General features: G+C 35.7%; 2 protein-coding genes, 1 long non-coding RNA gene and 1 pseudogene across 5 annotated transcripts; 3 read left to right on the top strand and 1 right to left on the bottom strand.

Moving 5' to 3' along the window:
- The first annotated feature begins 3702 nt into the window (after window positions 1-3702).
- LOC146906064 (receptor-like protein EIX2) lies at window positions 3703-7208 on the top strand. Its single transcript, XM_085726843.1, has one exon. The coding sequence runs from the start codon at window positions 4032-4034 to the stop codon at window positions 6813-6815; it is 2784 nt and encodes a 927-aa protein (XP_085582969.1). The 5' UTR covers window positions 3703-4031; the 3' UTR covers window positions 6816-7208.
- Window positions 7209-13780: 6572 nt separating this feature from the next.
- Window positions 13781-17407, bottom strand: LOC146906065 (uncharacterized). Of its 2 annotated transcripts, none has more exons than XR_015018278.1 (4): window positions 16900-17407; window positions 16529-16628; window positions 14748-14832; window positions 13781-14363 (listed from the first exon to the last, which is right to left on the bottom strand). It is a non-coding gene; the product is annotated as an uncharacterized LOC146906065 (long non-coding RNA). The 2 variants fall into 2 exon arrangements; XR_015018277.1 differs by having other exon boundaries at window positions 13781-14662.
- Window positions 17408-21150: 3743 nt separating this feature from the next.
- On the top strand, window positions 21151-28316 carry LOC146906066 (phenolic glucoside malonyltransferase 1-like). Its single transcript, XM_085727111.1, has 2 exons — window positions 21151-21227; window positions 26867-28316. Exons 1-2 carry the CDS (start codon window positions 21151-21153, stop codon window positions 28164-28166), a joined length of 1377 nt encoding a protein of 458 aa, XP_085583237.1. The 3' UTR covers window positions 28167-28316.
- A 30400-nt stretch (window positions 28317-58716) lies between these two features.
- Window positions 58717-60429, top strand: LOC146906067 (phenolic glucoside malonyltransferase 1 pseudogene; annotated as a pseudogene). The gene has a single exon (XR_015019031.1). The product of XR_015019031.1 is annotated as a phenolic glucoside malonyltransferase 1 pseudogene (transcript).
- Window positions 60430-72089: the final 11660 nt, after the last annotated feature.

The following is a 72089-nucleotide window of genomic DNA, read 5'->3' on the forward strand; positions in this document are numbered from 1 at the left end:
TCTGATATGGTGTTTCCACCATACTAATGTTAGCATGTATTTTTAAGTATGCATTTCGAGAGGCAAAATGGTTATCAAAACCACAAAATTCTCTGAGTACAAGTTGAAGCACAAATATTTCGACAGATTTATGGAAGGGTTTCGACAAGTGTTTGTTCACTTTGGCTGGGAAGATTTGAATTCTCACTGAAGAATCAAAATTGAAGGTGTTAGCCTATATTTTGAATGTGCATTTCGACAAGCAAAATGGTGGCCAAAACTACAAGATTCTCGAAGTCCAGGATCAAAGCATGAAGCTTTCGACATGCATGTTTTCGACAGTCTCTCCGATTTCAACCAACTTTAAATCCTCCCTGAAGAGGCAAGGTTGAAAGTTCAGACACATGGGGTGTTAGCATGTATTTTTGAGTATGTGTTTCGACAAGGAAGGAGGAAGCCAAGACTACATAATTCTCTAACTCCAAGACAAAAGATAAAGATTTCGACAAAGCTGGTTTCAATAAGGTTTTGAGGGTTCGACCAGAAGAGTTCAAATTCTTTGAAGAGGCAAGATTGAAGGTCCAGACACATGGAAAATAAGTCAAAGTTGTCGAAAGGATATAGTTTCTGACCGCTGGTCTGTGCAATTATTTTTCTTTTGTTTATGTATTTGTTTTTCATAGGAAAAACATGTCACAAATCATTTAGGAAAAGTTCTATACACTCAAAGTACCAACCCATAGAGAAATGAGTCAGAATGTATATATTGATGATCTTGTGAACCATTTTTCATTTTATGCTATGCAATTTACTTTTCTTTAATTCTTTTTGCCTTTAAAACTTTAAGTCTTTACTTATTTTAATTTGTTTATTTCTGTGGAAAGACAGTTATCTTCATCCCAAAACAGTGTTATTCATCTTGTTCATAAACAAATTCATGAATATAATGAATGTTCATACATTTTCTGGAAAATCATTGCACAACATGTCCTAGAATTTATAGTTTGATCCTACAAGTAATAATTTAAAACTAGTCTTATTGTTTACCAAAAACACCTGTAAACAATTAACCTCTAATTTCTTCAAGGGCATAAAACATTAAAATGAACTATATTCTTAAGAACACTATTATTTTTCAAAGTGACAATTTATATCGAAAGAGACTATGATCTTAAGAATACTTTTATTTCTGAAGGGACAAAATTTACTGAATGGACTATGCTATTAAAACCACTCTTAATTCTAAAGGGACATTATAACTTGAACGAAATATGGTCTTAAGAACACTCTTTAAATCCAACGGGCGTAAAGTTTGTTGACAACTCATGCTGAAGGAGGGAGAAGAGAGAAAAGTTATTGACAACTCAACTCTAGATAACTTTTGGTGTGAGTAGAAGTGAAGGAGATGTGCTCTATTTAGAGGTGATAAGCCGTAGATGAGTAGCAAATCAAATGGCTAGGATCGTTTAACTGTTACAAAATTAATGGTTTACTCTCGTCTCATAAATGAGTAATTGTTGGAAAAGTTGGCTTAAGAATTTTATTAATTCACACATTAACACTCCTTGTGTTCCAACAGTTTAAAAAAACAAAATTACATAGCTTATTCTTCCCTATTTACTACACCAACCTTAAAGCCAAAAGTCTAAAACTACTTATTTTCTTCTTTGCATAATAGATACTTCAAGACTCATTTTTTTTCCACTTTATTGATTTCACCATGTCCCATGCAATTCGGATTATAGAATCCCAACGGCAAAAACATCCGATAAAAATCTCAAAAAGAAGTTAAAATATTTCAAATTTTAGAATCCGAATAAGGTGCACGAGAAAACTATAGGACGAAAAAAATAATAGCCATATTTCAAATGTCTAAGAAAAATGGTGTGGAAAGACCATAACAGTCGTCTACAACGTAAGCTTTGCGGTGTCATGACTTTTATCACTTGTTATGTGAGTGGAATACATAGTTCTTATGCTATCATCCACAAGAATTTTCCACACCCTGCCGAAGACCACATAAAGTTCTTATGCAAATTTTAGAGTTGCATGAGATTTACGCGGTGTCATGACTTTTATCACTTGTTATGTGAGTGGAATACATAGTTCTTATGCTATCATCCACGAGAATTTTCCACATCCTGCCGAAGACCACATAAAGTTCTTATGCAAATTTTGGAGTTGCATGAGATTTATGCGGTGTCATGACTTTTATCACTTGTTATGTGAGTGGAATACATAGTTCTTATGCTATCATCCACAAGAATTTTCCACACCCTGCCGAAGACCACATAAAGTTCTTATGCAAATTTTGGAGTTGCATGAGATTTACGCGGTGTCATGACTTTTATCACTTGTTATGTGAGTGGAATACATAGTTCTTATGCTATCATCCACAAGAATTTTCCACACCCTGCCGAAGACCACATAAAGTTCTTACGCAAATTTTGGAGTTGCATGAGATTTACGCAGTGTCATGACTTTTATCACTTGTTATGTGAGTGGAATACATAGTTCTTATGCTATCATCCCCACATAAAGTTGTTATGCAAATTTTGGAGTTGCATGAGATTTACGCGGTGTCATGACTTTTATCACTTGTTATGTGAGTGGAATACATAGTTTTTATGCTATCATCCACAAGAATTTTCCACACCCTGCCGAAGACCACATAAAGTTCTTATGCAAATTTTGGAGTTGCATGAGATTTACGCGGTGCCATGACTTTTATCACTTGTTATGTGAGTGGAATACATAGTTCTTATGCTATCATCCACAAGAATTTTCCACACCCTGCCGAAGACCACATAAAGTTCTTATGCAAATTTTGGAGTTGCATGAGATTTACGCGGTGTCATGACTTTTATCGCTTGTTATGTGAGTGGAATGCATAGTTCTTATGCTATCATCCGCAAGAATTTTCCACCCCCTGCCAAAGACCACATAAAGTTCTTATGCAAATTTTGGAGTTGCATGAGATTTACGCGGTGTCATGACTTTTATCACTTGTTATGTGAGTGGAATACATAGTTCTTATGCTATCATCCACAAGAATTTTCCACCCCCTGCCGAAGACCACATAAAGTTCTTATGCAAATTTTGGAGTTGCATGAGATTTACGCGGTGTCATGACTTTTATCACTTGTTATGTGAGTGGAATACATAGTTCTTATGCTATCATCCACAAGAATTTTCCACACCCTGCCGAAGACCACATAAAGTTCTTATGCAAATTTTGGAGTTGCATGAGATTTACAAAAACAAATTGGCTTCTACCACAAAATACAGTGACAAAAAGAAAGACTGGCATAGCTTAAAATTCAAAGTAGTAAGAATGGGCCATCCTATTATTTAAGAACTTATGAATAATTTATTTTTGTAAAATTAATTTATATATTTTTTTTAAGAAAATAGAAATTATTTTGTAGTTGTTTACCATTATACAAATCATTTGTAGAAGATGGTATTTAAGAATAACTACTCTACAAAAGAATAACTACTCTACAAACTTTTCGTATTTTAAGCATTTGAAACTAACGGTACTTAATAAACACGTTTTTTTTTTAAGAAGTTAAATTAGCATGCCGAAATTACACAGGGGATAATTGAATATGAGACTTTGGAAAAGAACACACTTCATAGACCCGAACCAACTAACTCGACTTTAAAAGCCTATTTAGTATTATACATAGGAATGGACAAAAAAACCAAAATGTTGAACTGAACTGCTGAACCGATATATTGAAACCAACCAGATTTCAGTATCAGTTATTAACCGAACGGTTTAATAAAAAGAAAAACAGAACTGAACTTGAACCATTACGAACCATTATTTAAGGCTTCTGAACCATCACGAACCAAATTTTTTACATAAATATAGATCACTTCGAAAGAAATTATATTGTTAGACACAACTATACATATGTTTGCCTTGTAACCAAAAATAAAAACAATATATATGTTTGCATATGCAACCATCATTATTTTTGTTTGTAAAAGTTTCACATTCAACTGTGTAACTGAATCTTATTCTCTGGTCTTAATTGTTCCTCATGGCAGTCCAATATGCAACTCAAGCTCTTGTATTGATTTTTTCCATTATAACAACTCTCAACTTCATTGTATGCATGGAGGTGACTTGCAATGATAAAGAGAGGAATGCACTCCTCAGCTTCAAGCATGGATTGTCTGACCCTTCAAAAAGGCTGTCATCATGGTCTGATGCAGACGATTGCTGTCGATGGATGGGAGTTCGATGCAACAACATGACAGGCCGAGTCATGGAACTCGATCTTAGCACACCTCTTGACTCTGCATACATGGAATTGAGTGGTGAGATTAGTCCTTCCTTGTTAGAACTAAAATATTTGATTCGTTTGGACTTGAGCTTAAATTACTTTGTCCATACTAAAATACCAAGTTTTTTTGGCTCTATGGAGAGGTTAACTTACCTTGACCTTAGTTATAGTGGTTTCATGGGACTAATCCCTCATCAGATAGGAAATCTCTCAAACCTAAAGTACCTTAATCTTGGATACAATTATGCTCTTCAAATAGATAATCTTGATTGGATAACAAAACTTCCTTCTTTAGAACATCTTGATTTAAGTGGTGTAGACCTTTATAATGAAACAAATTGGTTTGAACTATTGAGTAATTCACTTCCTTCTCTTTTAGAATTACATTTGGAAAATTGCCAAATTGATAACATAGAAGCAGCAAGGAAAACAAATTTCTCAAATCTCCAAGTCCTTGATCTTTCAAATAACAATCTCAATCATGAAATTCTTTCATGGTTCTCCAATCTAAGTACAACTCTTGTCCAACTTGATTTGAGTAGTAACATTCTACAAGGAGAAATTCCTCAAATTATCTCAAATCTTCAAAACTTGAAATCATTAGAACTTCAAGGAAACCAACTCAGTGGTGCACTTCCTGATTCATTAGGCCGACTTAAGCATCTTGAAGTTCTAGATCTTAGTAAGAATACCATTGTTCATTCAATTCCCACGTCATTTTCAAATTTATCATCATTGAGGACATTAAATCTTGGTCACAATCAACTGAATGGTACAATTCCTAAGAGTTTAGGGTTCCTTAGAAACTTGCAGGTATTAAACCTTGGAGCTAATTCCTTAACTGGTGGAATTCCTGCAACCCTTGGAATTCTATCAAACTTAGTGACATTAGACCTTTCATTTAATCTTTTGGAAGGACCAGTCCAAGGAAAAAGTCTCGAAAAACTTTCCGAATTAAAGGAACTACGTTTGTCTTCGACGAATGTGTTCCTCAGTGTCGACTCGAGTTGGACTCCTCTTTTTCAACTTGAATATGTTTTACTGAGTTCCTGTGGAATAGGTCCCAAGTTTCCGTCTTGGTTGAAAATGCAAAGTTCCGTCAAAGTGCTTACAATGTCGAATTCTGGTATTTCGGATTTGGCGCCAAGTTGGTTTTGGAATTGGATTTTGCAAATTGAATTTCTTGATATTTCTAACAATTTCATAAGTGGAGATATATCTAACATCTACCTAAATTCAAGCATCATAAACTTGAGTTCGAATCACTTCAAGGGTAGATTACCAAGTGTGTCTGGAAATGTTGAAGTGTTAAATATTGCCAATAACTCAATTTCAGGTCCAATTTCTTCTCCTTTTCTATGTGAAAGAATGAATTTTGAGAACAAGTTAACTGTGCTTGATGTTTCAAATAACTTGTTATCTGGTGATCTTGGCCACTGTTGGATTCATTGGCAAAATTTAATGCACTTGAATTTAGGAAGAAACAATTTGTCTGGTGAAATTCCAAACTCCATTGGTTTTTTATCTGAACTTGAATCTTTGCTACTAGATGACAATGATTTTTATGGATCCATTCCTTCAACTCTGCAAAATTGTTCTATGTTGAAGTTCATTGACCTGGGAAATAACAAACTTTCTGACACATTACCATCTTGGATTTGGGAAATGCAATATCTAATGGTTCTTCGTCTGCGATCTAACGAATTCAAAGGTAGCATTACTCAAATGATGTGTCAACTTTCGTCCCTTATTGTGCTAGATATTGCCAACAATAGCCTATCAGGAACAATCCCCAATTGTTTGAATGAAATGAAAACAATGGCTGGTGAAGATGATTTCTTTGCCAACCCTTTAAAATATAACTATGGTTTTGGCTTTAACTATAACAATTACAAAGAAAGTCTAGTCCTGGTTCCAAAAGGAGATGAGTTGGAGTATAGAGACAACTTGATACTTGTGAGAATGATTGATCTTTCAAGTAATAATCTTTTTGGAACTATTCCTCCTCAAATTGCGAAGCTATCCGCGCTTCGGTTTTTGAACTTGTCTCAAAACAGTCTTTATGGAGAGATACCAAATGACATGGGGAAAATGAAATTGTTAGAATCACTTGATCTTTCATTGAACAAAATTTCAGGTCAAATACCTCAAAGCATGTCTGATTTGTCATTTTTAAGTTTCCTGAATCTATCAAACAACAACTTATCAGGAAGAATTCCAACTAGCACTCAACTTCAGAGCTTTGAAGCACTTAGCTATGCAGGTAATCCTCAGCTTTGTGGTCCTCCTGTGATGAATAATTGTACAAAAACGAAACAAGTTTTGGAGCGTGGAAATTCTGATGCTGGTTTCGTTGACACATCAGATTTCTACGTAGGAATGGGAGTTGGATTTGCAGCAGGGTTTTGGGGGGTTTGCATTGCTATTTTCTTTAACAGAACTTGCAGGCATGCTTATTTTCATTTTCTTGACCGCTTGAAAGATCTTGTTTATGTAACCTTTGTCTTAAAGGTAAGAAGGACAATTGCAGTATTTTGACTTTGCCTGTCAAGAGGGATGAAAATGTGGAAATTGGACCATACCGCACGCCACTAGGAGTCTGGTCGATATTGAAGTTGCATTGAAGTCTCGTATTGTTAATACAACCAGGATGTTGGAAGTATATGATATCCATCCCCGTTAAAGACAGGCACGGTCCGTGCCTGTATAGGCACGACCGTGCCAAGTCCCAGACTGCTATGTTTTGTTATTTTTCAGACCCAAAAGCCCATGGGTTGCTTGCTATGTAATGTTTATACCTTTTTTAGGGCTTAAGTTAGCTTTTAGGCTATAAAAAGAGCAGCCACCAGACTTATTATTCATCTTTTATTCTTGGGAATTTTCCGCGACAATTATTTCTTTGAATAAAAGTTCTTATTTTCTTGTTATTTATTTTTATGTCTTTTTTTGAACCAATAATCCTGAGGCGCTTATTATTATTAATTTTATCAATCAAAAATCCAAACTTTTTAACCTTTAAACTTTCACCTAATCACCTTTAAAAAGAGAATCACAATTACAACAACTCCTTGTTGGAACGATACTTTTTTATTACTTCGATAAAACTGTGCACTTGCGGAAAATACACATCAAGTTTTTGGCACCGTTGCCGGGGAGTTAGACAATATTGATTACCTTTTTAGTACCGGTTAGACTGAAATTTTTTCCTTTTCTTTTTCTTTATTTTTCTACCTTCAAAACCACTATCAATGGACTTCTGCCCTTGATCACTTGAATGCTAAGGTGGACGCACTTTTTCAAAAATTTGATAAGTTAACTGTTAATGTTGTCACACATGCCCCTGTTTTGCCACCTTGTGAAGTTTATGGAATATTTGGTCATACTGGCGTTGAATGCCAACTAGGTAGTGTTGTTGGAAGTCCTGAGCAAGTAAACTATGCTCAATATAATCAAGGGTTTAGGAACAATCAAAAATTTTATAATAAAACCCCTCAAAATCTTTTTGGACAACAAACAGCACCACTCTGTTATGCAAACAACCAAAGAGTCCCTCAAAACTTCAGCTTGGAACTTTTGCTAGAAAATTATGTAATGGGTTAATCCAAGCAGTTCCAAGAACTTAAAACCCAAACTGGATTTTTGAATGACTCTCTCGCTAAGCTTTCATCAAAAGTGGATTCTATTTGTACTCACAAGAAAATGTTAGAGACTCAAATCTATCAAGTAGCCCAACAAATAGCCTCTTCCTCACAAACCTCCGAAATCTTTCTGGGCCAATTGGAAGACAACCCCAAAGGCCATATAAATGCTATTACACTTAGGGATGATAAGCAATTAGAGGACCCCGGTTTTGAAAACTAAGACAATTGAGAGTGAGACAGAGAGCGAAAAACCGCAAAGTGAGAAAGCCATAGGAGAGAATGATAAGCCAATTGTTTCACCACCTCATAAGCCCAAAATTCATTTTCCATAAAGGCTTGCTAAGCCTAACCTGGAGGCACAGTTTAAAAAGTTTATTGACATGCTGAAAAAAAATATACATTAATATCCCTTTTACCGAAGCTTTGTCTCAAATGCCTCTCTATGCAAAAAATTTGAAAGATATTTTATCAAATAAAAGAAAGATAGAGGATAATGAGACAATAGCTTTGACAAGGGAATTTAGTGTTGTCATAAAGAAATTGCCTCCAAAGCTCAGAGATCCCAGTAGTTTTTCCATCCCCTGTGTGATTGGGAATGAAACCATTGAGAAAGTCATGCGTGACTTAGGAGCGAGTGTTTTTTTGATGTCATTGTTCCTTTGTGAAAGGTTTGGTAAGGGTAGAGAAACCTTTTGATCGTCAAGCTAATGACGTTAAAAGAGCGCTGCGTGGGAGGCAACCCACGGGTTAATGTTATTTTTTTTCTTTGTTTATGTTTTGCAAATTAATAGAAGAAAAGCCACATAAAAGATCCTCCATCAAGTCCACAATAAATCGTGAGCTTTCCTTTTTCCTTTCTCTTTTATTTTTGCAATTTTCTCTTTTCGTTTCATTGAGGACAATGTTTAACCCAAATATGGGGGCGTCAATAAAGTGTCTAGTCTAGTAAGTGTCATAGTGTTTCGAACTCCCTTGAAATTTGATTTTTTGTTTTGTTTTGTTGCGAAAAGCATGTAAGCAGCTTGTTTTTATTGTGTAAAATGACTTAATTTTTTTTTTTAAGTTTCTTCCAAAATGGCTGTTTTTGTACATGAAAATGATTTCTTGTGTTTTGAGTGTTCTTGCTATACCCACATCAGGATTATTGTGAAAATTCTCCTTGAGAAAAGCACAAAGTGTGTAGGTAGGTATTTTAAGGAGCACGTTCTAACTTTAGTGGTAAATTGACCCTTAAAAGTTTTCAGAATAAAAGTAGTATAAGTTAGTATGGGAATAAAATGATCAAGGTGACTAAGTGCCCAAAACTGGTTGGTCACCAAGACACTAATCAAATGATCAAGTGCCTAAAACTGGTTGATTATTAAGAGGGTCAGAAGCTAAATAGGGGACACCATTGACTTGGGGGGTAAGAGCTGCCCTCACTGGCTTCCCGGGGAAGATTTGGTTAACCTAAAAACTCTTAAGAAGACATCATTGACCTTGGGGGTTAGGAGCTGCCCTCACTGGCTTACCTTGGAAGGTGTTGTCATCTTGAAAACCAAAAGTAGCTTCTGTAATCCCTTCTTGCTTGAAATTGTCAAAAGATCATAAATGACTCCCACCTCTCTTATATGAAATGAAGAAAGAACTTTTCTCGGTTGGTTTAGTGTTAGGGATAGAACATGTTTCCTCATAATATCTCTTACACATGAGCAAGATAAAGCTGGACTACACACACACACTCACTAGAAACTTGATGTTGGGTTGAATAGGTTCATGAGAAATACTTAAAGTTGTGATTAGTGTACGCTGAAAACAAAGTATTGGAGGAGACAAAAGTTTTTAATTATGTTGTCATATTGTTAAATTTGTTAAATGTTGCTAATGTTTATACCTTTTGCTTGAGGACAAGCAAAGATTCAAGTATGAGGGAGTTTGATAAGTCAATAATTTAGTGTTTTTAAGTGTTTATTTTATTAAGATTTTATTGTTTTTAATTACTTTTTAGAACTTTAGTACTTCATCAAATCTTGTGTTATTCAATTTCAGGAACAATTATGGTGAAATATTGAGCCTTGGAGCAAAAGAAAGGGTTTCGGAGCATAATTAAGGAAAGGAAGGATCAAGAACATGATTTGGGGCTGATTGAGACCAAAAATATGAAGATTCTATGCAAAAATATCAGGCACCGACGTGCTTGACAAAGCCCAAACCGTGCACCCATTGTTGTTCAAACGTGCAAGTTCCAGGAAGCTTGGCACAATTCGTGCCTGTACAGGCATGACCGTGTGCGACCTCCATCACCTTTTTGCTGTTTTGCGTTAAAGACAGGCACGGTCCGTGCCTACACAGGCACGACCGTGCCATGTCCCAGGCTGGTATGTTTTGTTATTTTTTAGACCAAAAAGCCCATGGGTTGCTTGCTATGTAATGTTTATGCCTTTTCTTAGGGCTTAAGTTAGCTTTTAGGTTGTAAATAGAGCAGCCATCAGACTTATTATTCATCTTTTGTTCTTGGGAATTTTCTGTGACAATTATTTCTTTGAATAAAAGTTTTTATTTTCTTGTTATTTATTTTTATGTCTTTCTTCTCCTTCTCTTTAATCTCCATGTTTACGATGAACATGAGTGAGTAGACTTCTTTGTATTGGGATTGTTGGATGAGTCTAATGACCTAATCCTATCAAACCAAGCCTAGAACCCTAATTTTATGTGAATCTGTTTTTCTAATCTAATCTCACCATTCTTAATTCTTATTTCAAATATTAACCGAAGTATCGAAAGAAGAAGGTTAGTATTGGATATGTTAGATTAGACAAGGATTACGAAACATGAGAATAGTCTAGTAAACCTTGAGACCATAAAGTTTCGCTCTTAATGAGTTTCAATAACGATCAACCATGAGAATAGGCGTGGTTGTTATTGGGAGACACTTATTGATTTCGAGAGAAACCTTGATATGCTTTAGAGAAACCGGTCTTTAGAATTAGATTTAACATAATATTTAGGTATTAGGGTTGGATTGTGAAAGATTTGTCATTATGACGAACCAATAATCCCGATGTGTTTTTTATTATTAATTTTATCAATCAAAAATCCAAACTTTATAACCTTTAAACTTTCAGCTAATCACCTTTAAAAAGAGAATCACAATTACAACAACTCTCTGTTGAAACGATACTTTTTTATTACTTCGACAAAACCGTGCACTTGCAGAAAATACACACCAGTATACATGTCCTTTGAGGACACTTATTGTATGTACTGGCTTTATGTTATTGGTATCTTTAAATAATATAAACTTATAATTACAATTTTAGTCATTTCATAATTTTATGAGCTATCTCCCGGATGTAAGAAATGAATAACATGTTTCTTAACATATGCATTGATATGTAGCATGAAAACCAAAAACCGGATATGGGTTGGAAGCGCATTGGTATGTAGTATGAAAACTGGATGGGTTGGAAGCGAGAGAGAGTTTCTCCAGCCATTATATATATAAATAATATAAATAAATAAAATTAAAAATCACATTTATTATAATTAACATAATATAAAACTAAATAATAAAATCATATTCTATATTGAGTTAGGATTAAATTTTATAAGTATTTAATAAAATGAATAAATATAGGTTGACAATAACTCAGTCGATTAGGGTTCGAACCAAGAATTTCACACTTGTTTTTCCACCTTTTGCAGGAAAATTTGAGTACTCTTTGTCATTAGATGACCCAAACAGTTGAGAATAAAATCAAATGAAGAACTATGTGTAACTTTTTTGAAAACCCTCCCAATGCAACAAAATGAATTAAGTGATCTAAGATAAGAGACGGGTTGTCGTGATGAAACCTAGCCAGTTGTAAACAATGTCCAAGTTTGTCATGAAGAAAACGATGATATGCTCCCTCTGAGTTACCACACCCTCCTACTCAGAGATGATTAATAGCAGTGAACACACCTCTCGCTGAATTAAGTTGTCATTTATTGGAATACAACCAAGTAAACTCCACACACAGAGACAAACTTTAAAGGGGCCTCTTTATGCCAAATGAGATGAGAAATGATGTCTATGATGTGTTGATCCACTGAAATTAAAATGTTGTGAGTACTACTGACATTATACTTTTTTGAAGCATGCAACTGTCATTCGAAACCTCGTGCAAAACAATATAATTCAACAAGGAACAATACTCTCCTAATTGGTTCTCCTCCGCCATCTCCAAACATCACCACCCTCACCCAAACCTAACTGATTCATTTCAGCCACCGTTACCATATTATTATCAGAAGGTTAAAAAAGACGACTGAATCTATCCTTTAAAACAACTCTCTCTAACCAAGAATCCCACCAAAATAAAGTTTAAGCTGTTGAAACAAAAATCTTTTTGACGAATGTTTTAATGATAACAAACCATATGGAATAAACACTAAGTTTTATGAATGGTGATCTACTGATGTTTGCACTTAAGTCTTTTCACAGAAGTTGACAAGAAAGAAGTCTCTTACAAGTGCATATATATACTCATTAGTAGAATACCAAAACAGTAGTATCACAAGCTCAAAGAAGATATAAAAAGAATATTGTTTAAATCAAAAGAGTGTTGATTGAAGAATCAACAAGAATATGAATTATATGATTAATTGATTTATCCTCGTCACCACATGTTTTTCAACAAAGCCTTAAAGATTCTAGGAAGAAAAGGTTAGTAGTTAAAAGGTACACAAAATCACTCTTAAAGTCATGTGACATAACACATATTGAGTTTTGTTACATACCTTGGGTATCTACAAGATATGAAGATTCATGAATGATCTTCAAATAGTTTATAAAAGAGTTTAAGGAAAAGGCACGAAAGTTTCATTCAAGAGAATGATTGATTGTGCCTTCATGATTACATGCATGCCTAAACTAAAACATCTCAAAGATACTCAACGGACAAGAAAAATTGTGTGCAATCCCCAAGAGGAATTATGTGATAAATTGCAACATCAACAAAACAATTCAAGGTTAGTTAACCGAGAATGTATTATCATCTCATATAGAAGAAGACATTATCAACTCCGATAAAAGAATGTTCTCATGATGAGGATGCATATTACACTCGAAATTATTATCATCATTCTATCAAAATGATTAGAATCAACTTTGAAGAGAAACCAATTCATGAATGAATTATTTATCAAGTCATTCTTTAATGATATTGATTGGAGAATTATCAAAGAAGAAAATTGATGATCATATGCTTGGAGATTATATCATAAAAGACTTATGATGGTCCAAGAATCTTATATCACTATTCATGATATGATTTGGAGAATAGAAATCAATCAAAAGAATTTTTACTTTGAGAAAGGTTTCTCATATTCCTACAAATATCACTCTGGTCATTCAAAGTGAAGAAAACATCCTTATTTGATGTTTTAAAAGATAACAAAAATATCATAATTATTATTTTGTTATTCAATAATGTGTTTTGTGAGAATGTTTCAGTGAGAATGTTCTGGAGAACGTTCTGGTCACTGTTCACAAAGCAAATAAATAATCAATATACCCAATATTGAGTAAAATTTTGGAGAACTGTTCACAATGGCTACAATTGTTTAGAGTTGCTTGCATTAAATGTCGATCTAACAGTTTCTACACGCAGGAACTGTTCATTGTTAAAAATTACTTTTTTTATCCTAGTGCATTAATTGGATGAATATCTGTTTAAATTTAATGGTTTATATCCTATCTTATTTCATGCAAATGTCATCACTTTGTACTGCCCTTTTAAACTTTCGAGGCACTTTAAGACTTTGGGCAGATCAATATAAAGCATTGATTGTTGCATTCGTTTTTTTTAATCAATTGTAATTATTATAGTGCAACAAATGTCCAAAAAGACCATCCAAAACAATAAAAATTGAGTATTATAGTATCCTCAAAATTTTTATAGGGGATGTCCCACATCAGAAAACCTATATGAGCCTATGAACATTGCAACTTAACGTCACAAAGCTTACACTCAAGTTCCTAACACCTTTAATCACATCTAGACCGTCATCACATCTATATATTTTTTTAAAACTTCTTTCTATTTCATTGCACATGACATTTGTTCATTGTCTATAAATACCCACCATTTTACACACCAAAATATGCAAATAGATAGTAAAGATAAGATAACCCATCTTCTTCCTAGGCCTTACTCTTCATTCCTTCACCTTCAATTTCTGCTGATTTCAAAAAATTCTTCAGAACACAAGTTGAAACCAGACATAAACTGTGGCAATTAGTTAGAATAAACTGAAACAAAAAAACAATTTTCAACGCATTCAGATCCAATTCAGAAGAAAAAACATTTAACGCATTCAGATCCAGTTCAGAAGAAAAAAAAACTTTGATGATCTGCACAATAAGAAGAACGTGATGATGACCTCACATTAGTATTGCACTATCCTTCTTCCTTCTTGCTCACTTTCATTTGTAGGTTCAACATGTCATTAAAATGATATTAGTGAACAAAGGATGAAGGAAACCATAGTAGACAATGGTTGATGATGGTTGGTGAATGAACAGAAATCATGGTTTGTTCACTTACTCTGCAAGTTCAATCATGGTTGGTGAACATAACTTGATAGAGTGGTACAAAAATGCATGTACAATACATAATTAGCTTTGTGACAAATTATGATTGACCAATCTTAATCAATGGTAATTTCCAAAATAAGTAAATTTAGGAGGTGATTTTTCCTTCTTTCACTGTATTATTTGTCCTGAAAAGTAAAACCAATTGAATTGGGGAAAAAGCAAGACAAAATCAAACCAAACAATTTTTATCTATATGGCAATATTTTTTACCAAGGTTTGTTATCTGATTCCAGCTGCATAGTGGAAGATGCTAATTAGCTACCAAGGTTTTTCATATTACACCCTTTTGAGATTCCTGCACACAATAATTAAGTTTATTAACAGTGAATTTAAGTTATAGGTTGACGTTGACCATGTACAGTCAAATTTGTACTATAAATAATAGGTAGCCTTTGATTTTATAATCCAATATCAATAACTTTCTTTTGCATAAATATTTCATCTTTCTTGAGTTTATTTTAAAGGCCATTGAAAAATGGACAATGTTTTTGGGAAACACAACGAAAAAACAGACGAAGAAATGGAGTAAGGAGGCAAATCTGATGCAAATGTTGCACAGCACAAAAAACCTACACAAACATATTGGATGCTGCAAATGTAAGTCATACATCTCAAAGTTGTTATAAATTTATAAATTCCATGTAAAGATGTATTATTTTTTTCACTGAATCATACAAGTTAAAATTCCCAAGATATTATGCAAAGTTGTTTTTTTTTTCTTCAAATAATCACTAAATCACCAAATCATAATTAAGTAATCCATATTCAAGAAGTTCATAAATTACCATTCAATTCAGTTAGAAATAGAGCATGTAATTGTTTAGAATTCGACAAACATTAGTGTAGAGTTTAGTTCATTTGTGACCTAAAAATAGTGAGTGGAACAAACATTAGTGTATAGAAGAAAAAGCCTTAAAATTTGGGAAGAAAATCAAAATTCTCAGTTTCGACAAAGGCTTGCACCATTTTAAAGCTACTATGAAATAGACGAAAATACGAATAAAACCAATACAGAAAACCAAAATGCATGTGGATTAACGTATAACAAAGTTGTAAAAATCAAACAAATTCAATTGATGAAATGAGAAGGATATTGAAGAGTCTTAATTGCCCTTGGATTTAGCCGCCACAAAAAGATCTGTGCAGCAGTTTTGAAAAAGGAATACCGGAAAAATATTCATCGTTATCAAAATAACCTCATCATTATCAAAGGCATTTAATACTTTTTACACTAATCAATTTGCTCTCTATTTTCTTTAAGTGCTTGGGTACCAATTATAAATAATACTTTTTCAGCCTCTAAATTTAGCATTCAAAAATAACAAAAAATAAATACAAAGCTGATTTCTCATAAGCTTGTGACATTATTTTCAAAATAAACACTTATATGATAAGCACTTTAGTTTATTTGGATGCAACTTAGTTATAATACAAAGCTACAAACACCAAAAGCACAAGCCAAGCAAAAAAGATCCGTACAAAAATAAGAACAAAATGGGATACAAGTCTTCCCATTAAAAAAAAAAAAGTGTTCGGAAACTGAATTGGAGAGTAGAAAATAATAAGTGTCGGCTACATTTTTGTTCAAATTCGTAAAAATATTCTGATCCTTGCATTCAACTTAGTTTAAGAAAACAATAGAGTTCTAAATTATTAGATATAAGCCATTAATGAAAACTATGTATTGTGTGTTTTTTCAATTCCAAAAAGAAACTAAAACTGAAAAACATGTTTTAGTTCTCAGTTTTTTAATTTTAAAAACAATAAAATTGAAAACAATTTTCAAAAACAATATGCTCAAACAATTTTTATATATAACAGTTTATGAAAACTCATTCAAAGAGCCCTAAATCAAACATGTTTTACTCTTATGTAATTTTAAAACCAAAAAACTATTGATTCAGAAAACAAAGATGACCAATATAAAAATGCAACAAATGAAGAATATCAAACAATATCCAAATATTTCAAAGAGGCCCTAGATTTCTTACTAAATACTTCATTGCTGCGTTCCTCTCTCTTCAAATCCAATCCGATCCAACAACAGTATCCAAATATTTCTTAACATATTATTAAGCTTATTCACTGCTCCTGCAAAATCAAGAAGAAAAAGGATCCTAAGAGGAGATAAAGTAGCCAAAAAAAAAAAGACATGCAGAACCAACAATAAGTAAAAGAAAATTTAAAGAAATTAGGAATTTGTGTCTATTTCAAAATCAGCTCAGTCAACAAACAAACCAGCTCAGATGTGCAATACAAGTTAATTTCAAATTTGAAAAGGAAGGAGATTATAGTCTCAAAGAAAAATTTGACCTCCAGGTGTTATATGCAATTTTTCTATAGAGAGAAGAGCACTACTTACACATAGCAAAAAAATGACATTACTGGTGGCGAAAAGTGAGATTTAGGAGATTACTGAAGATGACCGGAAAAATAGCAACGATAGAGCTACGATGGTCTTTCGGAGAAGGTACTCGGATCATGGAATAATTGTAGGGGTTTTGTAGAGGAGATGATGAGTAGTATAGATATGCTCTTATTTACAAGATACGACGTCATAGTTGCCGGAGATGGCCGCTGAAGGTGGCGTTGCTCAGACGAAAGTGGTGGCAGTTTGGAAATCTACTGGATTGTGGAGGTAGATCTCAACTAAAGGAGAAGAATGGTGGTGGTTGTATGGCCATTGGTGGCCGGCCTGCATCTGCATGTGTGGCGGTGGTGATGTGGCCAAAGAGGAACAACAAGAGAGTCGTTCTTGCTGAATAAATGAAGGAAGTAAAAGAAAAATGTAAAAATGGAATAGGTAACGAGAGAAGAGAGAGAACAAATAAAGGTAAATAATATTCCTTCAAAAAAAAAACAATTCTTTCAATATACAATTTAAACTTTTGATTAAAAAAATATGCAAGATGTCAATTCCCAATTTCTACTACACTTTTCAATTGAGTAAATAACCTTAAAAAACCTGACCAAAAAAAAAAAAAACCTTAAAAAAACCTATAATTTTGTATATAAAAAAGGATAAATTAATATTTCAAAATATCACAAATTTCAAGAAGAAAAAATAGTACTTCTCTTATGCTTATTACAAGAATCAATTCATTTTTTAATTTATTAAATAACTATGCATCTAATCTATAATAAATTTAGGGTCTACAAACTTTCTATTATAATGGTTAAGCTGAAATAAAGTCTAAAACGTATCCCTTCCACAATTAAAATCAAGTAGTATAATATTCTCTTAAATAATTTTCATAGGGATGTCCCACCATATAAAACCTATACATGCCTATGAGATTATTCAAGCTTCAAATCAAATCTACAATCTACAACACAGCTACATATCTCCCTCACACAATCTTCTTATTAAAACAATTTAGGGTCCTGCTAACCGGTGCCCCCGGGGCACTGGTTAAGCATACCATAAAAGGGAATTATTACCATAAAAGGAAATTGTTTTTGACTTTATTATAAATTAATTACACAATTTCAATGCATTAACTACTATATAATTTCCTTTTTTATATCCTTAACCAGTGCCCCGAGGGCACCCGTTAGCATTTCCCAACAATTTATTTGCTTAAATTTATTTATAAATACCATCTGACTGCCCAATGCTTTAATATACATTCCACACTGGTATGTGTGATAGGGTCAACTGTGTCACTTAATATGGGACGGAGGGAGTAATATATGTAATTTATTTTTAAACGTCTCGGTGAGTTGTCCACGTGTCTAAAATTGTAAGGTTAGACGTTGTTATTGAGGTTAGAACTCCAATCGTTCCATTTGTGTGTGTGAGTTTCTAAGATTATTTTTCTTTTCATCTATCTATATTAATTGAAATTCGAACCTCTGACACCTTACTTATTCGTTTAATAAGTGAAATTCTTTTTTTTTTTTTAGCAAATAATAAGTGAAATTCTAGCCCTAAGCTACTTGACAAAAATCAAAATAATATTATATTTTTAAGGTCTCTGGTTCGATTCTCCTCAGTGTCAATTTAGGTGAGCTAATTTAACTTCTTCAAAAAAAAATTAAATAAGAATAGTGTAATTTATTTTCAACAAAATTAGAGCGCCAAATAATTTTTCTAAAAAAATAATTAAATAATTTTCCACAATAAACTAATCAAAGAGATGATATTTACACCCCACCGATTGTTATTTATTTCCATAAGAATCAGGAATAGAAATTATTAGAGAAGTTTATAACTTTCATATATTTAAGAGAATGTAATTGTTATTCCAAAAGAATTACTCCGGAAATTTAATGAAGAAAATAATAACTTTTATAGCTTTGGTTTTTGTTCCTGTGTTGTGGTGGTGTTGTGTCGTCTGTAATTCCACTCGTGCGTCGTCGTGTAGTCAATAACCGATTGTAACTCCACTCATCTGTCTGTGGCCGATTGTAATTCTACATGTTCGTCATCGTGTAATTTGTGACCGATTGTAATTCCACCCGCCCGGCTGTAACCAACGTTAATTCTACCCGTGCATCGCACGGGCAACACACTAGTTTACATCAAAAGACAAGTCATCAAAATGCAAAACATGACATAAATTCAATACAAGAAGTTATCTTGGGCCTTAATGATTTTTGATCCATTTGAAGCAAAGCCCATTAAGGAATATGTCTCCAAAGTTACTATCTTATGACATCATGCATTGACATCAAGATTGCATCATCATAAGTGGCCTCCAAGCTTCTATAAACAAAAGAACAGTTGGTTGCACTTCTACAGCACATTACAGCTAAGCAAAAGCGTGTGAAGTTTCTGCCAAGACCAACTGAACTTAGAGAACGTTCTCCTGAACGTTCTGCAAGAACAGAAATTCATACTTTCTCTCCAAGCTTCATTTCGGAGCGCAAATCACATTTGAATTAAAACATAACAGTTGTTTTATGAAGTGGGGATCAAATCTCTCATTCCCTATAAATACATGAAGGTTGTGAAGGAGAAATGTAAGAGTTTGAAATACACAAAGCTTCTATATCTCTCTCTCTAGAAGCTAAAGAAATCATTCTCTCAATCAATATCTTCAACAAACATAAACAAACTCCATAATCTCTCACTATATTTTTTCTCATTATCTCTTGAGTTTGTGTTTGTAAAATCTCTTTTGTTTGAGATATCATTTTCTAACCAAAACCAATAACCATACAAAGTGTAAACTAGGTTTCAAGTCTATTGGGCTTAATAGTTTGATATAGAGTTGTTCCAACCTTTCTTGTGTGATCAGGAATTGTAGAAGCCTGCTGAGGTTGATAATACAGAGTGTAATCGGACTAATTTGGTGTGATCAACAACATAGTGCTATTCATAAGTTTCTGATAGTTGGATACTATAGTAGAAAATCTCACACGAAGTGTGGGGACTGGAAGTAGCTGGCTTTGGTGAACCATGATAAATCTTTTGTGTGATCTTTCTTCTCTCATCTCTTTATTTTTGTTTAACACATTTCACATAATCTCACTTCTAACTAACCATACTAATTTTCCATAGTTATCTTGTCTTTTTATCGCTTTATTTATTTCAGTTATTTATCCAGAGTACTCTGGTCCCTTTATCGCTTTATTTATTTCAGTTATATATCTAGAGTTCTCTGGTCCTTTTGTCGCTTTATTTATTTCAGTTATATATTCAAAGTACTCTGGTCACTTTACTACTTTATTTATTTCATCTATATAATCCAGAACTCTCTGGTCCTTTTACTGCTTTATTTATTTCAGTTATTTACTCCATAATCTTTTGGTCCTCATATTACTTTATTTATTTCAGTCATATAATCCTGAGTTCTCTCGTCCAGTTTATTTATTACTTAATTATTTAAGTTATATTATTACCTGTTTAACCCTTACCAAGAATTTTCTTGAGTAATTATTTCAGAATTAAAATTAAAAAGGGTCACAATTCAAAACCCCCTTTGTTGTGACTATTTCTTCCACTTCATAAGCTCCGTCTCCTAACTCACACCTTAAGTTATCATCAATCACTTTTCTACTCACACACCAACACTATGACTAACACTAGTTATATTATTCCCCCAAACCGAACCCCTTCCACCATCCTCACTAATAGAACCCCCCTTCCTCTTCATATCTAGCTGATACGACTCTAAACCAAAAACTTCCACACTCCTCGTTCAGTCTCCAACATCCATTTACATAACAAAGTCATATTAAACTCCCTTGACTCCTCCCTTAATAAATATGTTTTTGATAGTTTTGATAATATAAAAAATTAAATTAGGTAAGGAAAAACTTGACTCCTCCCTTGGCTCTAAAATATTTAATATAACTATGCATGTGGTCCACCATGGACAACTCTAACATTTGTCCGTGCAAATGTTTTACTCAAATAGATTCCTAGTATTTGTTTAACTAATCACGTCCCCATCATGGAGTAAAAAACACAATTGTTTAACTAATCACGTCCCCATCATAGAGTAAAAAACACAATTAATTAGCATGCTTTTCCTGTCTTAGCTTCTACCAAAAGTGTCCGGTATTTGAAGTATTGATACCTTCTGTCTCATCAGAAAAACAAGAATAAAAAACAACCCTGTCTTACCATCTTCTTCAATTTATTCTACTACCAAATTTCTAAGAAATGTCGAAAATCATAGAAATTTTCAATGTAGAACCATCTTCACAAGAAGAACTACCTTCAGAAACATCACTTCCTCTTACTTTGTTGTTTTTGGATTTCCAAACTGTTAAATTTGGATTTCCAAATTCTGTTATCTACCGAAGTTGTTACTAGGTTGAGTCACGATCAGATCGCTCTCTTTAAGACGTTTCGTGGCACTACCCAAAGTTGTGCAAGGTAGACTATCAACCACGCCGCCTCCAGGATAAAACAAGCCCAGCTAAAACTGTTCGATTAACTACTGCACTGTAGAAAAATCGTTCGAGAATTACACCCTCAAAATATGGCTCAATCGTTTGATCGAAGCCACTCGATACGGTACGTAACCGCTCTATTCGAAACCGTTCAAATTAATATGGTATTATTACCATTCTATTATGGTGCTGAGACCACTCAAATATGGTGTTATCACCATTCTAACTTCTCCAAAACATGAATATGGCACTACAACCACTCAAATATGGTGATACCACCATTTCTCTTTAAAGTAATATATATATACTGTTAAGATCATTCTTTAATATGATCTTAATAGTACTCTATATTCCGAAGAATCATATATTATCGAAGGGACTATGAACTTAAGACCAAGGGACTATGGTCTTAAGAACACTCTTAATACCGAAGGGACAGAAAGGAGTAGAAGCAGAAGAAACTTGTTAAAAACAAGTCGGAGGGAGAAGAGAGGAAAAAACACAGGAAGCATCGACTGTGAATTTTCGGTGTAAAGAATCAAATGGGGCGAGCTCTCCTTTTATAGGGAGAGTTTGTAACAAAAAACGAGTGACTTGGGGATTAAGTCTGCTTAATCCTTAAGCAAACGCGTTTTGTTTCTTAATTGGATATATCCGCAAGTTTCTGGATATGCTTTTGGATCGGGTCGGGTCGTAACAAATTTATTTGTTACGCGTAGCGCTTACGGATAATGATTAAATTAATTAATTAATTAATTTAACATTTTCAAGTGACAAAAAATATATATATTAATTTTTTTTAAGCGTTCACCCGTTCACAAAATTGGGTACCCCAAGGGCACACCCTTGGAGGTCACTTTTCCCATATATAAACACTTACTAGTTGGGGTGACCGTTCAATGTGGGACATTTTTAAGTCACACCCACACACTAGTTTTTTTCATAGTTTTTTCTTTCCAATTTTCTTCACTAGAATTAACTAGTGTTCCAACAATCCCCCACTTGACTTCAAAATGGTTTCGAGAAATAACGTAAAACGTTTCCATAAGATTTGCTAATATACAAAGGTGTCGCCAACAACTTGAACCTTTGCATAGTGGAAGGTATTCTGATTTAACAAGAGTTGCTTACAGCATTGAACTCTATCTCAGACATAGAATCCACACACAAACCTTTTCATAGGTGTATTCTAAAAGCCCGTGCGTTTTAAGGCCCTGCACGTGTATCCCGGTTTTAACGAATGCTCTAGGAATTCTGCCTTGAAATTCCATAGGACTGGCCTAAGTTCCACATTCGTATAGGTGAGTCTATCAAGGGTACTCCTGTAGCTGTGTACCCCACTCAACATAGAGTATAGATCTCATTAAGAGTTACTATTACCTCATCCTTCTTTCGCTGCAGGATCATGCTTTCTATATTCTTTCTCTCATAGCATGTTCTACCACTTCATGACTTATTTTTACCCATTGAACCTATTTCTTGGGATCTCCAGTCATCTAGGTCGGGTTACCATCACTTGTGGGCTATAGGCATTAGTCCCATCCTACCGGATGTTTCTTGGACTTTCTCTCTATTAAGTCCTTTCGTCAAAGGATCAGCTAAGTTTTCATTCGTACGTACAAAATCAACTCTAACCGCTCCATTTAGAGATACACTCTCTAATCGTGCTATGTTTTCGCCTTATCTGTCGTCTCTTACCATTGTAATAACGATTCTTAATCTTTGCAATAGCCGCGGTACTATCACAATGAATTAACACAGCAGGTAACGGTTTTTCCCATAGAGGGATCTCAGCTAGCAAGGATCTTAGCCAACTTGCTTCTTCACTAGTTTTCTCTAGTGTTCTCATCTCAGATTCATTCCATAGTGGACTGAGTCAATATCATTTGTTTTAACAAACAACTCCTCTAGTGATGCTCAATGTGCAAACACTAGTCGCTAAATATTCATCTGAAAGATGTTCTATTTTATATCTTGTACCATTTAAGTACAATATGTTACTCCTAGTGAAGTAATCTTAGAGTCATATATTCTTCTTAAGGCACCTCATGACTCTTTCTATAGCATGACAATGCTTCTCATCCGTCTACTAGTAAACTTGCACAAGAGTTTCACGACATCGACAATGTCGGATCTAATACATTCAGTGGCATACCTAAGTGCTGCCAATGATGCTCGTATATTCTTTTTTTCTAGCTCCATCTCAAGTGTTCTTACACTTGGATCATAATATAAGATTGCAAGTTTACGGTGAAATAATTACATTTCCTTAAGATCTTCTCAACTTTGTGAGATTTATCAAAAAAGTTATCTTTTCTGATCTAGTAATCTTGAAACCAAGAATTACTTCAATTTTTGTCTAGGTCTTTCTTATCAATGTTGTTGATAAACAATGATTTCACATAATTCATAACATGAATCTTTAAATCAAATATGAGCAAGTCGTCTTCATAGAGACATATGATCGTGCAAATATTATTTGTCACTTTCATTCACTTTATACTCATTCGATAGCATTAGAATGTCAAATTTTTCATGTCATTCCTTAAGAGTTTATTTTAGACCTCACAAAGAATTATCTAAATTACAGACTTTGTTTTCTTGTCCATGAATCGCAAAATTTTCAGGTTGTTCCATATAGATTTGTTCTTCTAGTTCACCATAGAAAGGCAACTTTCACATCCATTTGGAGTACTATCGAGTTATGAATGGCGGCTAAAGGGACTAGTACTCTTATGGATATGATTTTCGTGACTGGTGAATGAATGTCGAAGAAGTCTATATTTTTCTCTTTGTCTAAAACCTTTGACTACAAGGAAATCCTTGTATTCATCAACCGTCCCTTCAGGTTTTAGTTACCTTTTTGAAATTCCAAATACAACCGATTGATTTTGCAACCATGAGTCAAGTCAACTAAGTTTCATGTTTTGTTAGACTCTAGAAAATCCATTTCATCGTTTATTGCTTCTTGCCATAATTCAGCATCCATTAAGGATATAACTTTTTAAGGCTTAATGGATCTTCTTCCATTGTATAAACCAAGTTCATACTCTTTAGCAATTTTAGCTTTCTTACCACCTTGAGGTTCTATAACATCTCGTACGATGTTTTCATAACTATTTCTGATAACATGAATGTGATCAGATTTTAGTGCCCCCAATAGTTCTTAATTTTTTAAAGGGGAATTTAATTTGCCCCCACTAATGTCGTGCTCCCATTAGAGCCCCCACTAGTGCCCCCACTATTCTTTAGTTAAAGGGGTAAATATTTACATAGAATTCGACATCTTTTAAATTCTATGATCACTTTAACATTTAGGTCATAAAACCTATATGTTTCGTTATTTATCGCATACCCGATGAATACATATCATAGGCTCTACTAGTGAGTTCAACTCTCTTGGGGTCCAGGATCTAAATATAGTCCAGACAATCCCAAGTTCAAAAATAAGACAAGTTGGATTGTCTTTTCTTCAAAAATTTCTTAATTAGAATTTTTGTTCTTAGACTTGGGTACTCTATAAATTTCAATTTTCGTTATAAAAATTGAACATTCAAGCACATCAATTTTATTTTCCAAAATTCACAGTCATCGATAAATATGATAAAAATATCATTTTATCATTTCTAATTTATGTGTCATCAAATTAACACATATCATAATTTATTATGTTTAGAGATTCAATTCTCTAAATTCTGATTTATATGAACTTTTGGTTCATATATCTTGACTGCAATAAATAAAATTGTCTAATTATATAACGTTGGAATTAAGTCCAAGTTACTCAAAAATTAAACTCTTGTTCATGATCAATTTTGATATGTCAAATATTAAAATCACACAACTAATAAAATAGAAGGAGAATTTAATTTTTAACATACCATCAAAGTGCAATCTTTTTCCACAAGAATGCATGGTACACAAGTTTCTCTTTAAGTCTGAGTCAACTCAGTCTTATTCAATAGAAATCTGAAATTCAGATTCTTTCTAATATTTAGAGCATCCAACATGTCTAGATATCCAGTATGCCATTAAATTTATGGCAATTCTTGTTATTGTTTTACGTAAGGGACATTAAGTTTTATATAAAAATAAAACTTTATCATTTTCCATTCTTTGTTACTATTTTTGTAACAAATGGAACTAAATTATTTTTTTCTTGTGTTTTGTAACAATCAAAACTTGTTTGGTTCTGTAACTAATAATTTGTTTTGTAACAAATTATTGTTTTCATCAAATAAAATTTTAGTGTTGTTGATTGAAACAACAATCACTTCATCGTTTCAGTCGAAAGATGTAAATCTATAGCTTGATTTATCCTTAATGTGTTTAGGGACAACTTAACCTCAATAAGTAACTTCTCCGGTAGACATAGCATATCGAAACGTCTTAAAATTGTTGTTTTTGGATTTTCAAACTGTTAAATTTGGATTTCCAAATTCTGTTATCTACCGAAGTTGTTACTAGGTTGAGTCACGACCAGGTCGCTCTCTTTAAGACGTTTTGTGGCACTACCCAAAGTTGTGCAAGGTAGACTATCAACCACGCCGCCTCCAGGATAAAACAAGCCCAGCTACAACTGTTCGATTAACTACTACACTGTAGAAAAATCGTTCGAGAATTACACCCTCAAAATATGGCTCAATCGTTTGATCGAAGCCACTCGATACGGTACGTAACCGCTCTATTCGAAACCGTTCAAATTAATATGGTATTATTACCATTCTATTATGGTGCTGAGACCACTCAAATATGGTGTTATCACCATTTCTCTTTAAAGTAATATATATATATACTGTTAAGATCATTCTTTAATATGATCTTAATAGTACTCTATATTCCGAAGAATCATATATTATCGAAGGGACTATGAACTTAAGACCAAGGGACTATGGTCTTAAGAACACTCTTAATACCGAAGGGACAGAAAGGAGTAGAAGCAGAAGAAACTTGTTAAAAACAAGTCGGAGGGAGAAGAGAGGAAAAAACACAGGAAGCATCGACTGTGAATTTTCGGTGTAAAGAATCAAATGGGGCGAGCTCTCCTTTTATAGGGAGAGTTTGTAACAAAAAAACGAGTGACTTGGGGATTAAATCTGCTTAATCCTTAAGCAAATGCGTTTTGTTTCTTAATTGGATATATCCGGAAGTTTCTGGATATGCTTTTGGATCGGGTCGGGTCGTAACAAATTTATTTGTTACGCGTAGCGCTTACGGATAATGATTAAATTAATTAATTAATTAATTTAACATTTTCAAGTGACAAAAAATATATATATTAATTTTTTTTAAGCGTTCACCCGTTCACAAAATTGGGTACCCCAAGGGCACACCCTTGGAGGTCACTTTTCCCATATATAAACACTTACTAGTTGGGGTGACCGTTCAATGTGGGACATTTTTAAGTCACACCCACACACTAGTTTTTTTCATAGTGTTTTTCTTTCCAATTTTCTTCACTAGAATTAACTAGTGTTCCAACATACTTTCTTTGACATACTATGGTTAAGATTACCACCTGTTCAAAGAATTTTCTTCTATGAATTTCCACACCAAACCTCACTTTTCTTCAACACCCTTCTTCCCAAACTCAAAAAATCTCTTTCCATTGCACTTTTTTACTTTTACCCTCTTTTGGGTCATCTCATTTGGCCTAATGATTCTCACAAGCCAATCATTAAATTCATCAAAGGAAACACTCTTTCACTTACAATAGCTGAATCTGATTCTGATTTCAATTATCTATCTGGTAAGAATCCTTCTGAAGCTACACAAATTCATGATCTTTTACCTAACTTGAATATTTCACATGATCAAGCATCTATTTTGGCTCTTCAAGTTACCGTTTTTCCAAACTATGGATATTCAATTGGTATTACTTCACATCATGCTGTTTTAGATGGTAAAACATCAACTTCTTTTATCAAATCTTGGGCTTACTTATGTAGAAAGCTTGAAAATGAAGTATCTGAATTAGAATCACCCCTTTGTTTGCCACATGAATTTTGTCCTTTCTATGATAGAAAAGTAATCAAGGATCCAAATGAATTAGAGGCAAAATATTTGAGTGATTGGTTAAAGCAAGGTGGAACCAACAATAGAAGCTTAATGGTTTGGGATCTTCAAGTTCCAAATGATTCATTTAGAGGGTTATTTCAATTATCTCGTTCGGAGATCGAAAAGCTTAAGGAATTTGTAGTGTCAAAACAAAAGGGTACTAGGAATGAGAATAAAAATCTTCACTTGTCAACATTTGTGGTATCTATTGCTTATGCATTGGTATGTAGAATGAAAGCAGAGAAAATTGAGAACAAAAATGTTGTGATGGCTTTGAATATCGATTGCCGGAATCGTTTAGATCAGCCGATTCCTACAACATATTTTGGAAATTGTATTGGAGGAAGACTTGCAATTTTTGAAACAAGTGAGTTATTTGGAGAAAATGGACTAATTGTGGCTGTTGAAGTGTTGAGTGAAGCTTTGAAAACTTTAAAAGATGGTGTGTTGAATGGAGCTGAAAATTGGTCTTCATGGTTACTTAAAGGTCTTGCCATTGCTGATGTTAAAACAATTGGTACTGCTGGTTCACCTAAATTTGAGGTTTATAGCACTGATTTTGGTTGTGGAAAACCAAAGAAAGTTGAAATGGTTTCTATAGATAGAACTGGTGCCTTTTCTCTTTCTGATTGTAGAAATGGTGATGGTGTTGAGATAGGTTTTGTGTCTAACAAAAAAGCAATGGAAGCTTTCGCTTCGCTCTTTGTCAAAGGCATTGCATCTTGAGTTTCTTCATGTGTATGTGTAAACTCTATTGTTATGCAGGATTAAATTTTTTATGGTACTTTTAATAAATTTTTGAGTGTATGATTTTGGTTTTTTTTGTTTTGTTTTTATTTGATTAATGTATGAAGATGATGATTTTGAGTTTTTCTATATCTTTTTCTGTTTTCTCTTTTTTTGTGTTTGTTTGGATTTTGTTATGAATGTATGAATGATGATGAACATGAGAAGGGGGAAGAAAATCAAGAAAGGTGAGTTTTTTTTTTGTGTTGGTGGTTGTTTATCGATGTTTTTGGTAAACAATCATTAGTTTTAAATTTATTACTTACAGGATCAAACTAGTAAATTTTATGACATATTTGTGCAATATTTCCCAAAAATATTTAAATGTTCATCATGTTCATAAATTTGAATGTAAAAAGATGAATTTAAATAACTATTTCGACTTAGTCGAAATTCGTTTAAAAATAAAATAAAAACTTAAAGTAAATGCAAACAATCTTTGAAGAGAGAGCATGTGATTAAATGAATGAAGAACACTAGTACACAAAATCATACATTTGTCTAACACCCGTTTCTCGCTGTAACATTGATAATTTGAGTGTTTACGGTTTCTGTGAATGATTTGCGACCCTTATTTCTTATACAAAAACTGCTATATACACTAGCATGATCAGATAACTGCAAATAACAAAAAAAAAATGATGATTCCAACGCGTGCACTGCTATGTTTCTCAAACTCTTGACAAACTTCCATGTGTCTTCGACATTTTCATGTTTGTCCCTTCACAAAATAATTTAATTTCTGAATTTGAAACTAATGGCTTTGCAATCTCAAATATGCCACGTATCCCAAGTATGTAATGAATTTGTCAAATTATTTGAATGTCGATGGTGTACGATACATTAATGTTGCGTCTGATGTGTATGATATGTTCTGATATGTATGATTCATTTATGATTATTGATTTTGAATTGATTCATTGCTTCTGATGTATATATTACACCATGAGAAAATCTCAACCAATAGGGAAGAGACACGTGTTACTTGTAGTACAAGTAATTAGAGTGTAGTACAATTCTAATAGCTTAGTAGTACGTTTCCACTTGCATATAAAGCTTTGTTCTCCATTCTTTCTCCGTTGCATTTTTCATGCTTTTTATTGTATTTACTCACAATTTCTTCCGTTTTCTTGGTGAATTCATTCACGATTCATCATTCTTCTCGTTTCTTCGTGATTTTGAAGAACGATCTTCATTTCCTTGCAGTTTTGTGTGTTCTGCACTTTTTCAGACTCATCTTCTTGGATCATCCTAAAAAACATTTCAATTTCTTGGATCATCCTAAAAAACATCCCAATTTCTTGGATCAAATATATCTGGACTCATGAAAAACTAGATTTTCGACAATGTAAATGGCTAAGGTTGGTCAATATCGAGATCAGAGGGAAGATATTTTAACCATTGCAACACATAGGATAAAGTTGCGAAAGAACGATATTCTAGTTTAGCAGAATAACGAGAAATTGTTGGTTGTTTCATGCTATTCCATGAAATACGATGAGTTGTAGGAAAACCAAACCATATTCATAGTTTGTATATCCAACTAAATTAATGGAGTTGGATGCAAAGGGAAATAAACATTTCTGGTACTCCTTTTAAGATATTGAAGAACCTGTGTGGCTACATCTAGATGATAGAAGCATGAGGATTTCATGAATTGACTGATAGTTTTAACAGCGTATTGAATATTATGTAGTGTCAATGTTAGATTTATGAGACGACCAATGGTAGGATGATAAACTTTCGTATCCGAAAGAGGAGTGTCGTCATTTGGTCGTATAAAAAGGTATTTCTCCAAGGTAATATATGATGGGCGACAACCAGTCATACTAGTGTCAGATAAAATTCCAAGTGTATAAGATTTTGATGGCTAAGGTAATAATCCTTTTTTTAGAACATGTTACTTCAATGCCTAAGAAATAGCAAAGATTTTGATGGATAAATACTGTGAAAGAAATTACTTTATTTCTGAAATGGCATCTTCATTGTCGTCAATGATAATGATGTCATAAACATAAGAAGGACAAATATATTGTCGTTTGATCACAATTGTAAGTGAACAAACTATAATCAGAAGTTGATCGACGAAAACCTTTCTGAATAAGAGTGATGGAGAATTCAGAGAACCATTAGTAAGAAGCCTATTTGAGACAATAAATTGATTTGTTTAATTTACAAACACAACTTCTCTTTATGAGAGAATCCAAATAGTATTTTTGTAAATACTTGTGCATTAAGATCTCCTTTAAAGAGTGCATTGTTAACATCAAGTTGATGCGGCCAATATTTATTATAAGCCAATTTGAAAAAAATATTTGATTTTTATTATAAGTCACTTTTCAATACCATTACATCATTAATGATTTTTTTTTATCAAACTCTTTATCATTTATTACTCTATCTTCTTTCTATTCTTTTAATCGTTTTTTCTCATGTCATTAATAAGAGATAATTTTGTAAAATCATTCATAATTTATCTTTCAAATACATAATTAACTAGAAACATTCGTTAAGAGTCATACAAATAAACTAGATGATCTTTGAAATTTAAGGATTTAGAGATTTTATTATTGTCCCCGATTTTGTTTAGGTTACATTTGAAGGTGAGAAAAACACAAGAAGGGGGGTTGAATTGTGTTTTAAAAAATTCTTCGTTTCTCCTAAAACTGAACACACTTGATCAGAAGCTAAGTGAGACAGCTTCTGAAGTAGTAATCAGAATCTAAATGCAGCGGAATAAAACAGAGAGAGAGAAGAAGAACGACACAAAGCAATTATACTGGTTCCTTCCACAATCCGGAAGTAGTCCAGTCCCCCTTGCACTTCCAAGGAGATTTCACTAAGAGTAATATCTGATTACAATTGCTCAAGCACACAAGCAAGAGACTTCCTTTGCTCAAGCACACAAGCAAGAGACTTCCTTTGCTCAAGAACACAATCAAGAGACTTCCTGCTCAAGCACAACTGCAAGAGACTTCTAACTAAACAAAATTACACAGAAAATTGTTTAAGGTTGAACACTTGATATACAATCAGAGGTGCTCACAATACAAATCAGATACAGACTCAATGACTTAAGAATTTCTAAGATATGACTTTGAGACACATAAATTCTAAGTGAATGCAGAACAATTTCAGCAGAGGTTTGGCACTTGTAATAATGTTGTGAGTCTTTCGTTCAGCATTACCAAAACTCTAAGTCTTCACTCCTTTATATAGAGGTGTGAAAGAGACGTTGTGAAATTGCCAACACATCAAAGAGTCGTTGTTGAAGCTTGATCTTTCACCAATGATCTTTTACCTGATTTGGTTGTGTTGTCCTATGAAGAACCAATTTGAAATCCATTCCTTATCCAAAGGAACATCTATGCAGGCGAAGCCGTATTCTGGAGCTGTTTTTTTTTTGTCTTGTAGTGCGGACACAAAACAGAGTAGTGGAGAAGGTGGTTGTACAGTTCGTACAATAGTACAATGTCAACGCTTTCGTCCAAATTGCAAGCACATGCCTTCAAACACCTTTGAAATGACCGTTGCAATGTTCCACTAATTTTCTGCTATGTTTTCGAATCCAATAGACAGCTTTTGCAGTGATGATTCTTCAATCTTTGAATCTTTGCAAATCCAGTTGATCTTCAGCTTCTGGTGAAATGACTTCTGATGAGGCAGCTTCTGATGTTGCAGCTTCTGATAACGCAGCTTCTGATAATGTGGCTTCTGGACCTCTTGTCTTCAGGAGCAATATTCTTCAGAAGCACTATATTAATCTTCAAGAGCGGCTTTTCTTCAGGAGCGCTTTTTCTCTTCAGGAGCGAGTTGCCTTCTTGAGCACTAAGCTTCAATCTTGTTGATTCCTTTTGCTCTTTATTTGCTCATTCAGAACCAATAAATGATGTAACCTTTTAATTATGGTCCTGTACTCTTGAACAAATATTAGCTAGTCCAATTTACAATTTTTAATACCTTGTTATCATCAAAACTCTTTAAGGTTCATTGTTAAACACATTTTGTTCCAACAATCTCCCCCTTTTTGATGATGATAAACAATAATATTTAAAATTGGTCAATTGTTGTTAATCTAATTAACGAGTTGACTTTGGGGTTTCTGAGGTTTGTAAGCTCAGAGTCTGAGGTTTGTAAGCTTTAACTCCTCCTGAGTCTGATAGTTTTTAAGGTGAGGTTTGTAAGCTCCCCCTAAGTTCTATCCAGGTTAATTAAATTCATTTTTCGCACTATAATATCAGAGCTTAAAAAAATTGAAAGAATTGACTTATAGATAAGAAGAATGGTTCAATTAATTTTATTTGAAATTTGATACTCCCCCTTTTTGATACACCGTTTTAAGGTAAAACAAAAGGATAGAAATTTTCAAAAATTTCAAATATTAGTAATGGGGCTCAGAGCCTTTAAATACTATCACATATACTCCCCCTTTTGTCATTAGCAAAAAGACATAAACAAAAAGAAGAGATGAGAAAAACGTAAGATTAAAGGTTCAGAGCATAATTCAAATTATTTTAAAGCATATTAACCATCTTCAAAAATTAAATAAACAGGGCATAGCAAGCATTATTATCAAAGCAAATAACAACACACATGATATAAACAGTTAATGATATTCAGAAGCAAGAAGAATTCAGAAGCATATAATATCAGAAGCGAAAAGAACTGAATGAGAAGCAGAGATGATCAGAATATTAAAAGCCTAAAGAGACAAAAATAAGCTAAAAGTGTGCAACTATGGGTTTGGCTTATTTCTCTAAAATCTTCTTCAGAAGCTCTTGAACATCAGCATACTTCTTGTCCATGTCTTTTCTGTAGTTGTCTTCTCTGATCTTGGCTTCTTGCATATCAGCTTCCAATTTTGATATCTTCAGCTTCTGCTCTAGTAGCTCTGCTTCAAGTCTTTCATTTTCTTCTTTGAGCACCTTGTTCTCCTAAGCTAGAGCCAGGTTAGGTGCATCTTTCTTCTCCAGGATCTCAGAAGGAATAATCAGATGCAAATCCTTAGGCAGGAATTCACCAGGTTCTCTGCCTCTGATACTGAGTGGGTTCTTCACCCAAGTACCAAGAATTTCTACATCTCCAGTATTCTCTTTGATAGGAGTTTGGCAAGTGCACCAAATACTATCGAAGTAGTAAAAATATCGATCCCACGAGGACTGTTTTTAACTTCAATAATTCAATTGCGTTATAAAAATAGGATGTATAAAATTTATTTTGTTTTGCCACTACGCAGTAGATTTGGTTTGATTTTAATTAAATCAAGAAACAAAAAATAAAGATTTGATTAAGAAAATATGGAGAGAAATGAGATCAGATCCGTCGAATCCTCTAAGTTCCCCTAATTGGTCTACTGCACCTATTTGTTATGAACCCTCTTCTAGTTTACGATGATTAACAAAATAGCCCTAATCAATCCCTTGAGTTAGGACCCTCTTCTTAAACTACAGCCCCTAATTCCTTAGGTGGTCTATTAATTCTTGAAGGTTTTACCGAACGTTAACCTATTATCACTAACAAACGATTATCTATTCCTAGACTAACCCTGTTTATTAGAACAATTCAATTAGGTCTAAGTTGAAAGCCATGGTCAGTGGTCATTCATTCTCACGAAATCAAGTTATATGTGATCAAGATATAAAAAGCATTAAGAACAATTGAATTGAATAAACTAGAATTGAATTCATAAACAAAATAGAGTTTCACAGCAACATGTGTCAATTAGGGTTACAAAGATTCATCTCGGATCTAATCTCTAAGAGATTTAGCTACTCATAATCGAGTTTACAAATAGCATAATCAATGAAATAATTAAAACATACATGAATTGGTAAAAGGATGAAGAAATCGCCCTTCTAGCCGTCTCTGATGTCTCAAAATCGCACTTTGCTCTCCAAAATCGTAACCCCTGTTCTTCAGATTGAGTGCAATATTTATAGAAGTCATGGGCCTGACCCATCAAAATCGCGCCGCGCCTTGTATAATGGCGTGCCGCGATTTCCTCTTTACAGGAAGTGTGTAATTTTGCTTCAAAAATCGCAGCACGGCTTGAAATTGGCGTGGCGCGATTTCCTTCGAACAGACTTCAAATTTTAAGCTTTTTGCACTCCAGAACAGTATAAATTGCATGAGAACTCTATCAAAATGTCACAATAAGTCCCTAATATTACGTAATGACAGGATGTCATCACAACCCCAAACTTAAACCATTCCTTGTCCTCAAGGAATTTGCTTGCAACAGTGACAACCGACAGTAAAATAACAATTACCTGACAAAACGATAGTACCCAAAAGTTCATTCTCCTTCTAGCTAAAGATGAGCTAGTTTGACTTGTTCGCATCCACCAATTCACAACTCCACGCATCAAATTGAAATAGGGTTCTACCAGTCGACATGCAGGTCTACATATTACCATACGCTTGAAAAGTTTCTAAATATCAATCAAAGTCAATATCATTACACACTTTTGAGGTCTTTAGGGTTATAACGGGGCTTAGGTGAAAGGTGGGATATATTTGGATAAGTAGGCTACACAAAATTTGAGTTAGGCATTCCTACGGAAATTAAAGCACAAAATTCAATCCTTCAATCATTCACCTTGTGGAAATACAATCAATGCAAAGGTACTAGAGAACATTTTTAACATTTAGGGACAATCGAGTTTGAAGTTACTCGGATTTTCAATGTTTTGTCCCTTTTCATCATTCAATTTCTTTTTTTTTTTGATACACCATTTTTGTGTGTATTTTGCATGACAATTTCATATTTCTTTCATTTTTGTTCTCTTATTCTCTAGTACCCCCACCCCAAACTTAGTTGGTTGCAAATTCCAATAGCAACCCCAAACTTAATCTTTAGCAACATTCTACAATGCCTTAACTCAGAAAATACATTAAGGGACAAGTCCTAAAAGTCTCTAGGCTTGTAATGTAGTTTGTCACCGAACAAAAAGTTCTAATCCTACCGGCTCACAATTGGTTAAGAAAGGATAAATTCAACAAATTAAAACAGGGTAGGCTTCAAAAAGGCTCACAGGACCAAGCACTTTTGCCTCAGTGTGTAATTGACAAAGACCAATCAATAATAGAGAAACAATGCAAGTTCTAGAAATGTAGTTGCATGGAAAACTATTCTAAATATAAGTAAATTGAAAAACAAGATTTGGCAATGAACCTTATGGCTGAGATTTCTGGGAGTATGTGACTACCTAGCAACGCCGTACACTTCGCCTTTGAATCAAGTCACCCCTCCTTTAGAACGTTTGGAATACCGTTTCATCAAACAACTGTTACTAAACTGGAATAGGTCACATGAAACAAAACAAATTCATTAATAATAAACAAGTGCAGGAGCAATTACAATAGGGAAATAAGTTCAATGGACTTCAACATTAAAAAGAAAATAAAGAAAATACATCAAAAGAAAAATGACTGAAACTAAAATACAAAGCAGAAGATGCTAATCCATCAGTAGATCAGCCCATGTTCACATCATCATCCGAGTGTCCAGCCATCGGTGTCCTCAATCCTTCAAAGATGCCATCCCCTTGATCTTGCTCGGTGGTATTGAAATCATCAGTGATTTCCCTCCTCATGCGCAGCCCATACTCTTCTTGATGTGTAAAATATTGCTCCATGCGCTCACGGGAGCCTCCAAACCTCTCATAAGACCCACTAATCGGACCCATATGCAATTGAGCCTCCGCAGCAAACGCAGCTGAGAACCTAGGACGGTTCACCCACAGCTGGTCCGAAGTCTCATTCATCCAATTAGCTTGCACATGCATGAATTCCTCAAGCTTTGGGTGAAGAGGAGCATAACCCCCTTGGCTACTACTCCCTCCTTGCTCCATTTGTTGTTGCCTTGCTGCCTCCCTCTCTCTCTCCTTCAAATAGCCCTCATATTTCTTCACAAATCCATCCATTACCGAGTCGGTGATTGGCTTCATATTGCTTGTGTTGAGATCACTATCATAAGCTGGCACCAACTCTTGCTCACACAACCAATTAATTAAACTCCCATGCCCCAATTGTGTGGTGTTTCCGGTTGCTAGATCATGAAGACTATTGGCCAAGAGGAGGCCAATATCTATAGGGTGCTCCTTGATGATGGCGTAGGCAGCAAGCACCCTCTTGAGAGGAATTTCAGAAGTGCAAGATGCACTCTCAAGAGTCTGGACCACATAGGACACCCATGCCTTGGGTACCGGCAGCATCTCCGCATAGGTAAGCATTCGGGACTTTTTCCAAGTCGACCCAGGCCTACACATGGTGGTGATGATCTCATCAAAGGTATCCTCCGTAATAGCAAATCTCTCCCTCCTTAATTTTTCAACCCAACACTCCTCCGGTGCTTGAACATTCAGCCATGCATTGAGAGCATCCGGGCTGAAATCAATGTATTTGCCTCGCACAAAAGATTGAAAGGGTGTATCGGACACCCTTGCATTTGCAAAGAATTCGACGATCACCATTTTGTTGTTTGCTTCGTCGATCATCTCATTCAACCTCGTCCACCCCCTCCTTCGTAATTCAGACTCAAAGAAAGGATATTTCACAAGCTTTGTGAAATCAAACTTCCTCTCCCCTATGACTTCGAAACTCTTCATAGATTGATGGAACTCTTGGGCTTGGTCATTGATGAAATGGATGGCGTTTTCTGGTGGTTCGGATGCGGCACGAGGGCGTTTGGATTTGCTTGTGGATGGTTTTGGGTTGGTGGCTTTCTTTGAGCGGGTGTTCCTTTGGTTGGAGGCCATTTGTGGTTTAGGAAGATGGTGAAAGGGAAGTTTTGTGAAGTTTGGGAAAGTTGGGAATGATGGTGGTTTTATGGTGGTTTGGAGTGATGAATTGATGATAGGATTGTGGGTAGATGATGTTTAGGAAGTGAAAAAGGGGATGAAGATGAGAAAAATTCGTGAATGGAAGTTTAGGGAAGTTTTGGTAGAGAAAGGTAGGAATAATGGAATGAAAATGATGATGAACAGTGAAGGTTTTATAGTGCTGTTTGGGCAAAATCGCGGCACGCCAATATGCAAGGCGCGGCGCGATTTTGCATTGTAACGGGCAATAACGGGCAAAAATGTAACGGCTAGTAACGGCTAGGAGTTCCAACGGCTATTTTTTTCAACATAAGGGCAAAATCGCGCCGCGGTGGTTTCTAGGCGTGCCACGATTTTGCAAACTCAGGGGGTTAGCCAGTTTGTTTGTGAAAATCGCGCTGCGGCCATATATAGGCGCGGCGCGATTTTGGTCAAACAGGGAGCATTCTTTGCTTCCTCAGGCCAAAAATTTTGTTTTCTTGAAAAATGCCTGAGTTCCTTGAATTTTTGAAAAACTTTTGAGGAGAGAATCATGCAAGACATCAGTACTTTGCATGATTTTCTTGGCAAGAGGTATCCTTGAACAAAAATTTTTAAAACTTCCCTGCCTTGTATTAAAAGAAAAGAAAAATATTTTTGTGTTTTTGTTTTTGAAAGCAATAAAATCATACCTGAAAAAATAAATAGTGGGTTGCCTCCCACCCAGCGCTTCCCTACCGTCACTAGCTTGACTGATGACTATCCCTAAGGATCAGTGGATGTCTCTCCCTCTTCATTGTTTGGGAGTCCTCCTTTACGGTACCGTTTCAGCTTTTGTTCCTTACCCTTGAAAGTTCCTTGTGCACCAGACCTCCTTGGTTCCACAGTTTCATCAAAAGGCTTGTTTCTTACCACCCCTTTTTCATAGTACCTCCTAACTCTTTCTATTGTATCAGAGAAGATAGAAAGCATACACCATTGAAAAGTAGCTGGCCCATTACGCATTCCAAAGGGGATCTTCTTATAAGCAAATACACCACAAGGATTAGTAAAAGTAGTCTTAGGCATATTGTTCCAAGTTCCCAATCCCCCATACTTGTTGTCAAGGATGTCTCCTAATGATTGTTGTTGCATAAGTTCTGTGCTTGCTTCAAGTTGCTTAACACACTCTGTCATCCCCACATCTTCAACCACTTCCTTACTTTCAATAGGCCTAACAATTTCTCCTTCCAGAGGTTGAATAGGTTGAGATTCAAGGGAGTTCTCTTCGATTGTCTCTTCAACAACGTCAATCCGGTAACACTTGTGGTTCTCATCTTGGTTCTTCATTGCCTCAAAGATATTGAAAACTACCTGCTCCTTATGAAACCTCAACATTAACTCTCCACGTTCAACATCAATCAAAGCACGACCAGTTGCAAGGAAAGGTCTTCCTAGAATGAGTGGCATGTCTTCATCTTCAGCCATATCTAAGACCACAAAATCTGCTGGGAACACCAAGTCATTAACCTTGACTAGCACATCTTCAAGTATACCGAAAGGATAAGAGATTGACTGATCAGTTAAAGTAATGGTCATTCTTGTTGGTTTTGGTTCCCCACACTTAAGCTTCTTCATCATTGAAAGAGGCATCAAATTGATACTTGCTCCCAAGTCACATAAAGCTCTACCAATGTCTACCGGTCCAATTGAACAAGGGATAGTAAATGCACCAGGATCCTTCAGCTTAGGTGGCAGCTTCTTTTGAAGAATAGCACTACAGTTTTCAGAAAGTGCAATGTTCTCATCATCCTTAGGCTTCCTTCGTTTGGTCAACAAGTCTTTCATGAACTTAGCATATAACGGCATTTGATCAAGAGCTTCGCCGAAAGGAATGTTCACCTGAAGTTGTGAGAAAAGTTGCATGAACTTCTTGAATTGACCTTCATCCTTTTCTTTCTTCTTCGAAAGGTGAGGGTATGGAAGCTTCACATATGATGGAATAACTTGTGGTTTGTCTCCATCCTTCAATATTTGACTCTTCGTCTTCCTCAAGATTGAATCTTCATCAATTAATTTCTCACTTTTTTCTCCCTCTATTTTTTTCTTCCTTTCGTTTTCAACTACTCCATGCTCACTTTCTTTTTCAACTACATCCTCATCATTTTTTTCAACTACTTCATTCTCCTCCACCTCAACTACATCATCAACCTTCTTTGGAGCTTTTGGAACTAAAGGTGTCAAAACCTTTTTGCTCCTCAATTCAATAGCATTACAAGACTCATTCTTAGGGTTGTCTTTAGTGTTACTTGAGAATCCGCCTTTACTTTGTTCAGCCAATTGCTTAGCTAATTGCCCCAGTTGAGTTTCAAGCATCTTCCTAGAAGCTTCGTTGTTCTTTCTTTCAGCTTCTTGACTCTTCTTCATCTCTTCAAAGTTGCCTTGTGTCATCTTCATGAAGTTCATCATAGTTTCCTCAAGAGCTGATGGCTTCCTTTGTTGTTGTTGAGGAGGAGTGAGCATCTGAGAGTTCAAAGCATTGTTATTTGAGTAGCTTAGATTTGGATGCTTATTGATGCCTGAATTGTAGTATTGATTCTGCCTTTGATAACCTCCCATGAAGTTAGCTTCTTCACTTGATCCTTCTGGAACACACTCACCGTTGGGATGTTCTTCACCACATAAGTCACACTTGATTGCAGCTACTTGTTGTTGCTTATGAGCCAAAGTGAAGCCTTGAAACTCCTTAGTTAGAGCTTTGATTTGTTTGTTCATAGCTGCTTGGTTAGCAAGGATAGCAGTTTGTTCACTCACCCCAAACACTCCTCTTTCTTTCTTTTTAGCTTGATCACGATACTCATTGCCAGCCATGTTTTCAATTAGAGCTTGAACTTCATGATCAGTTTTGCTCTTGAGACTACCTCCCGCGGAAGCATCTAAGAACATTCTAGTGTTTGGTGTTACCCCCTCAGTGAAAATTTGGAGGTATTGTTTCTCGGTGAACTCATGATTAGGGCACCTCTTAAGAAGCAAATTGAATCGCTCCCAAGCATCATACAATGATTCACCTTCTCCTTGCTTGAAGTTAGAGATCTCCATCTTCTTTTCCCAATATTTAGACATAGGAAAATATTTCTCCAAGAACTTCAGCTCTAACTCTTCCCATGTTTGGACAGTCCCGTTTGGTATTGTTAGCAACCAATCTTTCGCTCTTCCCGTCAAGGTGAAAGGAAACAGCCTTAGCTTCTTTTGTGCTTCAGTCACTGTGGCTGGTTGCACACAAAACTCACAGGTTTCAGCAAAGCGGCTCAAGTGTTCATGAGGACTCATAGCTTCAGTCCCATCGAATTGCTTGTCCCTCAAACCGTTGAGGACAGTTGTCTTGATGTCGAAAGCTACGGGGTTAGCTGGTTGAAAAGTGTGGGTCAGTTGACCGCGATGAGTGGCTAACCCGTAGTCTCCTAGCTTAGGCCTCGGTGGTACAACACCTTCTCCTTCCATAGTTGCAGATTTAGGAGAAGAGATTGTTTCAGATTCAGTTGAGAGTGGCTCCGGTATTTGTTCTCGAACACCCGGTGGAACGGACTGAGCTAACCTTTGCGATCGGACAGCTTTCCGAAGTGCTCTAGCAGTCCTTTCAATTTCCGGATCGTACTCTAAGTCGTCTGAGCTCTGTTTACCTCGCATAAACAGCAAAATACCTTAGTAGCACTGCACAACGCAAAGTAATCAAGTGAATATGAAAACAGAAAAATAAAAATTAAAAACAGAAAATTAAATTGCAAAAACCCTAAATTATAACGTAATTGCCTTGTTGAAATAATTCAACAGTCCCCGGCAACGGCGCCAAAAACTTGATAGGAGTTTGGCAAGTGCACCAAATACTATCGAAGTAGTAAAAATATCGATCCCACGAGGACTGTTTTTAACTTCAATAATTCAATTGCGTTATAAAAATAGGATGTATAAAATTTATTTTGTTTTGCCACTAGGCAGTAGATTTGGTTTGATTTTAATTAAATCAAGAAACAGAAAATAAAGATTTGATTAAGAAAATATGGAGAGAAATGAGATCAGATCCGTCGAATCCTCTAAGTTCCCCTAATTGGTCTACTGCACCTATTTTTTATGAACCCTCTTCTAGTTTACGATGATTAACAAAATAGCCCTAATCAATCCCTTGAGTTAGGACCCTCTTCTTAAACTACAGCCCCTAATTCCTTAGGTGGTCTATTAATTCTTGAAGGTTTTACCGAACGTTAACCTATTATCACTAACAAATGATTATCTATTCCTAGACTAACCCTGTTTATTAGAACAATTCAATTAGGTCTAAGTTGAAAGCCATGGTCAGTGGTCATTCATTCTCACGAAATCAAGTTATATGTGATCAAGATATAAAAAGCATTAAGAACAATTGAATTGAATAAACTAGAATTGAATTCATAAACAAAATAGAGTTTCACAGCAACATGTGTCAATTAGGGTTACAAAGATTCATCTCGGATCTAATCTCTAAGAGATTTAGCTACTCATAATCGAGTTTACAAATAGCATAATCAATGAAATAATTAAAACATACATGAATTGGTAAAAGGATGAAGAAATCGCCCTTCTAGCCGTCTCTGATGTCTCAAAATCGCACTTTGCTCTCCAAAATCGTAACCCCTGTTCTTCAGATTGAGTGCAGTATTTATAGAAGTCATGGGCCTGACCCATCAAAATCGCGCCGCGCCTTGTATAATGGCGTGCCGCGATTTCCTCTTTACAGGAAGTGTGTAATTTTGCTTCAAAAATCGCAGCACGGCTTGAAATTGGCGTGGCGCGATTTCCTTCGAACAGACTTCAAATTTTAAGCTTTTTGCACTCCAGAACAGTATAAATTGCATGAGAACTCTATCAAAATGTCACAATAAGTCCCTAATATTACGTAATGACAGGATGTCATCACTCTTCAATTCCATTCAACCAATCTTCCAGCTTCTGCTTGGCTTGCTCTTGAGCCTCAATGCAAGAATCATGCAGTGCTGAAATCAGGTTGATGACCCTTTCCTTGATCCTTCTCCATTGCTTCTCCATTGCTTCTGATTGTGTGGGAAGCAATATCTTCCCACACATCTTGTAGCACTTGAGAATCCAGGAAAATGGTGGGAGGTGAAGGTTGTTTAGAGGGTTTTGGAGGGGCTAAGTTTACAATGGGTAGGTTTGATGATGATTGGTCATTTGTAGTTAAGGATTGGCTAGTTGATGGTTGGTCAGGATTGGGGTCAACTACCATATCAGAGGCATGATCATCTTGATCATCCTCAGAGTCTGTGTCCATATCACATACACTAGTATGGTGGGTGATCTTGATGGCTTGTACTGGTGAAGGAGTTATGGAAGCAGGGGTTGGCTCAGGAACAATGTGTTCAGGACCAGCAGTTTCAGATGCAGGTTCAGGAATGGGTTTAGTAACTGGTTGTTCAGGAACAATATGTTCAGGAACGGTCTTTTGAGGAGTGACTTGTTCAGGAATAGATGGTTCAGGAACAGTTGGGGGTGATGAAGTTGTAGGTTCTATTTGAGGGGATGAAAAGGCTTTTTCGGGTTCTTGTTGTTGTGGGGGGTCTTCTGAGACAACTTTATCAGAAGCAGATGCTTCTGGGGTTGTCTCAGAGGCTTTCTCTGAGGTTGACTCAACATTTTCTGGTAAAATCATGTTGAGGGGTTGAATGTTAAGAGGTTGAGGGTGATGGCGGAGGATAGTATCGATGACTCTATCTCTCTGCTCAGCCATTTCTCCTAATTTCTGATTGATTATGTGACCAACTGGCTTATAATTGCTTGACTGAGAGGGCTCTTTGTTTGTCTTGGTTGATGTTGAATGGCTTTTTATTGGTTTTCGAAGAAGTTGTCCTATGGGTATATCATCATCAGAATCAGAAGATGATGATGAGGATTTTGAAGAAGGTGAAGGAGAGTCACTGGATATCTCATGTATTACAGGTTCTGAGTGTGTGGAGACATTACCTGTTGTAGAAGGTTCTGAACAATCAGCTGACTTCTTTTGATCATCTTTAGCAGAGCCAAGAATTTTAAGAAGTTGTGATGCTTCTGTCATTACTTCCTCTTGAAGTTCAGAAGCAATCTTCACAGCTTTTTCAATAGCTTCTAACACAGAAGTAGCAGCTTCAACTTTCTTGGTAATAAGAGGAATATCCTTGGTCCTCCTTACTGCTGGCTTCCTCTTTTTCCTTGGTATTGCAGGTTGATCTAGAACAATACCAACATCCAGGATCAACCTTGAATCTATTTCTTCAATAGCTTCTTCAATTGATGGTACTGAGGAACCACCAATCTTGAGCTTGTCAGAAGCAACTTTTGCCTTCTTAACAGACTTTTCAACCTTCAGATACTCTTCTGCAGACATCTTCCTCTTTGATTTTCTACCTCTGGCTCGTGGTAGTGTACCACCATACATCTCCTCAGGTACATCTTCCAACCTGATTCTTTCATTGGTTGCCTCAAAGTGCTCCTTGATGTAGTACATCTGCCCTTCAAGAGGATCCTTCTTGCAGATGGGTGGAAAGTCCTTCATAATATCAGACTTGACATGCGATTCACTCAAATCAGTTTGAAGCTTGGTGACAACAGTGATCAACTTCATATTCTTGAGGGTTTGAGCATTTATGAAGTTCCCAGTCTTAGTATCAAGCAGATCATCTGTGAAGGCTTCAGCACTGCTTAGTTTGTCCAAAACTCCTCCTTGATAGAATATTTCTGACAAGAGTCTTCCATATGGTATCCAGGTTCTATTCTGCAGCTGACTCTGTTTCAGACACTCTATCAAGTACTTGAACATGTATTTTGGCACGTTCACTTTTTCTTTCTTAATGAAGTGCTGGAGAAAGACTTTTTGTGCCAAATTGGGTTTCTCACTTCCACCACATGGAAGCAAGTTCTCATTCTGAATCTTCAGAAGTAGCTTCTTATCCATGCTTAGATCATCATACTTTCCTGCCTGCGTGGAGTTGTATAGAGCCATGTTTACTTTCTCTTTCCAGATGCGTTCTTCAGCTGTGCTTGAGAGATCAATTCCAGAGTATTTCCCAGAAGCTTCTCTACGGAGTACAGCTTCTATCTGCCATTCTGCAATTCTCACTGGAATACCACTGATACTAGACCTGATTTCAATGCCAGTAAATGGCTCAAGTCCCATTTCTTCTCTAGTTTTCCCTTCCAGTTCTGGATAAATCAAAACCATTTGACTTTCCTCAACTATAGACGCAGCTTTGTCATATACCTTAGCTCTCACCCAGAAGTGTCTAACCAATGCTTCGTATGTCGGTCCATTCAACATATTGAAGTAATGCATAAGTTCTTGCACTTCATAGTAGCTTCTGATCCAACACTCATGGAAAGCGAGTGATTCAAAATCCACCGGATTTTCTATCTGAACCTTTAAATCCCATTCTTCCAATTTCATGCTTCTTCCTTTGTAGTCATATTCAGAGACCATTCGTGCAGTAGATTCTGAAACTTCTCGTTGCGAGCTTGATGATGCCATTAGATGATGATTGAAGAAGATTTTAGGGTTCTAAGGTTTTTGCGCTTAGTTCGCAAGAGGTTTGAGAGCAAATGTGTTTGTTGTGAGTGAGTTGTGTGTGAATTGACAAAGTGTTAAAAGTAAAACGATTGCAATTCAAAAGAGACAAACAAACATAACATTAATGACAAAATTGGGGGCGCGTGAAAAATACTTTCAAAGCTATTAAATCATCATTGCCCTATTTAGTTATACACCAATACATACAGGCCACGTCAGAAGTTCTCAGAGTAACTACCAAGTTAGTGGGCCAGAAGTTACACAAAAAGTAACTCCCAACGTTTCCACTAACTCTACTATTCAGAAGCATAAAATCCAGCTTCTAGACTTCAGATGCTGACGTCATCATCAGAAGCGAGTTTTCCTCAGAACCTCAATAAAGAGCTTCTGATGGACTACTGCTTCTGAACTAACTTCAGAACCTAAAATCCTATTCAGGAGCAAGCAAACATTTAATCAGACACAAAGTGCATGTTCAAATTTTTCTTTATAAAATCAAATCTTTCAACAGTTAAAGGCTTAGTAAATATATCAGCCCATTGGTTTTCAGTATCAATGAATTGTATATCTAAAATTCCTTTTTGAACATAGTCTCTGATAAAAAGGTGTTTGATTTCAATGTTCTTAGCTCTCGAATGCAAAATTGGATTTTTAGACAAACAAATAGCAGCAGTATTATCACAATAAATGGGAATACTGTTAGCAGTTATCTGATAGTCTTCCAACTGATGTTTCATCCAAAGTAGTTGTGTACAACAACTTGCAGCTGAAATGTATTCTGCTTCTGCTGTAGACATAGCAATAGTTGTTTGTCTTTTGCTAGCTCAGGATATAAGATTATCACCCAGAAATTGACAATGGCCACAGATTGACTTTCTTTCAATCCTATCACCAGCATAATCAGCATCACAGAATCCAATTAGCTTATAATCTAAGGATTTCCTATAAAGGAGTCCAAGATTAGTTGTTCCTTTCAAATACCTGAAGATTCTCTTGACAGCAGTCATATGAGATTCTCTAGGATCTGATTGGAATCTTGCACACAAGCATACACTGAATAAAATATCTGGCCTAGATGCAGTGAGGTATAACAAAGAACCAATCATACCTCTATACAGCTTCTGATCTACTTTAGCTCCTTCATCTTCTTTGCTTAAGGTGCACGTAGGATGCATTGGAGTGTTCATCACTTTACAATCTTCAAGCTTGAACTTCTTCAGAAGCTCCTTTGTATACTTTGATTGATGAACATAGACTCCATCTTTGCATTGATTAATTTGAATGCCGAGCAAGAACTTCAGCTCTCCCATCATGCTCATTTCAAATTCATCCTGCATTAACTTAGAAAATTCCTTGCAAAGAGATGCATTAGTAGAACCAAATATTATATCATCAACATATATTTGCACAACAAGAATATCTTTCCCAAGGGTCCTTCTGAAGAGTGTTGTATTAACCTGTCCTCTTTTAAAATCATTTTTGATTAAGAAATTACTTAGCCTATCATACCAAGCTCTGGGAGCTTGTTTCAAGCCAGATAGTGATTTCTTCAGTTTAAAAACATGGTCAGGATATTTCATATCCTCAAATCCAGGAGGTTGCTTGACATACACTTCTTCTTCTATGACACCATTAAGAAATACACTCTTGACATCCATTTGATATAATATTATCCCATGATTAACTGCATAAGATAGAAGTAACCTGATTGCTTCCAATCTTGCAACTGGAGCAAATGTTTCAGTTTAATCAATGCCTTCTTGTTGACTATACCCTTGTGCAACAAGTCTGGCTTTGTTTCTTGTTACTTCTCCTTGCTCATTCAACTTGTTTCTGAATACCCATTTTGTTCCAATAATGTTCTTGTGCTGAGGTTTGGGTATCAGATCCCACACATCATTTCTTTGAAATTGATTCAACTCTTCTTGCATAGCTAAGATCCATCCATCATCTGAAAGTGCTTCATCAACTGTTGTAGGTTCAATCATTGAGATCAGTCCAATCATTGACTCTTCTTGTCTGAAGTATGATCTTGTTCTTCTTGGACTATCTTTGTTTCCAATGATTAGCTCCTCAGGATGTGAAGACTTGTGCTTGAAAGTGTTTATGGGAGGATCTTCTTGATGTGAGCCATCTTGTGCTTCATCAGAAGCAGCTTCATCATGCGCTTCTGATGTGGGTTTAGCTTCTGGACTTTCTTCAGATTCAGCTATCTGATCAGGTTCTGGAATAACTTCAGGAACCTGTATCTCTGCAAAACTTTCACTTTGCTTTGAAGTTTTATCTTCAAGCTCTTTGTCATCAAATTTAACGTGCATAGATTCTTCAACACAAAGTGTTTCTGAATTATACACTCTGTATGCCTTTGACCTTTCAGAGTAACCTAAGAAGATTCCTCTTTGGGCCTTGGCATCAAATTTCTTTAGGTAGAGCTTGTTATTCAGAATGTAACATGTACATCCAAATTGATGAAAGTAAGAGATATTGGGTTTCCTTCCTTTAAAGAGTTCATATGTTGTTTTCTCCAAAATAGGTCTGATATAGATCCTGTTCTGGACATAACACGCTGTATTCACTGATTCTGCCCAAAAATATTTTGGTAAATTATTTTCATGGATCATGGTTCTGGCCATTTCTTGTAAAGTTCTATTCTTTCTCTCTACAACCCCGTTTTGTTATGGAGTTCTAGGAGAAGAGAATTCATGGACAATTCCATGTTTTTCACAAAAAGCTTCAAACGGCTCATTTTCAAATTCTCCACCATGATCACTTCTGACTTTCAAAATCTTAGATTCTTTTTCAGATTGAATTTGAGTGCAGAAACTACTGAATACATCGCAAGCAACATCTTTACTCTTTATGAATTTCACCCAAGTCCATCTGCTATAATCATCAACAATGACTAATCCATATCTACTTCCATATAAGGATGCAGTACTAACTGGTCCAAATAGATCAATATGAAGTAGTTCCAAGGGTCTGGAGGTTGAAACAATGTCTTTGGTTTTAAAAGATGATTTCACAATTTTCCCTCTCTGACATGCACCACAGAGTGCATCTGAATGATAGTCAATGTATGGTAGCCCTTTAACAAGTTGTAACTTACTAAGTTTAGAGATTAATCTCCAGTTAGCATGTCCCAACCTTCTGTGCCACATCCATTTCTTATCATTCACTGATAGAAGGCAAATCACCTTCTGATCAGCCAGTTCAGAAAAATTGATTTTGTAGACATTATCAACTCTCTTTCCCTTGAACACAATGAATTTGTCTTCCTTGTTGATTACAGTACAGTTGGTTTTCTCAAAAAGCACATCATAATCATTATCACAAAATTGACTAATGCTCAAAAGGTTATGTTCAAGACCATCTACCAACCATACATTATTAATTGAGGTAGAGGAATTACCAATAGTTCTTGTACCTATGATCTTGCCTGACTGGTTGCCTCCAAATTTCACATTTCCTCCTTCTTTCATTGTTAGGCTGAGGAAACTGGACTTCTCTCCTGTCATGTGTCTTGAGCAACCGCTGTCTAGGTACCATGATCTTTGCTTTGGCACTGCTCTTAGACATACCTGCATTATTGACGTTTTTAGATTTAGGTACCCATTGTCCTGTGGGTCCTGGAAGGTTAGTGCTTGAGGTTTTACTCTTCACTTCCTGTACCTTGTGCTGTGAGTTGGGTTGCTTCTGATTAACCATCACCTTAGGTTTTGGTACTTCAGAAGCAGTAACTGTTTTCCTCTGAAACTTAGACTTCAGAACCTCAGATTTTGGTTTCACCAGACTCTGAGGAACTGGTTCTGATCTTTTCAGGATCCTGATCTTTGAAGTCTTGGATTCAGATTTGATCATAGCCTTTGGCTTAGAGTTCTTTGGCTTTGAAGTAATCTTGGCCTTAGAACTAGAAGCTTCAGGTTCTGATTGAACAACAGTTTCCAACTCAGCACCTTCAGGTACAAAGAATGTTTTCAGACCTTCCTTGATGCATTCACAACAAGATTTAAGATTGGTGATGACAGTCAGTCATTCACTATTTTTAGAGTCTTTTTAGTTAAGTTTTTATTCCATTCTTATTAGTTTGGTACTTAATTTAGAGTTATTTTAAATAAATTATTGTTTTTGTAATTTATTGAATCAATTAGCATATCATCATCTATTGTTATGATTGGTCAATGGCTACATAGTCAAACAATGCATAAAGACATCACAACAAAAGGAGGGCTACCTACTAAAGATAAGAAGACATGAATATGGACTTGTGCATACGGGACACATAAGAAGTCAACACATGATGACCATTTACAAAAGGAAAGAAACACGTGGCACATAACAAGTGGAGAGAATAAAACATTTGAAGAGGAAAGGAAGCACGTGATTGGCTAGAAGGAGAAGAAAGAATTAGGTTTGAGAGATTATAAAAGAAGCCACACTACACAGTAGCGGGGGGATCACGTTTTTGGGAATAGAAACGGACCAACGTTTTGGGAGAAGAAAGAATTGAAGATAAAGATGGCTACGGGCTGCACATAGAAGAAAAAAGAAAAGACGGCGGCACCGTGGAGATAAGGATTTGATAAGCTATTGCGGTATCGATGAATTTCTCTTTGGTTCTATGTTGTTTATTTTCTTTAATTATTAGTAGCTAAATCTATTTGTGATTAGGTCAAGAGATGATTCTGTTCTAGCTCATGTGATGTAACCTGAAACTCTTACGTTTATGAATGTCAATCTAGTTTATTCAGTATATTTTGTTCTTAATGCTTTTATGATTCTGACCCAATATAATTGTTTTAAGAGATTATATGACTACTGACACTAGCGTGTATCTCAGAAATATTTATGTTGTTCTATCTAACGGACAATCTAGGGATGGAGCGTTGTTAGATAGTGATAATTGAATTAACGGACAAAATAGCCTTTGATGATTATAGGTTCACCTAAGGAATTAGAGAATTATGATTAGATGAGAGGACTTAGGATCAAGGGATTGACCTAAGTTAACTTGTTAATTCGTCGTTGACTTTGTGACATTCGTAGACTTAGGGAACAGGTTACTAATGAGTGATGTATAGATGAATCGAATGACCTAGTCATTTCTCTAAAAATTATTTCTAAACCAAGTTTATATTTCAGTTATTTAATTATCATTGCAACCAAAACAAATTTGCCTAAGGCAACCCCCTTATTTACTTACATCTTAAAAGTTAATGAAATTGCCAAGTAGAGATTAGAACAGTCCCTGTGGATACGAATTAAATTATTACTTCGATATAAATTAGTACACTTGCTAATTTTTTATCAAGTTTTTGGCGCCGTTGTCGGGGACTGTTGAATCATTTCAGCTTGGAAATTTCATTATTGTTTAGGATTTCTGTCATTTACATTTTTTTGTCTATATATTAAAAAATTGAAAGAAAAAAAAATGTTATGATTTATGCTCTTCATGTGTACCTCATTGTACTTTGCTGCTAAAAAGTTTATCCAAGTTTTGCAGCTATGATAGACAGGTTAGTAGACAGGTTACGCCTTTATGACACATAGGAGATTGTTACGTTGGAGTATGAAAATTATCTGCTTTCCTGGAAGATAAAACAATGGGACAATCAAATCTCTAGTTTAAATGCGAGATGTGATCTTTATGAGGCGAATCATCAGGGTACAGATTGTGAAGGGCTGAAAGAGCATATCAACATCGATTACAATACTCAGCTTCAAAATATTTTAGATGATTTCTTGAGATTAAATCAAGTTTCATTTGAGAAATTTGAAGTTCAGTGTGGTGATCTTGTTGAGAAAGCATATGAGTCTCAACAAAAGTTGGTTGAGATGGAGACTGAGTGTCAGGCTACTGTGATGGAAGACAATCCACAAGTGATGAATGTTGGTCTCTACCTGAAGTCTCAACAAATGGGGTTTGAAGAACTGACTCATGTGCAAATTGATACATGTCCTTCTTTATGGTGGGATAACTCAAATAACAAAGATTTAGCGGCTGGAGCATGGGAGCATCTGATGCTTTGTGCCAAATTCATGGAATTCCTACCAAACAAGAGGAAGAAGAAGGATGATGTGTTCTTTTTGTCATATATGCCGCCCTAACAGTGGTTGATGCATCAAGCTTAATGACGTAAAAGAAAGCGCTTGGTGGGAGGCAACCCATCCTCTCTTTTTTTTAATGTTTTTTATTTTGCAGGTATTTTATTCAGTAAAAAAAACAAAAAAAAATGAAGAAAAAAAAAACAAAAAAAAAGTGAAAAGATGGACAAAAAAAAATAAATCATAGTCCACATCAGTTCTTATTTTTTTTTCTTTCAATAACTTGTCTTTGTCAGATGTCAGTTGTGTCAGTTCTCAGTTTGATTCTCTTTTATTGTAACTTTAATTGTTTGCTTGTTTATTATTAATGAATTTTCTTGTTTCTTGAAATTTTCCAGTTTGATAACAGTTTGTTTCACCAATGATAACATCAAAGTTCTTATGGAGGTAGTGACTAGAATTTCAAAGGTGAAGTGTACGGCATATGTGATAGGTAGTCACAACTCCCAGAAATCTAACACTGTAAGGTTCATTGCCAAATTTTATTTTTCAATTTACTTATATAGAGTGTTCCATGCAACTACATTTCTAGAACTTGCATTGTTTCTTTACTGTTGATTGATTTTTGTCATATACACACTGAGGCGAAAGTGCTTGGTCCTGTGAGCCTTTGAAGCCTACCCTGATTTTTATTGAATTTGTCCTTTTTGAAAGCCAATTTGAGCCGGTAGGTTTAGATCTTTTTGTTCGGTGACAAACTACATATTAAGCCTAGAGACTTTTAGGACGTGACCCAAAAATGTTATATTTGAGTTAATCTATGTAGAGTGTTGCTCAATAAGTTTGGGGTTGCTATTGGAATTTGCAACCAACTAAGTTTGGGGTGGGAGTACTAGAGAACAAAGAACATTATCATGAAAAATACACACAAAAAATACACTCAAAAATGGTGTATAAAAAAATAAATAGAATGAAAAAAGGGACGAACAATGAAAAATCTGAGTAACTTTAAACTCGATTGTCCCAACAAGTTACAAATTTTCTCTAGTACATTTACAAATTGTTGTTTCAAGGGTTGAATGAGGGATTGAATCCATGCTTTAAATTCCGTAGGAGTGCCTAACTCAAATTTTGTGTAGCCTACTTATCCAAATATTATCCCACCTTTACCTAAGCCCCGTTATAACCCTGAAAGACCTCAAAGTGTGTAATGACATTGATTTTGATTGACGTTTAGAAACTTTTCAAGCGTATGGTAATATGTAGACTTGCATGTTGATTGAGTGTGAACCCTTATCATATTGTTGCGTGGAGTTGTGAATGGTGGATGCAAGCAAGTCAAACTAGCTCATCATATGGCTAGTAGGGAGATGAACTTTGAGGATATCATTGGTTGGTGAGCTGTTATTTTACTGTCATTTTTCATTTAATAAGTTTGTTCCTTGAGGACAAGTAACAGTTCAAGCTTGGGGTTGTGATGACAGTCAGTCATTCACTATTTTTAGAGTCTTTTTAGTTAAGTTTTTATTCCATTCTTATTAGTTTGGTACTTAATTTAGAGTTATTTTAAATAAATTATTGTTTTTGTAATTTATTGAATCAATTAGCATATCATCATCTATTGTTATGATTGGTCGATGGCTACATAGTCAAACAATGCATAAAGACATCACAACAAAAGGAGGGCTACCTACTAAAGATAAGAAGACATGAATATGGACTTGTGCATACGGGACACATAAGAAGTCAACACATGATGACCATTTACAAAAGGAAAGAAACACGTGGCACATAACAAGTGGAGAGAATAAAACATTTGAAGAGGAAAGGAAGCACGTGATTGGCTAGAAGGAGAAGAAAGAATTAGGTTTGAGAGATTATAAAAGAAGCCACACTACAAAGTAGCGGGGGGATCACGTTTTTGGGAATAGAAACGGACCAACATTTTGGGAGAAGAAAGAATTGAAGATAAAGATGGCTACGGGCTGCACATAGAAGAAAAAAGAAAAGACGGCGGCACCGTGGAGATAAGGATTTGATAAGCTATTGCGGTATCGATGAATTTCTCTTTGGTTCTATGTTGTTTATTTTCTTTAATTATTAGTAGCTAAATCTATTTGTGATTAGGTCAAGAGATGATTCTGTTCTAGCTCATGTGATGTAACCTGAAACTCTTACGTTTATGAATGTCAATCTAGTTTATTCAGTATATTTTGTTCTTAATGCTTTTATGATTCTGACCCAATATAATTGTTTTAAGAGATTATATGACTACTGACACTAGCGTGTATCTCAGAAATATTTATGCTGTTCTATCTAACGGACAATCTAGGGATGGAGCGTTGTTAGATAGTGATAATTGAATTAACGGACAAAATAGCTTTTGATGATTATAGGTTCACCTAAGGAATTAGGGAATTATGATTAGATGAGAGGACTTAGGATCAAGGGATTGACCTAAGTTAATTTGTTAATTCGTCGTTGACTTTGTGACATTCGTAGACTTAGGGAACAGGTTACTAATGAGTGATGTATAGATGAATCGAATGACCTAGTCATTTCTCTAAAAATTATTTCTAAACCAAGTTTATATTTCAGTTATTTAATTATCATTGCAACCAAAACAAATTTGCCTAAGGCAACCCCCTTATTTACTTACATCTTAAAAGTTAATGAAATTGCCAAGTAGAGATTAGAACAGTCCCTGTGGATACGAATTAAATTATTACTTCGATATAAATTAGTACACTTGCTAATTTTTTATCAATTGGTTTTCTCAAGTTTCACTTCTGGAAAACCAATTCCTCTGCCATTGTTCTTGTAAATGCTATAAATCATAGAAGCCACTCTGCTTCTGTTAATGCCAGATATAATAAAATCTTCAAGAGCAATTTCATGGTTACTTAAAGGTTTTTCATTACACTTTTCTTGTAGCTTCTGACATAAGAACCTGAGCTGATCTTCATACGTTTTACACATGAAGTCAAAGCCCCTAAGTCCTTGTTCAGAAGCTTTCGGATCCAATAGAGTTGATTTTTGCTGTTTTACCAAATCAGCATATTTTTCTTTTAAATCCTTCAACTCATTGGTTCTTACTTCAAAATGTGTAAGAAGTTCTTTAAGTGACTCAACAAGTTCATCTCTGGGAATTTTAGAATATACCTCATTTTCATCTTCAGAATCTGATTCTGATCCAGCTTCTGAAGTTGCTGTGGCAACTAACCCAACCGCTACCTTTGCATCTTCATCAGCTTCTTCTTTATCAGATCCAGATTCACTTCCCAAATCATCCCAGGTTGCCATTAAACTCTGCTTGATCTGCTTCTTGAATTTGCTTGGTTTGAACGTTGACTTCTTTGACTTGTCCTTTGACTTCTCCTTCTGAAGATCAGGACATTCAGCAATAAAGTGTCCAGGCTTCTTACAGTTGAAGCATCCCTTTTGATCTTCTTTCCTTGAGCTTCTGGAGTTACTCCTTCTTGCTAGAAACTTTCTGCTCTTCTTGGCCAGATACTGAAGTCTGTTGGAGAGCATGGCCATTTCAGCAGCATCTGGTTCAGAATCTGAGCTTGATTGTTCTTCCTCTTCAGATTCAACCACTTTGAGAGCTATTGATTTACTCTTCTTAGTAGACTCATGTTCATTAAGACTTAACTCATGAACTTTGAGAGAACTAACAAGATCTTCGACACTTAAAGTGTTTAAATCTTTAGCTTCCTCTATGGCAGTCACCTTTGGTCTCCATCTTGCAGGCAAGCTTCTGGGTATCTTGCTCACATGGTCAGAAGCAACATAGCTCTTCTTTAGAATCTGTAGCCCAGAGACTAAGGTTTGAAACCTTGAGTACATCTCCTCAATAGTTTCATCATCCTTCATCTTGAATAACTCATACTGATGTACAAGCAGGAGAGCCTTTGCTTCTTTGACCTTCTTACTCCCTTCGTAGTTTGAACAGAGAGAAGCAAACATAGCTTTAGCAATGGATTTGTCACTCATCTTCATGTACTCTGCTTTGGGTATGGCAGTGACAAGGGCTCCTATGATAATATGATGCTTCTTGTAGAGTTTCCTCAGTTCTGGAGTATGTTTCTTTCTATCCACAGCAGCTCCTTCTTCATCAAGGACAAGGTCACCAACACCATCTTCTAGAATATCCCATAATTCTTCATCTAAGCGCATGATATAACTATAGAAGTTGGTTTTCCACCACGAAAACTCTTCAGCATCTCCATTGAATTTTGGAATGTTTCCAACACTGGATTTCTTACTATCACTATAATCATGTGAGACATTTTTATAGCTAGTATCACCAGAACCAGTAGGAGGAGGAGTAGACATGTTTTTCTCAGATCTTTGACTGTTGCACGGTTAAGTGTTACACAGCAGACCAAGGCTCTGGATACCAATTGAAGGTGAGAAAAACACAAGAAGGGGGGTTGAATTGTGTTTTAAAAAATTCTTCGTTTCTCCTAAAACTGAACACACTTGATCAGAAGCTAAGTGAGACAGCTTCTGAAGTGGTAATCAGAATCTAAATGCAGCGGAATAAAACAGAGAGAGAGAAGAAGAACGACACAAAGCAATTATACTGGTTCCTTCCACAATCCGGAAGTAGTCCAGTCCCCCTTGCACTTCCAAGGAGATTTCACTAAGAGTAATATCTGATTACAATTGCTCAAGCACACAAGCAAGAGACTTCCTTTGCTCAAGCACACAAGCAAGAGACTTCCTTTGCTCAAAAACACAATCAAGAGACTTCCTGCTCAAGCACAACTGCAAGAGACTTCTAACTAAACAAAATTACACAGAAAATTGTTTAAGGTTGAACACTTGATATACAATCAGAGGTGCTCACAATACAAATCAGATACAGACTCAATGACTTAAGAATTTCTAAGATATGACTTTGAGACACAGAAATTCTAAGTGAATGCAGAACAATTTCAGCAGAGGTTTGGCACTTGTAATAATGTTGTGAGTCTTTCGTTCAGCATTACCAAAACTCTAAGTCTTCACTCCTTTATATAGAGGTGTGAAAGAGACGTTGTGAAATTGCCAGCACATCAAAGAGTCGTTGTTGAAGCTTGATCTTTCACCAATGATCTTTTGCCTGATTTGGTTGTTGTCCTATGAAGAACCAATTTGAAATCCATTCCTTATCCTAAGGAACATCTATGCAGGCGAAGCCGTATTCTGGAGCTGTTTTTTTTTGTCTTGTAGTGTGGACACAAAACAGAGTAGTGGAGAAGGTGGTTGTACAGTTCGTACAATAGTACAATGTCAACGCTTTCGTCCAAATTGCAAGCACATGCCTTCAAACACCTTTGAAATGACCATTGCAATGTTCCACTAATTTTCTGCTATGTTTTCGAATCCAATAGACAGCTTTTGCAGTGATGATTCTTCAATCTTTGAATCTTTGCAAATCCAGTTGATCTTCAGCTTCTGGTGAAATGACTTCTGATGAGGCAGCTTCTGATAACGCAGCTTCTGATAATGTGGCTTCTGGACCTCTTGTCTTCAGGAGCACTATTCTTCAGAAGCACTATATTAATCTTCAGGAGCGGCTTTTCTTCAGGAGCGTTTTTTCTCTTCAGGAGTGAGTTGCCTTCAGGAGCACTAAGCTTCAATCTTGTTGATTCCTTTTGCTCTTTATTTCCTCATTCAGAACCAATAAATGATGTAACCTTTTAATTATGGTCCTGTACACTTGAACAAATATTAGCTAGTCCAATTTACAATTTTTAATACCTTGTTATCATCAAAACTCTTTAAGGTTCATTGTTAAACACATTTTGTTCCAACAACATTCAATTTGGTCCCTACATCACATCATTCATCTTATCAGCCTAAAACAATTGTCACCTCATGACGCAGAATGGAAGCATGTGTTAGCAAGCGCTAAACCTAAAATATAAACACACATGTTGCAAGCGACAAACCTATCAAATAAAGGTTTCCAGAATCCACCAGAATTGAGAGATCTTCTCTAAAATAATATTGAATGAATAAAAGTTATAAAAGTTGTTATTAGGCTACATCTGTTAAGCTTAAATAGAGAAATAATAAACCCTAAAATACTATCGAAAATAACAAATTGAAACAAAAACATAAAATTACTAAAATTGGGATAAAATAAAAATACTATGAAATTACTATGGAAACCCTCCTACATCAGTCTCATCCACCTCTGAAGAACTCGACCCCGAGTTCTCACTATGATAAAGAGCTCCCATGCTTGTTGACTCCTCCGAAGAATAAGAGACCACACTCTTGGATCCCATTGAGTGAAACACAAAGATGGTTTGATTTGGAAAATATAGTAGTTGCCTTTATGTCGTTGAAGAAATGTAGTAGCATGCTGAATACCAGTAGCAACATGTCGATCTGGTGGTATCTTAGACAACGGCGATGGCGATTGAAGATCTGGTGGTTTCAGTGGCGGAGGAGGTATGCCGCACTCTGGCGCCGCTGTGATCTCTCCAATTATCTTTTGAAAACCATAATCCGGTGTTGCGACTTGTAGAGAAAGAGATATTGTCATATTTGTCATGATGTCTGGATAAATCACATTTTTTTTGAAAAGTGACACATCAAGGTTGTGAACATTGCATTCAAATTTTTTTTTTGGGATGATTGAATAATTTTGATTTGTAAATACTCTTCTTTGTATCAGCGTCAAATAGATCTATAGTTCCGCCATTAAAATCCATTGAAGGAGGAACTGCTGTCACAATCAAATTCTTCACCTGGACATATTCATCGGTGACAAAATGTCCTTCAAGTTCTTTAATGTATTCTTCCAATGTGGCAATAAAACTATCAGTAACATTTACATTAGGTAACTGACCCTTAGTTACATTCATATCAAACCACTTCTGATTTACGACACTCAAATTAACCGACTTACCGCTAGCAATACCGACACCATGTGGCTTATCAATAACAATATTAACATCAAGTGGCTTATTTTTATCAACATTAACATTATGATACCTTAGAATATACATTATCAAAACAGAATGTTTAGCAATATCTTTAATCGTCTTAGACGTGTTACCTGCAATTCTGAAAGCATGTCTCAAAAGGTCGATCAAAGAGTAATCTTTGTTGTAACAAAACGGACAACGATATATCAAATTAAAGATTTTAAACTCATAGTAATCATCCTTCAACTTGTTGTAATATCTACGTTCATAGTATCCCAAATCAGATTCACGTGTATGTTTTGATTTTCGGTACATAACAATAGTATGGTTGTTATCACAAACCCTAATAACCGGAATTGGTTCTGCTCCCCTGTTCGAATTGTTGTTGTTGTTATTATTGTTGTTGTTGTTGGTGTTGCCGATGTTATTCAGGTTAGTTGTTAACATCGCCATTTGTGCAGCCAAAGCATTGAGGGCCGGGTAAGAGCCGCGACAACCTCTGCTTTCTTCACCGGTTGATCTCCTATGGCTGATCACGTTAGGAAAAAGAACAGGAGAAACTTGCACTAATACCAACTGACGCAGAACGGAAGCAAGGGTTAGCAAGCGCTAAACCTATAAGATAAACAGTTAGGTTGCAAGCGACAAACCTATCAAATAAGAGTTTACGGAATCCACCAGAATTGAGAGAGCTTCTCTAAAATATTATTGAATGAATAAAAGTTATAACAGTTGTTATTAGGTTACATCTGTTAAGTTTAAATAAGGAAATAACAAACCCTGGAATACTATAGAAAATAACAAACTCAAACAAAAATTGAAAGTTACTAAAATTGGGTTAAAATAAAAATACTATAAAATTACTATGGAAACTCTCCTAGATCATCTCATAAGTTAACAAAAGTTTTTACTTTAGAAAACTAAACGGGTAAGGAGGTACACATTTAGAAACTATTTTGTATTTTAAGAGTCATAGACCGAATTGACAATGAGGTATAAATTCTACTATCAATATTATATTTATCTTTCCCCGAATGAGAGGATCCTTATTCTAATGATAGGATCTTGCTCGTTGACCACGTGAAGATAGTAGGACCTACTATCACAACAATAAAAGAGTGTCAGGTAACTCAAAAGGATGGATTCTTGTATCTTTAAGGTGTAGGACCGAAATGTGCTGTGTCCTCAGAAAAACAAGAATCAATTACACCTTCATTCATCTTACGATCTTCCATTTTCTTGTACTGAAAAAATGACCAAAATCATAGAAATTTTCAATGTATCACCATCTTCACAAGAAGAACTACCTTCAGAAACATCACTTCCTCTTACCTTCTTTGACATACTATGGTTAAGATTACCACCTGTTCAAAGAATTTTCTTCTATGAATTCCCACACCAAGCCTCACTCTTCCTCAACACCCTTCTTCCCAAACTAAAAAAATCACTTTCCATTGCACTTTCTCATTTTTATCCTCTTTTGGGTCATCTCATTTGGCCTCATGATTCTCACAAGCCAATCATTAAATTCATCAAAGGAAACACTCTTTCACTTACCATAGCTGAATCTGATGCTGATTTCAATCATCTTTCAGGTAAGAACCTTTCTGAAGCTACACAAATACATGATCTTTTACCTAACTTGAATATTTCACATGATCAAGCTTCTGTTTTGGCTCTTCAAGTTACCGTTTTTCCAAACTATGGATTTTCAATTGGTATTACTTCACATCATGCTGTTTTAGATGGTAAAACTTCGACTTCTTTTATCAAATCTTGGGCTTACATATGTAAAAATCTTGAAAATGAAGTATCTGAATTAGAATCACCCCTTTGTTTGCCACATGAGTTTTGTCCTTTCTATGATAGAAATGTAATCAAGGATCCAAATGAATTAGACGCAAAATATTTGAGTGATTGGTTAAAGCAAGGTGGAACCAACAATAGAAGCTTAATGGTTTGGGATCTTCAAGTTCCAGAAGATTCATTTAGAGGATTATTTCAATTATCTCGTTTGGATATTGAAAAGCTTAAGGAATTTGTAGTGTCAAAACAAAAGGGTACTAGGAATGAGAAAAAAAACCTTCACTTGTCAACTTTTGTTGTATCCATAGCTTATGCCTGGGTATGCAGAATGAAAGCTGAGAAAATTAAGAACAAAAATGCTCTGATGGCTTTGAATATTGATTGTCGGAATCGTTTAGAACCACCGACTCCTGCAACATATTTTGGAAATTGTATTGGAGGAAGACTTGCAATTGTTGAAACAAGTGAGTTATTGGGGGAAGATGGACTAATCGTGGCGGTTGAAGTGTTAAGTGAAGCTTTGGAAACTTTAAAAGATGGAGTGTTGAATGGAGCTGAAAATTTTTGTTCATCGTTACTTGGCGGTCTTGCAATTTCTGATGTTAAAGCAATTGGTGCTGCTGGTTCACCTAAATTTGAGGTTTATAGTACTGATTTTGGTTGTGGAAAACCAAAGAAAGTTGAAATGGTTTCTATAGATAGAACTGGTGCCTTTTGTCTTTCTGATTGTAGAAATGGTGATGGTGTTGAGATAGGTTTTGTGTCTAACAAAAAAGCAATGGAAGGTTTTGCTTCGCTCTTTGTCAAAGGGATTGCATCTTGAGTTTCTTCATGTCTATGTGTAGACTTTATTGGTTTGCAGGGATAATTTATTTTGATGTTTTTCATTCAATAATTTATATAATTTGAAAGCTTGTAATAGTGTCATGTGACATCTTGTGCTTGGTTCCTAAACAAAATTGATCACTCACACGCATTCATGATTTGCTTGAAAATTATAAGGCAAATTATAAAGCTTACAAATCAATTATCGTATTCAATTTTGTTACTATTCTGGACATTATTTGATGCCCACAAAATTCTAGCCTAAAGTAAACAAGGTCTTTCAAAGCAATTTACTAAATGAAAATTAGGAATACTATATAACCAAGTGGTTGAACAGAAGCGGTTAATCAACTTCGGTTAAGGATGAATCAATCAGAACAAGCAAGTCCAAATCCTAGTGATTGTTATTACATAATAAGGAAGAAGAAGATAACTTGCGTAGCAAGTTACCTAGTTAGCTTAGGGTTTAGTTTCAATCTGCTGTAGCATGCATAGCTTTCTTATTGTATGCTCTCATTTACATATAAATAAGTGTGTAACGAACTATTACAATCAATGAAAATCACTTTCTTCATTCAATAGTTTTAGTTTCATGATATGGTATCAGTTTCTCTCTCCTTTGAGAGTTTGTTACGATCCATTTTCTGATTTCTAACCGTTTCCGCCATTGAAGCTTGAAGCTCAAGCTTCCTCATTTCTTCTATTCTTCTCCATTTTCACTCTGATTCGTCTCTGTTTTGCACGAATCTTCTTGTTCTTGTTCTCAATTTCTTCATTGAGATTTCTTTCTTCAATTTCTGTGCGTGATTCGTTGCAATTTTTTTCTCAAATTCATTTCTGCTTTTTGCATTGCTTCGCCATGGTTCGCAATCAACAAGCTAGTCAAGATACTGAATCTCCCTATTACGTTCATCCGAATGAAAGACCTCACTCTGTGTTGATTTCTCCTAAATTTGACGGTTCCAATTATCTTGCATGGAGCCGGTCAATTCAACGTGCTTTTGGTGCTAAGAACAAGCTTTCATTCATCAATGGAACTCTTCTTGTTCCTGATGATGATGATCTCAACAAAAACGCTTGGGAATGTTGTAATCATCTAGTTCAGTCATGGCTTATAGCCTCTGTTTCTGATTCAATTGCTCAAACGGTTGTTTTCCATGACACTGCTTTTGAAGTTTGGCAAGATCTCAAGGAACGTTTTTCCAAAGTTGATCGTATTCGAATTGCCAATCTTCGTTCCTCCATTAACAACCTTAGACAAGGATCAAAGTCTGTTTTGGAATATTTCACTGAATTGAAAGCTTTATGGGAAGAGTTACATTCTCATCGTCCTTTTCTCAGTTGCACTTGCCATGTTCAATGTAGTTGTGCTGCAATGCGTGCTAACAAGAATTACAGAGTGGAGGATCAGATCATTCAGTTCCTCACTGGACTCAATGATCAGTTTTCTGTTGTGAAAACTCAAGTCCTTTTACTTGATATCCTTTACCATCTTTGAACAAGGTTTTCTCTTTAGTTGTTCAAGAAGAGAGTAACAATGTGTTGATTCCTTCTCTTCCTTCTATTGAAGATGGTTCTGTTTTGGTTAATGCATCAGATGCAAGAAGACCTCAAAGTCGTGGTAGAGGCTCTTTCAATAAGCCTTCTTCCAGATATTGCACTTTCTGCAATAGATACAATCACACAATTGAGTTTTGTTATCAAAAACATGGTTTCCCTAACAAAAATCAAGCTCCTGGTCAGTCTCAGGCAAATGCTGCTTCAGCAGAAGCTTCTGATGTTAGTAATGCTTCTGGTGGTACTGGTTTGGCTCAGGATAAGATTGATCAACTTGTGTTATTGCTTCAACAAGCAAATTTGTTTGCCTCAGCTCCCAATACTTCTCCTGGCCCCACCACCAATCATATAAGTGCCTCTCCTCAAATTCATTCCAGTCACATTGCTTCCACTTCTTCTGCAGGTATATTCAATGTCCATTCCTGCTCTTTACCTAATACTTCACTTTGGTTACTTGATTCAGGTGCTAATGAGCATATTTGCACCACATTGTCTCTTTTTGACTCCATTTACACCATTAAACCTGTTTATGTCACTTGCCTAATGGTTCTAATGTTACTCTCACTCAAGCTGGCACTATCATTTTCAGTCCTCGGTTTTATCTTACAAATGTCTTATATTCTCCCACATTTACTTTAAATCTTATTTCTGTAGCTAAAGTGTGTCATGCTTTATCTTGTGTGTTTCATTTCTCTGCTAATCAATGCATTATACAGGACAAGAAATCCCTGAAGATGATTGGTTTGGCTAGTCAACATGATGGCCTCTACAAGTTTCATAGTTCCAGTTTATCTTCTGGTCACTCTATTTCCAGTACAATAAATGCGCCTAGTGCATCTGTTTCTTCAATTTCTTGTAATACAAGCCATTGTATTCCTGTTAAAGCCCTTTGGCATTTTAGATTGGGACATTTATCTCATCAAAGAATGGATAAAATGTCATCTTTGTATCCCTCTATTACTAATGATAATAAAGCAACATGTGATATTTGTCACTTTGCAAAACAAAAGCATATTCCTTTTACTCCTAGTATGTCTCATGCTTCTTGCAATTTTGAACTATTACATCTTGATATATGGGGTCCTCTATCAGTTTCTTCCATACATGGTCATAAATATTTTTTAACTATTGTTGATGATCATAGTAGGTTTTTGTGGACTATTTTACTAAAATCCAAATCAGAAGTTTCTCATCATGTCAAGTCTTTTATAACCATGATCAAAAACCAATTTCATGTTACCCCTAAATTTGTGAGAACTGATAATGGTCCTGAATTCATGCTTCATGATTTCTATGCTTCTCATGGCATCATACACCAAAAGTCTTGTGTTGAAACTCCTCAGCAAAATGCTAGAGTTGAGAGAAAACATCAACATATTCTTAATGTTGGGAGGGCACTCCTTTTTCAATCCAAATTACCATCTTCATACTAGTCTTATGATATTCTTTATGTTGTTTTCCTCATTAATAGAATCATTACTCCTATTCTTCAACATCAATCCCCTTTTCAAGTTTTATACAATCAATTACCTGAACTTTCATCTTTCAAAGTATTTGGTTGTTTATGTTTTGCTTCTTCTATACATGCACATAGAACTAAACTTCAGTATAGAGCCAGAAAATCAATCTTTCTAGGTTACACATCAGGTTATAAAGGTTTTACTTTGTTAGACATACACTCTAGGGAAGTATTTGTGTCAAGACATGTCATTTTCCATGAACACATTCTTCCCTACCCTAGCAATCCAGATTCTATTACTTCCCAATGGGAATACTTTTCTTCTACTCCTAGCAAACCTATTTCCACTTTGCCAGATGTTGTTTTTATTCCTCCTCCCATTATTGATGACCCTCCTCTTCCTTTTCATGACACTCCTGATATCCCTTCACCTACCCCATCTGAGTTTGTTCCACTTAGAAAGTCAACCAGAAACTTAACCACTCCCTCTTATCTTCAAGATTATGTGTGTAATAATATTCATGCATCTCCTTATCATATATCTAAATATGTTTCTCATAATAATCTGTCTGACCAACACTCTTCTTTCATTTTTTCCATACATTCAAATCCTGAACCTACATCTTTTACTGAGGCAAACAAATTTGAGTGTTGGAGACAAGCTATGCAAGTTGAGCTTTCTGCTCTTGAGTCAACTGGTACTTGGAAGTTGGTTGATCTGCCAGAGCATGTGAAACCTATTGGTTGCAGATGGATATATAGGGTTAAATATCATGCAGATGGGTCCATTGAAAGATATAAGGCAAGATTGGTATCTGAGGGATATAATCAAATTGAAGGGCTTGACTTCTTTGATACATACTCACCAGTGGCTAAAATGACAACAGTTAGATTGGTTCTTGCTCTAGCTTCTATTCATTGTTGGCATCTGCATCAACTTGATGTCAACAATGCCTTTCTCCATGGTGAATTGCAAGAGGATGTTTACATGACATTACCTCCTGGTGTTTCATCCTCTAAACCAAATCAAGTATGCAAGCTACTAAAATCCCTTTATGGCCTCAAACAGGCAAGCAGAAAATGGTATGAGAAATTGACTTCTGTCTTGCTTCAGGAACATTATATGCAGGCCACATCTGACCATTCCTTATTCATTAAGCAAACTGCATCATCTTTTACTGTGTTACTAGTATATGTTGATGATATTATACTAGCTGGAGACACTTTATCTGAATTTGATCATATCAAATCCATACAACATCCTTCTTTCAAAATCAAGGATTTAGGTCAACTTAAATATTTTCTTGGCCTTGAAGTTGCTCACTCTAAGCTTGGTATTTCATTGTGTCAAAGAAAATACTGCTTAGACCTTTTATCTGATTCAGGCTCCATTGGTTCCAAACCTGTTTCCACTCCATCAGATCCATCCATCAAATTTCACAATGATTCCTCCCCTCCTTATGAAGATATTTCTTCCTACAGAAGATTGGTGGGCAGGCTTCTGTATCTCACTACTACAAGGCCTGATATCACTTTTATTACACAGCAACTAAGCCAATTTCTATCTAAACCTACTCAGAATCATCATCAAGCTGCTCTCAGAGTTCTCAAGTATCTTAAAGGTTGTCCTGGAAAGGGTCTTCATTTTCCCAGAAGTTCTTCTTTATACTTGCAAGGCTTCTCTAATGCTGACTGGGCAGGGTGTATTTGTAACGCCCGTCTTAATTATTTAATTAATTCGATGAAGTTTAGAGTATATTTATAAATATATGCTTATATGATTTATGATTTAAGTGATTGAGATGTGTGAATTACATGATTCATGAGGTTGAGTGGTTTATATGATTTATAAATAAATTGTGTGGAGTATATGATGTTGTGAAGTTGTTATGTTGGTGTGACTTATTTTATTATTAAATAAAATAAGATGTGAGAAATAAAATAAAAATATTAAAAGTGGGGTTGTGTTGTGAGGTGAGTAAGTTAAGTGGTGAGAAGAGTAATACAAGTATTATAAATAGAAGGTTTAGGTTGTGAGAATTAGTTTACAACGTACGTGAAACGTTTTTGGAGAAAAAGGGAGAAAAGTCAGAAAGAGAGAAGAACCAAGGGAGGGCTGCGATTCTGCTATTACCAGGTAAGGGTGAGACTAATTTTCAATATTATTAAGGCTATAATTCTATAGGATGAATTTAGCATGATTAGGTTAAGTTTTGGTGAGAATTGGGAATTAGGTTTAAGATCAATTTTGATGATTGAATCATAAATAGATGTTAGATTGATGCAAAATTAGTGTACAGACCTCAGGTATTACTTAAGATAATAATTAGATGCTATTTGGATGAAAGAATCATGAATATAGGTGAAAAGTTGTGATTTTTAGGTTTCTGGCCGTACTGACATTCATCGCTCGCATCTGCGAGCAAGGACACTCGCAACTGCGAGCTAGAATCCAGAGCTCGCAACTGCGAGCAATGCAACTCGCAACTGCGAGTGACCTGTAAGCTTGCCATTGCGAGCAGAATAACTCGCCACTGCGAGTAAGGACTTAGGAACCCAGAATGCACGCTTTGCTCGCCATTGCGAGCAAAGTTACTCGCCACTGCGAGTTAGGCTGATAGTTGCCCAAAATTGTCCCGATGCGATCCTTTCGCACGTGTAGTCTTGAGTTGACCTTAGAAGTAAGTAAGAGAGCTGTTTAGGATACTTTCATAAACTCCAGAAGTTTGTTCAGGTGACTGAGATTAGTAGTGTTGTTGCATGAATGTTATAATGATGCTTTATGATACTTATGTTGATGTAATTCATTCCTTAGATGATGTTAACGCATTCAAGTGTTATTAAATGCTGTATCTTGCTGCTGTTCCCTGCTATTGACTGTTAGTGTCTTGAAGTTGCATGAGTCGGTCTATGTTGTTGGAATTTAAGTTGTCCATGATTATGAGTCGTATGAGTTGTTCATGTTGTTGTCTAAGTTGTTGGAAGTTTGAGTTCATTGCATACTCATTAAAGTTGGGGGCTTTAGGCCCGGCAGCCTTTGTGCTCATTAAAGTTGGGGGCTTTAGGCCCGGCAGCCTTTGTGCTCATTAAAGTCGGGGGATTTAGGCCCGGCAGCCTTTGTGCTCACACGTTGAAGAGCCTATTATGCTCATTTTTGTAGTTGATTGGTACCACATGCATTTGCATATCAAGAAGTGTCAGGATGGTCTAAGTTGTTAAGCTGTTGTTGAGTTGATAGAGTTGCATGGTCAAAGATGAGTTGTGTCATCAAGTTAAGTGTTAAGTTGATTATGATTTGAGATAAAAATTAGTAATAGTATTTGATGATTGTATTTGTTATGAAATGAAAAATATGCTAAGTGTTAATTGTTGAGATGTTATTAATGTTTAACTTGTTAAATGCATTTTGTTGGATTATATGCTTAATGTATTGATTATGAAATCTCACCCCTTCTGCGTATATGTTGCCTCGACCGTGGGTAATGTGCAGGTAATAAAGATTAGAGACGTTCGTGAGTGGACTCCTCACTTGGTGTCTAGGTGCTCTGATACGTAACAGGATGGGGGCTTGCTTTTACTTCTATTCCTTACGTGTCTCTTTTATGAACTAATTTATGAGATTTTCCAATAAGACCTGCGTGCCAAGACTTTTAAATGTTGAACTATTTTCCGCTGCAACAGTTTTAAGATTTTCATGATGTTGAATTTGAAGGATAATTATTATTATCCATTTTATGATTTAAATGAAGTATGTGACATTCCGTTTGTGATCAAAATACTCTGATTTTAAATGAAATTTTATAAGTTGGGAAAACGGGGTGTTACAATTGGTATCAGAGCAGGTCGGTCCGTCCGGCCAAGTAGTTAAGTCGCGTTGTGTCAGTTGACTGTTTTTGTACTGTCATTATGTTGTCCTAATTCTTGTTTGTTGTTTGTTGTGCAATCCCTGGTATGAACTGGTTGGAGTACAACCATGTTCGTATTAATTATTTTAGTAAGTCGGTGTATTTCTCTTCTGCCGAAGAAGAAAGTGGAGCAGAGTTTGGTCTACTAAGCAGCTGAAGCAGTTAGCACGCGATGGAATTTTGATGTTTTCGTTGATGGCGTCACTATCTATTGAGAATCAAGTAGTGAGTGATAAGTTGCAAATTGTGTGAGGATTTCCCGAAGTTTTCCTGAAGAGATTGTTGTTTGATCTTACCGGCACATCAGGAAGTGTCTGCCACCGGAAAGAGAAGTTGAATTTTCTATTGATCTTGTTCCGGGAACGAAGCCTGTGTCTATGACACCTTATCGTATGTCAGCTTCTGAGTTGGCTGAGTTGAAGAAACAGTTGGAAGATTTGCTAGATAAGAAGTTCATAAGATCGAGTGTTTCACCTTGGGGAGCGCCAGTATTGTTGGTTAAGAAGAAAGATGGAAGTATGAGGTTGTGTATTGATTATCGAAAGCTGAATAAAGTAACGATAAAGAATAGGTATCCACTTCCTAGAATTGATGATTTAATGGACCAGTTAGTGGGTGCACGAGTGTTCAGCAAAATTGATTTGAGGTCGGGTTATCACCAGATTAAAGTAAAAGATGAAGATATGAAGAAGACGGCTTTTAGGACGCGATATGGACATTATGAATATAAGGTGATGCCTTTTGGTGTTAGTAATGCGCCTGGCGTGTTTATGGAATATATGAATCGCATTTTCCATGCATTTTTGGATCGCTTCGTGGTTGTGTCCATCGATGATATCTTGATTTACTCTAAGACAGAAGAAGAACATGCAGAACATTTGAAGATTGTCTTGCAAGTGCTGAAAGAGAAGAAGTTGTATGCCAAATTGTCTAAGTGTGAATTCTGGTTGAATGAGGTAAGTTTTCTTGGCCATGTTATTTCTGGTAGTGGTATTGCAGTCGATCCATCTAAAGTTGAAGCGGTATCACAATGGGAGACTCCTAAGTTGGTTACAGAGATTAGAAGCTTCTTGGGTTTGGCTGGTTATTACAGAAGATTTATAGACGGATTTTCTAAGTTGGCACTTCCGTTAACGCAATTGACTTGTAAAGGTAAGACCTTTGTGTGGGATATTCATTGTGAAAACAGTTTTAACCAATTGAAGAAGCGTTTGACGACGGCTCCAATCTTGATTTTGCCGAAGTCCGATGAACCTTTTGTGGTGTATTGTGATGCGTCCAAGTTGGGTTTAGGTGGTGTGCTTATGCAAGATGGTAAGGTGGTTGCTTATGCATCAAGACAGTTGAGATTACATGAACGAAATTATCCTACTCATGATCTGGAATTAGCCGCAGTTGTATTTGTGCTTAAGATTTGGAGACATTACTTGTATGGTTCGAGATTTGAGGTGTTTAGTGATCACAAGAGTTTGAAGTATTTGTTTGATCAGAAAGAATTGAATATGCGACAACGAAGGTGGCTCGAATTGTTGAAGGATTATGATTTTAGTTTGAATTACCATCCGGGTAAAGCTAATGTTGTTGCAGATGCCTTAAGTAGGAAGAGTTTACATATGTCTGCTATGATGGTGAAGGAATTTGAATTGCTTGAACAGTTTAGAGATATGAGCTTAGTTTGTGAAATGTCGTCTCAAAGTGTTAAGTTAGGAATGCTGAAAATTGATAATGATTTCTTAAAAGATATTAAGGATGCGCAGAAAGCTGATGTTAAGTTTGTGGACTTGTTGGTTGCTAGTAATCAAACTGAAGATAGTGACTTTAAGGTCGATGATCAGGGTGTGTTGAGGTTTCGAGGTAGGATTTGTATTCCAGACAACGATGAGATAAAGAAGATGATTCTTGAAGAGAGTCATAGGAGTAGCTTGAGTATCCATCCGGGAGCTACAAAGATGTATCATGATTTAAAGAAGTTGTTTTGGTGGTCTGGATTGAAACATGATGTAGCACAATTTGTGTATTCTTGTTTAATTTGTCAGAAGTCGAAGGTAGAACATCAGAAACCTGCTGGATTGATGACACCGTTAGATGTACCAGAATGGAAATGGGATAGTATATCCATGGATTTTGTGACGAGTTTGCCGAATACTCCTAAGGGAAATGACGCTATTTGGGTGATTGTTGATAGATTGACGAAGTCGGCACATTTCCTTCCGATTAATATTAGTTTTCCTGTGGCTCAGTTGGCAGAGATTTATATTCGAGACATAGTGAAATTGCATGGTGTTCCTTCAAGCATCGTGTCAGATAGAGATCCAAGATTTACTTCTAGATTTTGGAAGAGTTTGCAAGAGGCTTTAGGCTCTAAGTTGAGATTGAGTTCGGCTTATCATCCTCAAACAGATGGTCAGTCGGAAAGAATAATTCAGTCACTCGAAGACTTGTTGAGAGTTTGTGTACTTGATCAAGGTGGAACTTGGGATAGTCATCTCCCGTTGATAGAGTTCACATACAATAACAGTTATCATTCAAGTATTGGAATGGCACCTTTCAAGGCCTTGTATGGTCGGAGGTGTAGGACTCCGTTGTGTTGGTTTGAAACAGGTGAAAGTGTGGTTTTAGGACCAGAAATTGTTCAGCAGACTACTGAGAAAGTGAAAATGATTCAAGAAAAGATGAAAGCGTCGCAGAGTCGACAAAAGAGTTACCATGATAAGCATAGGAAAGACCTTGAGTTTCAAGAGGGAGACCATGTGTTCTTGAGAGTTACTCCCACGACCGGTGTCGATCGTGCATTGAAGTCAAAGAAGTTGACTCCGAAGTTTATTGGTCCGTATCAGATATCGGAAAGAGTTGGAACGGTGGCATACCGAGTGGCCTTACCACCGCATTTATCGAATTTGCATGATGTGTTTCATGTATCGCAGCTGAGGAAGTATGTTCCAGACCCATCCCATGTGATTCAGAGTGATGATGTGCAAGTTAGAGACAACCTTACGGTGGAGACTTTACCTTTGAGGATTGATGATCGCAAGGTGAAGACGTTGAGAGGCAAAGAGATACGTCTAGTTAGAGTGGTTTGGAGTGGAACGACTGGCGAAAGCTTGACGTGGGAGCTAGAGAATAAGATGCGGGAGTCTTATCCAGAGTTGTTTGCTTGAGGTAAATTTTCAAGGACGAAAATTCTATAAGTTGGGGAGAGTTGTAACGCCCGTCTTAATTATTTAATTAATTCGATGAAGTTTAGAGTATATTTATAAATATATGCTTATATGATTTATGATTTAAGTGATTGAGATGTGTGAATTATATGATTCATGAGGTTGAGTGGTTTATATGATTTATAAATAAATTGTGTGGAGTATATGATGTTGTGAAGTTGTTATGTTGGTGTGACTTATTTTATTATTAAATAAAATAAGATGTGAGAAATAAAATAAAAATATTAAAAGTGGGGTTGTGTTGTGAGGTGAGTAAGTTAAGTGGTGAGAAGAGTAATACAAGTATTATAAATAGAAGGTTTAGGTTGTGAGAATTAGTTTACAACGTACGTGAAACGTTTTTGGAGAAAAAAGGAGAAAAGTCAGAAAGAGAGAAGAACCAAGGGAGGGCTGCGATTCTGCTATTACCAGGTAAGGGTGAGACTAATTTTCAATATTATTAAGGCTATAATTCTATAGGATGAATTTAGCATGATTAGGTTAAGTTTTGGTGAGAATTGGGAATTAGGTTTAAGATCAATTTTGATGATTGAATCATGAACAGATGTTAGATTGATGCAAAATTAATGTACAGACCTTAGATATTACTTAAGATGATAATTAGATGCTATTTGGATGAAAGAATCATGAATATAGGTGAAAAGTTGTGATTTTTAGGTTTCTGGCCGTACTGACATTCATCGCTCGCATCTGCGAGCAAGGACACTCGCAACTGCGAGCTAGAGCCCAGAGCTCGCAACTGCGAGCAATGCAACTCGCAACTGCGAGTGACCTGTAAGCTCGCCATTGCGAGCAGAATAACTCGCCACTGCGAGTAAGGACTTAGGAACCCAGAATGCACGCTTTGCTCGCCATTGCGAGCAAAGTTACTCACCACTGCGAGTTAGGCTGATAGTTGCCCAAAATTGTCCCGATGCGATCCTTTCGCACGTGTAGTCTAGAATTGACCTTAGAAGTAAGTAAGAGAGCTGTTTAGGATACTTTCATAAGCTCCAGAAGTTTGTTCAGGTGACTGAGATTAGTAGTGTTGTTGCATGAATGTTATAATGATGCTTTATGATACTTATGTTGATGTAATTCATTCCTTAGATGATGTTAACGCATTCAAGTGTTATTAAATGCTGTATCTTGCTGCTGTTCCCTGCTATTGACTGTTAGTGTCTTGAAGTTGCATGAGTCGGTCTATGTTGTTGGAATTTAAGAAGTTGTCCATGATTATGAGTCGTATGAGTTGTTCGTGTTGTTGTCTAAGTTGTTGAAAGTTTGAGTTCATTGCATACTCATTAAAGTTGGGGGCTTTAGGCCCGGCAGCCTTTGTGCTCATTAAAGTTGGGGGCTTTAGGCCCGGCAGCCTTTGTGCTCACACGTTGAAGAGCCTGTTATGCTCATTTTTGTAGTTGATTGGTACCACATGCATTTGCATATCAAGAAGTTTCATGATGGTCTAAGTTGTTAAGCTGTTGTTGAGTTGATAGAGTTGCATGGTCAAAGATGAGCTGTGTCGTCAAGTTGAGTGTTAAGTTGATTATGATTTGAGATGAAAATTAGTAATAGTATTTGATGATTGTATTTGTTATGAAATGAAAAATATGCTAAGTGTTAATTGTTGAGATGTTATTAATGTTTAACTTGTTAAATGCATTTTATTGGATTATATGCTTAATGTATTGATTATGAAATCTCACCCCTTCTGCGTATATGTTGCCTCGACCGTGGGTAATGTGCAAGTAATAAAGATTAGAGGCGTTCGTGAG

Source organism: Medicago sativa, chromosome 7 (assembly GCF_051527215.1).
Source record: "Medicago sativa cultivar Bolivia chromosome 7, Bolivia_mono, whole genome shotgun sequence".
NCBI lineage: Eukaryota > Viridiplantae > Streptophyta > Magnoliopsida > Fabales > Fabaceae > Medicago > Medicago sativa.

Excerpts from the sequence above, each read along its gene's own strand:
- LOC146906064 (XM_085726843.1), top strand. The coding sequence starts at position 4,032 with ATGGCAGTCCAATATGCAACTCAAGCTCTTGTATTGATTTTTTCCATT.
- LOC146906066 (XM_085727111.1), top strand. The coding sequence starts at position 21,151 with ATGTCGAAAATCATAGAAATTTTCAATGTAGAACCATCTTCACAAGAA. Across the intron at positions 21,228-26,866 it reads TCAGAAACATCACTTCCTCT|TACTTTCTTTGACATACTAT; the intron begins TACTTTGTTGTT and ends AGTGTTCCAACA.